At 41.8% G+C, this 72,089-nt stretch overlaps 1 long non-coding RNA gene across 1 annotated transcript; it reads right to left on the bottom strand.

Moving 5' to 3' along the window:
- Window positions 1-39,701: 39,701 nt before the first annotated feature.
- LOC119120562 lies at window positions 39,702-44,576 on the bottom strand. Its single transcript, XR_005097541.1, has 2 exons — window positions 44,445-44,576; window positions 39,702-40,609 (listed from the first exon to the last, which is right to left on the bottom strand). It is a non-coding gene; the product is annotated as an uncharacterized LOC119120562 (long non-coding RNA).
- Between the last annotated feature and the right edge of the window lie 27,513 nt (window positions 44,577-72,089).

Here is a 72,089-nt window from a genome sequence, read left to right as displayed (position 1 = left end):
GCGTGAATAGTTGCAGTCATAGACATGGCTGCTAAGTATACAAAAATTGAATTAACCTGGATTGGAGCTGAGTCTTGATTAGTGTCGCCTCAAGGGGTGTTTTCTGCTTCCATTCTTTGGACCGTATCAGGAATAACACCCTACCCGCTCGACGGGCAACGAATACGATCTTTGCGGCAATGCGTCGTCATAGAGAATCGGAATGAGACGTAAGGATTGTTGTCTTACCGTCTGCCATTTTTACGCGCAACGAAGGAGAGCCGGACCACCTGCAGTCTGCAAGTCATTACGACGGGGTCACGGGATAACCCACATGTAAACTCTAAGTCACTTCACCTCAAATTGGGTGTAAAGATTCCATTTCCTCTCCAAGCTGAACCACCTGCGGGACGACTACGATATGATGTACTTCTCAACGTCGACGCTATTCTGTTGGAGCAATAACAAAGGCTGATTGTGAGGGAAATGGACAGGCTAGGCCTCACTTTGACCAGAAGGCTAGGCGGTTTTATTTACAGTATATCTACATACCATGAAGACAGCACACTGTGATGAATTTGAAGGAAATGAGCAAGAGCCGTTTCGATTTGCCCAGAGTTGGCTGTGTTCGCTCCCACAACGGCGCAAACATCCCCTTCGGGGCACAAAAACTGGGCCCCAGATATTTTAAATAGGAACCATTCAATCCAGTTTGATTTGATGCACTCAAACCTTTAAAAATAATCAATTTTCCCAATTCAAATTCATTTTTATTAACACCTAGGTTCTGTGATACTATTTTGAAATGGAACCGTAGTGAGTCGGAAGGAACAAAAGGGACTGCAATTGTGGCTGTTTTTGTTTTTCCAGGCTAAATCTTGTTGATGTTTATAGTTTAAAAAAACATCAGGTAATTAACTTGGTGAAACAACCAACATAAAAGGAGCATAGCACTTCTCCTGTTCGGGGCGGGCAGCGAAGCGCCTTTCCCTGCTTTGGGATGTCCGTGGGCGGGTCGAAAGTATTCCAGAGGGAGATTAACACTGGTCGAAGGTGGCGTGGGCCGTAGGAAGCCATGAAACCTTGCATCCGTGTCCTAATTGGAACTCATTCATCATCCTGGGCAAAGAACAACTCAATGTTTCTTTCTGCCATCATGTTAAGGTCTCTTCTGTGGACAAGGACCCCGTGTCATGGTGGGCATGTGTGGGCCAGACGCTGTAAATAGTTAGCAGTTAGCATTAGCTTGAATGTTCTGGACTCTACGACTTGCTTTAGTTTTTGTCTGGAAAAAATAAGACTTAAAATTACAATACAAAATAAATGTGCCTTTATTTTTTATATATATTTTTTTGTTTTCAGTCAACACCATAAAATTATTCCAACTCCTCCGTGTTCCCTGACTGATATGAATTAGGCGTGGGAGTACATCTGAAAGCTGGAAATCATCACCCCCTTCCAGCAGCCATCGATTGGGCCAGCAGAAAATCTATAGCGGCTGATTTGTGAACCAATTTGAAGGCAAATCTCATAATGTTCATATTCAACAGCTTTACTGGGTGCCAGGCGAGGCAGCGCTAAAGAGGCGGGAAGTGGCGGTTAGTGCGTTAAGCTACCGTGTGTTTACAGTCGCGCCGTTAGCAAATGAGGGAATCTCATCGGAGGGATTGAAGATCATTAAAAAAAATCAATGCGAGTCTATCTGCAAGATTGCAATAAGACAATGAGAGGAATTGCACAATGGGGGGGCCGAGGGGGGTGTTATTATAATATTTACAAGTTGTCTTTGGATTTATTGAAGCGTAGCTTCAGCCCTTGTGTTTGCACAACAAATGAAGCACACATCCTGGTAGGTAGTCGCTTTGTCAAACAACAAAATATGCGACTTTTTTGGCTCTGTATTTTTTTTGTCAAGTTGTCCAATGTTGCTTCTTTTATTTATTCAGTAGTTTACTCCATTTATAGAGTTTCTAAGTAAACAGGTCAACGTGTGAATGCGCCCTCAGCTCAAACATTTGACCTGGTGTCATTTTTTTTAAGTGGCTTGACATCATCTTTGCACAAGCTAGAAATACTTTGAATGAGAGCTCCTGTTCACAGTCCAACCCGATTGAGGTTGAGATGGCTTTTCAGCTTCATAACTCCGGCCTTGTTCCTTCAGCTCCCGGTCAGCCAGAGGTCAGCTGCACCACACACGCTCATTGCTGTATGTATTTTTGCCCAACTCGTTCTGTGGTCCAACGCCATCATAACGTGAAATGAAATGACAACATTATTTTTTCCTAAAAAAGGAGCTGTTATGCTATAGGTGTAAAAAAAAGTCACCAGGGAATATAAAGCACAGTTTTTGCATTACACGAGTGTGTCGCTGCACCTTAACACTGATTTGCTTTTACAGTTCAAGCACCCAGACTTGTTTTTCATACACCGCACATTAAAGCAACTTGCACAGAAAGTTGATAGCTGATAAATTTAAGAAGTCAATTATTGAGGCAACAAAAATGCAGTAAAATATGCAATTTTTGCAAATGACTTATTTTCATTATTTGGTCATTTAGATCAAACAACAACATATTTGTATGTTCTGGCAAATCGATTGGCAAATTGATGTCTTGTGAGTTTGAATTAGCACCATGAATTGAATCATAATTGAATATATTTTGAGATAGCGATAAGTTAAAATATTTTGGATATTTGGACCTTTTAGCAATGTAGCATATCGTAGGCCATAGCAGGGCTCCCTAACGACAACATAACCTCCTTGGCAGAGATAATAACAAATATGGCCTTATCTGCTGGATATATCTCCTCAGCTTCCCTGCGAGATGTGTTGAGTGGCATCCTAATCAAAAATCAATACACCCACTTGAGTGGGGCCACGAGGCTTCCGCAGAAGGGTTATGTAATCTGATGATATCAATCATAACGCCGTTGGAGGCGATCCACCTGACTTCCACCGCAATGGGGTCACGGCGTGAGTAGCGAGAGGGGAGGCCTCCATCAATTATCAGCTATTATAGCGCCGGGCTTACTGTCATAGAGTTGTGTCGACCGCAGCTTCTATAAATAATATTAACGGCGGCCGGCTCATCAATCAATACCAGCAGAGTTGTATTGCGCAGCCTAAACGGCGGCTTCCATCGCCATCCTCGATCAATGATTCTGGCTCCTGTGGACCGAGGCGAGGAAATCTAGCCCGGCGGTCCTCAGCCTGCCTTCCCCACTTGTCTTGAACCAATTACCCAAACCTGAGTCACATGGTCAGTTGTTGTGCAGCTTTTTTAAACCAACAGGTGGCGCTCAAACTCAGATTTGCTTGGTTGGGAATAGCGATCCATCCACAGAAAAGATGATTTGTGGAATTAATATTAAATATGATCTCGACCGGCAGTCATTTTTGACCAACTAAAAATAATTTGAAAAGGGTGTCATTATCTTGCAAATCTAATAAAAGATTATAATCAGTTAGAAAGAAAGAAATGTTGCATTGGATTTACCGTTTTTTTCCGTGTATAATGCGCCCCCATGTATAATACGCACCCTAAAAATGGCATGTTGATGCTGGAAAAAAGCCTGTACCCATGTATAATACGCACCCAATTTTTTTTTTTTTTTTTTTTTTTTTTTTTTTTTTTTTTTTTAAGTCCCAATGATCGTCACACACGCAGGGAGGCAATGGGTCCCATTTTTATAGTCTTTGGTATGGTCTTAACTAGGCTGGATGTATATTTTTTTGTTGGTGTTGATTTCTCCGACTGCCCATAAAGGCACCACCGCGATCAGATGAAAAGAGAGGAAAGTGACGTGCGGACATGTGAAAAAGGCGGCTCTGTATGGGAGAGACGTTGAAGAGGAATAAAAACACCCTTGGAAACCAAAACTTGCCCCTCGTGACTCGGAGCCGCAACAAATGTTTCGGATTTGTGTAGGGTACATTGTGACAGCAAACGAGCAGGTGATCGAGCAAGCGTCTGATACGAGAGCATTGCGTTCGTATGGAGCGTGTTTGAAGTGAACAGCAGAGACGAAAGGAACAAGGCAAAGTGTTGTGAAATAAAATATTACCTGTAATACGCATTTTGTTATTTGCTGATTGTATTAAACTATCACATTCATTGTCAGTCAAGAAGAGAAGAGGACTATTATCCCTTCTTTGACGAAATGACCAGAGCACAGTACAAACACACTATTGTCGGTCAGTTTTGTTGTACCATGATTTTCTTAAAAAAAAAAAAAAAAAAAAAAATTTTGTTTGAAAAAAATTAAAAAAAAATTTGTACCCATGTATAATGCGCACCCCAGATTTTAGGACAATAAATTAGTTAAATTTTGCGCATTATACACGGAAAAAAACGGTAATTGTATAGTTATTTAATAGATTTTATTTATTTATTGATTTATTTATTTCCCCTTTGACTATAGCATATCTCCCCACAGTTAGGCATCGCGAAACTTACGCCATGTGACTCATTAGTGGTGTGATTCTTGAACACAGGAAGTGTGAGAAGTGAATACATCGACTTAATGATTCCTTCCCTTTCACAAATGTCTTGTTGCAAAGCAGCAGCATCAACGTAAAGCATGCCAACCAACGGAAGCAGCGAGGTGGTGCGACGTGGGGGTGAAATGGCACAACGGCGTTAACTGTTTCTTGCAATTAGCATTCCGAATGCAAAAAAAAAGATGAATTAATCTCATGGTGGCCCGTCGACCTAAGATCTCTCCTATGCCCAGCTGCAGCAGCCTCATCGCGAGTGAATCATTCAACCGGAGAGCTCCCCTCTTTTAAAGCCTAGCAACTGCTCAAAGGCTAAACACTCAGGTGACCTTTGACCCCCACACTGATGCTTACCACAACATGTCATTGTGAGATATGAAAACACTCCCAGGTGTGGAAGTGTGCTCCACATGTCACTGGGTATTTATGAGACAGGATAACAATCTCGTAGATGCTGTTGGAGGATTTTCTAATTGCCTCACTCATGTTTTTACATCAAACTCCAAAGTCAGAAGGGATGTGAGGACAGGAAAGTGCAAAATGTCTCCCGATTGTTTGTTGTGAAGAAAATAACAGATATCATGTGAATTGTTGTCCGCTTCAAATAAGCTTTGCCTCACCAGTCGTGTTCCAGCTTTGATAGATAAGCATCTCTCAGGTGCGAGCACTCATATGGTCAAGTCATATGATAAAACTTAAAATCCCGCTGATTCTCATCAGCTCACATCAAACTATGCTTACGGAGTGAATTAGCGAAAATGGAAAGCATAATGTATTTTTCTGGACTGGAATGTCTTGTTACTTTCCAATCAGCCTTGTTTGAACACGGCTGTGCCTTCAAGTGCTAACCCCAAGATGACCTTCGGACTACAAAGCGTCTGGGCAGACAATTAACTGTGTGGTACTAGCAATTTGTCGCAATAGGATAGAGGGGTTAGTGTCATTTGGTCGAAGACTCCTGACTAACCCAGATCTCATGGATCCACCGCCACTTTCAAAACCTTTTTCCCACACAGAAGACACACTGTAGTTTATTTCAACTTGACACCCATCTTTTCCTGCTAAACTAATCTTCAATATGACTTTTAGGCCAATTAAAAATCCATCAAATCTCAGTTTTCAGTATGTTTAACTGTAGTTTTTTGAGTTTGAACCACCGCCTTGATGAGTTTGCAGCACAGGAACGGTCACAGTCGACTGAGCCCTGTCAAGTTAAGATGTATGAGTCGGCGTATAAAGCGGACATAATTTCATGGAAAAGATGGGAAATGTTATTATAATTTGATTGTTGACGTTTGGTCGGCGGGAGCCCTTTGCTCGGGATTAGTCTTGGGGTTATACTGGACTATTTGTGTGTACATGTCCCAGTTTTTAAACAGTGTAAACAAAGGCGATCCATCATAAGCGTCCTAATTGCTACCAGAGGTGGCGGTCTGGTACGCACTTCAGTCATCAAACCATCATGTGAACATTCATATATTTGCATCTGGTACACTTGTAAAGGCTTTGTTTAAAGTAGCGGAGAAGCTAATTATGCTAGGTTTATGCTAGCGTTTGTAATCTGGGCCTCAAAATCTTTTTGTGATCTTTTCTGCCCAAACATTGCAGTCATAATCCTTGGTAGTTTTATTTGTTTTTATGTATATATATGCTTGGGAAATAATATTTAGTAATAAGTGGAATTAGATGAGAAAGGAACAGAAGGTGTTAGCATTGTCATGGCTAAATCGTTAACATTACATTATGACCACTCGCGCTAACCACGGCATGTTCATCGACTTTCACCGCAGTCATTTCAAAGCATAACAAGGAATTGATGCACGACTGCAATATTGCAATTTAATTCTCTCCATTCTCAGCATTGATTTTTTTTCTTCTTCTTCCATGAACAGCTCCCACTAGCACATTAATATTGCAGCACAATTAGTTTGCACATTACTAAATTACCGGCAGATTAAAAGTGGAACAGCACAGTTCATAACCCGGCCCGCATAACTGCCAGAAAGGAAATTAATATGGATTTGAGTTGGTCCTCTGAGACAAGCGTGCTAAAACAATCCATAAGGAGGAAGTCCTCTGTGCATGCACGTCGGGAGTTTCCTGTCAGAAACGGGGCCTGCCGGGGCAATTAAAATGGCCTTTAATTAGATTTGCATATGAACGTCGATGAAGGGGCGGGGAAGGCGCTCGATGGCGGTGGGCCACGCTGTGATACCTGTTTATACTACGTTGGAATCCCTCAGGTGGGAGTTCAACCAAGCATGTTTAAAAAGTCCGAATAAATTCGGGGTGGAAAGTAACGGAAACAAGAAAATATTTGTTGACTAATGATGGTGTGAAATAAAGTCTGTCTCTCTGACAAATATTACAATAATGTTTTTTTTTTTGTCGATTGTATTCTTTTTTTTTTAGCACATTTATTGCAGTGCTCGATTTGAATACGATACTAAAAGTTCTGAAACCAAGCAAATGTAGATTCCGTTCTTAGGTCGCAATATCCATGTTTTACTGAGCAGCCGGAGCCAATACTTTACTAATAATAATTTCATAATGTCTTTTATTTTTTCAAAATTTTCTTGATTTTGCAATGTTATCAGGATTAAATGTGATTTTATTTTTGTAGCAACTTTTAACTTTATTTTGTAAAACTTCTTATCCGCGGAGTCATTGTCAAAATAGTTACAATTTAAATATGTTTAGGAAAGTCAAGCAACTAGCAGAACCTCCACTGCAACTCCTCAGCACAAGTGTTACTTTGACCTTTTGATGTGCACATTGATCCAATGTACTGAGTGGCCATTTCCCCAGAAACAAACAAATATAATTGGCTCGGGGTTCCAATGGCGCTCTTTCTCTCTCTCTCCCTCGGTGTCCGGCAGATGCTTTGCGGTGATATCAATCAATTTGCACTTCCAGACACAATATGGGTGCCTTTAATGCTGACTGGTCATTTGAGAAAGCTTGAGCGGTAAGAATTCAATAGAGCTTTATCAGTCATCTGTCTTCATCAATAGTCTACTTCTAATTGGGACTTTTTAAACTGCACTGAGAAGAAACAAGTATAAAACTAATTACATACAGAAAGATGGAAAGACCTTTGAGCTCTCATAAAAAGTTCATTGTTGTTGTTTTTCCGTAGCAAAAATAGATATAGTTTAACACCCCTCCCGTATAGAAAGACTTCCCTCCTCAGATGGTTTGTGCATAAATAGTTATGTTTAAAGGTCTCGGGCGAACATATGCTCGTAAAGAAGGTGTTTTCTCACCCGAGTCGTACACTTCCTCCCTGGCGTACCAAAGTGTTACATGTGGCAGGCTCTGATTCTGTTGGGATTGGATTGTTGGAGTCTGAAACAGCATTCAGCGGTCTCATTATTGACGGACTGCCCGTGGCTTCTCGTAAATTATCACTAGCGCACCGAGTCGGGAATTCTAATACAACGCTAGCGTGGATCTTCATAGTGACCATTGCTTCTTGGAAACATTTCCTGAATTGTTTCCATTGTTTCAGGTTTTTGCGCTCCCGTTTCTGGCAAAGATATAAATTCTGTTTGGGTTTTTTTTTTTTTTTCTTCCCAGTTGGCCCTACTGTTCCTGTGGGTTTTTAATTCATTGTGCTAAACTGATCCAGAAACTTTACAAATCCTCAGGGATTTTGTCTTTGTAAAAAAGAATTTAAAATAAATAAATAAAACGACCAATGTTGAGTATGGTGGCTCATTTTTTGGAAACTGAATGGAGGGTAGAATTTACAATTAAATAAATAAACATTTATTATGTAGGCCGCCCAAAAAAAGAACTTTCCCTCATTGAAGGACCAGCAATCGCCACTGGTAGTATGTGTTAGCATATTAGCACGCTAAAATGACATATTGACAAAAATAAAATTTAGTATACCACACTGGAGACAATTTTACGTCTCTAATTTCAAAAACTACGCATATATGTCTGAAATGAGCCACATTCCCACCAAGAGTTAGAAAACCAGTCGAAACTGTGAATTAGCTTCGGCTTAGCTTCACGCGTTCAATTTGTCACCATTCAGCTGGAAAGGAAACTGTTTTTCCTATTTAACCATAAGTTCATAATAACAACGGCGTCACCACTCACTATATAGCAGGCTACCTGTTCAAGTATTTACTCAGCTGGACCCCGGGGCCTCTCCTCCTCCTCCATCGCCAGCATTGCACCGAAAAGGGAACGGGGTCGCGAAATATTTCATTTCCCAAGTAAAACATCTCCTCTGGTCATAGTGATGGATGTGCAATCAAGGGCCGAGCACTCGTTATTAGCCCTGACTTGGGATCCACTGGAGGAAATGAGGGTGAGGAAGAGAAAAATGTTGTTTATATCTGGCGCTCTGTCACTTTGTCAGGCAAAGAAGAGGACGTTGTGAACTTTCAAACAAGGATTGCTCCGGGGGCTCTAATGCCCAATGAGGGTCTCTGAAATTGAATAAAGGGAACAAGTACTTCATTGTGTTTTCCCAAATTCACCTATTAACATTGTTTGGTAACCACCATTGGCTTTCTTTCCCCTTCAAGCTGCCAACACTTGCTTATTTATAATGTGTGAACTGCTGTTGAAAAACCCAACAGGAATATCAGAATGAGCTTGTTCGCAAAATTGAAATTTAGTACGTTCGATTTATAATTGCCCAAAAAATGATTTTTTTTTTTTCTTTCTTTCATTCAATTCGTTCATGTACGACATTGGAGACGAGCTTTGTTCGCCATCTTGGGTAGTCGCGGAGAGTTTTTACTACATTCACATCTCGGTGCATTTTTAAAATAAAGTAGTAAGATATTTATTTTGGGGGTATTTTTTTAAATTTTTTAATTTTTTTCTATTATTTATTTATTTATTCATTTGTTTTGCTTTTGCTCCTTCCCCCTTGTAAATTTAACCTGTCCTTCCTCGACTCACTTCTCTAGACAGCAGATGGTGCTGCAATCGCTTCACCGAACTTCAAGTGGTTCTGGAATTCTGGAAAGTGGGGGAGGAGAGGGAGTAGAAAAAAAAGTCACACTAGGGCTTAGTTCCTGAGTTGAAGCAAATGTTTGTAGAAATAAGTAGAGATTTCCTGGTTTTCCTTTGTGGGGGGGGGAAAAAGGGATAGTGCTGGGTGATCGCTTCCCTGCTGCTTGTTACCTGCCCTCTGTTTCCTTCCTTCCTTCCTTCCTTCCCTCTTCTTCTCTCTCTCTTGCTTTCTTTCTCTCTCCCCAATGTTTATAAGTCACCGAGAGGATGCTGCCCGGAATTTTGGAATGGTGGGAGGCATTTACAGATGGAAGTAGACGAGCAGGCTTGGGATCTAAAGACAAAGAAGCGAGAAGAATGATATTTTACTCCATCAGGCGAGACACTTGCGACTTGTCGGTGTAACAGATTCGTTTTTTTTTCCTCCAACAAGTGGAGTGAGCTTGAGGTGGGGAAAGTCGTCGAGGAAGAGGAGGAATGTTAAAGGGATGACGGCGTTATGCGGTGGGTGGTAGGGGGGCCTACGCCAAAGGAAATGGATTGAGAAAGTGCAGTGAGGCAGACGGCTCATTCACCATGACAAATGGGGAGGGTCTCCATGTGTGTGTGTGTGTGTGTGTGTGTGTGTGTGTGTGTGGTGGGGATGATACCTGATACCCCGCAGCGGCCTGTGTGCACCTGCACAGGCACCGCACTGGAAGTAATCCACGGTCAATTGTGGAAACTCACTTCTATTTGGAACAGTTGCTCAAGTCTCACGCTTGACAAGAACGGAGTGTGAAAAGTGTTCATTTAGTTCTGAATGTTAATATTACAACAGATAAGTATGTAGGTTGATAATATTTAAGTTTCATGAGAATAAACAAGGATAAACAATAACACAAAAATAAAGTCACGCTTTTTCAAGAATGAAGACGCTGTTGATGTGACAAATGTATAATTTCTGAAAATCTTTACATGATACTCAACAGTTCTTATATTCTGCAAAACCTTCTCAAAATTGACCTTTTACTTAATATAATGACTTTTTATAAATTTATGACCATTTCCTCGTATTATGACTCTACATTGATATTCCTGTAAAGTTGCTTGTTTTTGTTCTCTGACGATTGCAACATTATTGTCATCATTTTACACCCATGCTTCTCTAACTTGCTAGTAACATTCCTTTTTTTTTTAAGTTACGATTTGGTACTCGTGGTGGCTTTTTTTAGTTTTGTTTTAATTATTTATTTATTTATTCTTTTTTTTTCCCATGACACTCATGGGACAAGAACTTGCAAATTGCAAAACAAAAACAATAAATTGGGCCCAAAAAACTCTCAAAGCAACTCTCAATTTGATGCGAGAATGTGGACATAAAACAATTTTATCGTTTATTTTGTAAAACAAATACAACTAAATAAAGTTCCAAAGATTATGCTAATTAATCCGCATGTCAAGGAGTTCATGTGTCTTTCAACAGAGCGATCACAAGCAACATGTCATGTGGCTTCCATTTCCATTAAGTCATATATCAAATTCCATTCGCGTATTATTAAATCTTTGGAAGAGGTCCGAATTAGACCCGGGTAAGGTGCTCTAATCCAATTGTGCGGAGCGTACAGGGATGTATAGATTGTCCTTTTCGTGTGTGTGTACGTGTGTGTGTGTGTGTGAGTGTTTGTATGTGTGTGTGTGTTACAGTTTCTTAGCAATAATAGAACACAAATCTTAACGAGCTCGAAAAATAATAATTGCAAATTTTCTTTTTCTTGTCTTTTTTTAACAAACACTGTCTTTGTTTTAACAAAAAAAAATGCAAATTGAGATAAAAAAATTGGTGTCAATAAAAGTGTCAGGCCACACTAAGTTTAGAAATCACAAATAAGAAACTTTAAAATGACTTTACTATGTTGTTTAAGGCAGAAGAGTGTACAAATTCACCGTTTTTATGACCATGCTAAGATTATTATTCTTTTTTTTTTTCAACAAGCAAGCCTACAGTTTGTGTGCGTGTGTGTGTAGTTTTATTCCGTCTGAAAGCTTCTGGGTTAATCTCATATTAGTCAAGAAGGTTCATTCTCACTAACAACCTTAGACGTGTGTTTCGCAGGGCGATGCGCTAAATTAAATGCACGCGCTGTCACTGGATTACCGCGAGAAACAAACAGTACAGATTCAATCAGGAGAACCCAAGGGTGGAAATAAACAGAATAAACTGAAGCGCGTACGCTTTCAAAGTGTGTCGATCGAAGATGTCGAACGTCGTTTTGCTTTTACGTTTGTCGTGTAATTCCGCAGAAAGCATATTAAAAGACTAATTGAAGTATTGTTAGTGCAAGCATTTGACTTTTCCATCATTTCATTTAGCTAACTGTATGTAATTATAGCTCTTGAATTATTTTCAATGTCACCTATTTATTTTAGGAGCAACAGGCCCATCTGTTGCGCTTAATGCCCAACCGAGCAAACAATATGTTTTAAATCAAGATTTGACCTCTGAATAAGCCTGATCATGTTTATAAATCATAGTGAGTTAAATATGCTATGTAAAGAAGATTAGGTCATCTGGATTTAAGCCCGTCCATCCCTGTAGTCTCCCGGCAACGAAGGCGGAGGGAGATATAATCCACATTCATAATCCACTCATTCTTACAAGATGTTCTTCTGTTGTTATTTGTGTTGCATGAATATCGTTGTAATCGCCTTTAAACGCTCAGTCGCTGTCTGCATTGTGGGTACTTAGTCAGTGGAAGCTGCTGAAGCAATTACCCCAAGAACCTGGTTATCTTAGTTTTCATTGCTTTTCTTCATCTTTTTCTCTGTTGTTTAAATATATATGTAATGTCTAGTCAAAGTAACATTAATAGTTTAAAAAAATATGTATATATGAAAAAATGGAGAAATAAAATAAAATACAGAACAATTAAATAGGGGGGAAAATCATAAAAATGAAATGATTCAATTTGTAAGAGTCACAAAGAAGCAAAGCATAAATTCTGATGACAAGGAGAAAAAAAAACTAAAGTTAGTGAGTTGGAATAAGTTGACATTTGTTTATAGTAGTTGGAAAGCCCAAATGGAATATGACTCATTAAGTATCTTGATACATGAGGTTCGATATGATTCAAGGACGAGTCAATTGCAAAGTGGAACGATTTGATTCATTGGATTCGATTATGATGTTTCGAGAGGGTATGATCCATTGAGGTTTTTTTTCTTTACGTACATTCGAATAAACTTGTCAGTCCTGTAAATGTGGAATTATATTTGTCTAATAATTTGATGACATGGAATAACGATTAAATCAAAACCAATTTTTCGATTAAAATGTATTTGTTACAATCATAATATATATATATATATATATATATATATATATATATATACAATATGTATATATATGTGGGGCTTGATTGTATCTTAAATATTATTATTAAGAGCAGGTCTTTCATGATCTGTGTTCATTTCTTGATTGAACTTGATGCTAACTGCCTGCTCGCAGCAGCACATGCCCGCTGTTATTAGTTGCTATGAGTTCAGCCCGTGCAAATCTGCTAATGCATAAGACCATAAGAGCTTCTTATGTTCCCAGCCGGGTCAGAGTGAAGATTAATATTTGATCATGCAGAAGGGCTCTTAATCAGATTTGCCCACCCCCTCCATCCACTACATCCCACCCTCAGCAATTATCATAATTGTCGTGTTAAACGTGCTTGTCCTCGCCGATTCCGGCGGCGCCAAACCCAATTTATGCGGGGTAGAAGGCCGCGATGCCTGCGTGGGTGCCGAGCGGGGCACGGAGGCCTTTTTACTGAGCTTGGAATGACACTATTTGCTTGTTTTGAAATCACCATAAGTAATTTTCAATGCATTTGTCATTTCCACTGATTTTGCACGTACTTATTATTGTGGAGCCTCGATAGTTGGGAACTCTTAATAAAATAAATAAAAAAAGATATTCCTTCCCTTAATTCCTCCCCATTAATTAATTACATGGTTTCATGTATCTGTTGTGAACCTTTTTCCATTTTTTTATTTTGATCTCCCCTCCACATTCTTCTTGTTTTTAATCTTTTACAACTTTTTTTGTAAAATAATTGTAGCTGTTGTTTCTCAATGTCTCTTAATTTTGATATTTCTAATTATATTCATGTTAGTTAAAAACTAGCTACATTACTATTTACATTGCACGGACTTCAATTAATAACACTTGTTTGATACTTCTGAGAATATACGAAACAATATTTTTGCGGAAAACCAAAAAACCCAATTTGGGATTATTTTGAGAGAAAATCTTTCCTTTCCATATATTTTAAATGATTACGTTTCTCTATACTATATATATATCTAGCTTTCCAAACAATAAAAAAGCTTTGCAGCAAAATTTGACATGGTGACCAACCCACTTGTTTCATTTCTATGCTACGTGAAATTGGGTTGGCCGTGCAAGCTGCGACATTAGCCTTCAGGCCTGTTCTAACTTTTTAACACAACACCGTTGGGATGGCGCCATTCGGAAGGGTGTTTGTCATAAATGTGAAATAAACAAGCGCGGGTTATAACCAGTCACGTCCGCCATCCATCCTGCGCGACGCGCGGCACTGTGCGAAGCGACTGGCGCTGAGACGCTCGGGCCCATTAATCTATGTTGACTGGCTGGAAATTGCATCTTTGTAATGAGTATTAGGTGTGCATCTACATGAATTAAAGCTCAATGAGCCCCTGATTGATCACCTCCTCCCAAACGACGCCCCCGCCGCGATCATTATTGTTTAAAAGTGACTCAATCATATCGGCATGATTAAAAGTGCTCGCCTCCGCCGACAGCCGAGATAAAGTTGAGAAGCGCTTTGAGGAATTGTGTCGGCGTCAGTGAATTCCCTCGTTGTTGTTGGGTGGGTGGGTTTGTTGATGATTTGCTGCACTTGCATTGGATTTATTTAAAAAGCTGTACATTTGAAAGAGCAAGAGACCGTCAAACACAAAGAAAGACTTTGAATCCAGTGAACCAGCTCAAAGAAAAGTAAACAAAATGGTAAATCATGACTTTGTCTGGAAAATTTGTTTTTAGTAGATTCCCGAGGAAAGAAATTCAGTCCCAAAGGCCAGCAAATTGGCTGTAAAATTATTTCTTCCGCGACTCGAATCATTGTTTGTCTTTGCGTGGCCTAAAATAGCCAAATCGTCGAACGAGATCAGACGTCATCGCCTCGTCTTGTGACATATTTCCTGTACCTCTGTAACTTCTGTCTGGTAATTAAACTGCCGAGCCCCCACGGTGCTAATTATATGAAAAACACCCTCATTAAGAGCGTCAAGATGTACAAGCCCTAGAGGCAGGGAAGTTATTTGGAAAATTTCAGGAACATGCGTAACTTTTTACAGTTATGTTATTGTCTTCTTTCTAATTGAACTGCTCAAAATAGTGGTTCTCAAACTGCGGACCCCGAACCCTTGGTGGTTCTCAAGATGTTGCTTGGGGGGTGCCAAACTGGTTTCATTTTTTTTTTCAAAATTTTTTCCCGGAGTGATGATCAAGCCATAACTAGAATTTTGGCTCACAACACAAAGCAAAAAAATTGAAAAAGCGACGACATGCACCACAAAAACCTCAAAAGTTGGAGCATCACTGTACTTCCTGCTTTAGTTTTTGTTTTTGATTGCCGTGACAGACAGAAAGAAGGTCTTTTTGGAAAAAAAATTCTACCTTCTCAGTGGTCAACTGGATCCAAAAAGTTTGCGAACCTTTGGCCCAAAGTTTCCCGCCTGTTAAACGACAAATGCTAACAGTGCTAAACGCCGTATTCCCATTAGAGAAAAACAAAGCCGCTATGGTCGTGTACATGACGAATTCAATCGTAAACATGAGTATCAGCAAACGCACATACACACTGAAATTACCCTTTTATGCTGCTTTTAGAGAGGCGGGGTGAGGACATCAATAGCACTAAGTTAAAAAAAGTACTTTTCGCCCGGCTTCCGTTAAAATGGACTCACTACTCACCATAACGCCAACAGATGAGAGATCATGACAGTCCCACGACAATTCGACAATTTGCCTCCTTTTAAATAATTCACATCTTTTTTTTTCTCCGTCAGATATCCAAGCAAAAAACACGCTACCGCAATCTGCCGATTTTTATGACCGGACGCACCAATAAGCAGATTGTCCGGGATATTTGACGCCATCTGCAGCCTGCCGGAGATAATTAAAGTATATAAATTAATCAAGTGCAATTAATTAGACGCTTTATGTCCACAGTAGTACATCTTTGCATGTATAATTTATATTTATTGATTTGGCGGGTTTCATTAAGGCCCTACGATAACTGAGGCGAAGCATTAGAGGGGAAAATGCACAATTAGCATGCGGCGCTAGATAGATTGGCGTCCGCTCCCTGTAGATACGCGGATGTGTAAACTGTCATAAACACTCCCAATCGATGAGGGATATTCCACGCCATAGGTCTTGCTTGATGAATGATTTTCCTTTTGAAAGCACCCCCCCTCCATTAATGGGGGGCTGATAGGCATGCAGAATTTACTGTTTAATGAGAGCAGAGAATTTATGGCACAATCCCGGAAGCAAATGCTATGATTGGTCGCCATAAGTGCTGCGCTCTGGTGTTATTTGCTCTCGTCAGCAACCAATATGGCCCCGGCATTAAGAGCTCTGTGCTTGTGTGCGTGTGTGTTTTGTTATCCACATCGACTGCACTGACATCGTTCATCACCGCCTGCTTTGCTTTTTTTTTTTCTTCTTTGCGGAGAAGCGGAGGAGGCAGCTCAGTCGATAGGAGCTGGCTTCCAAGCCGCTTTGGGTCTTCCCGCATTTTTTTTGCATGGTGAAGTTCAAACACTTTCTTCCTATATGTATATATTTGTTATATTCAGTATACTCATGTAGTATATAAAGCTGTTTCTTTTTAGTAATGACCATTTTCTGATAATTATATAAAGTTTTTAAAGTTTTGGAGCTTGGACATATTTTTAATACTCATGCTTAGATCATTGTTCATTCTTTCATAACTTGTTGAGTGTTTTTTAACTCTAAGGTGGCCTGCAGTATAATTAAATATGCTGAAGATCATCTTTAATGTACAGTATTAAAGCAGGAACAAATGTTAAGGTTGTAGCTGTCCTAAATTGAACAACCCAATTTTTTTTTTAATGATTAAGACACCAGGAGACAGAAGTTCTGGAAGCTAAATGATTTTCTATTGTCATCTATTCAAGTTTTATTTCTTGATTAAAATGGGAAAATAGTTATTCACTTCTTGCTTTAGTGGTTGAATATTATCCTTGAATCTTAGTAAGCCAGCTCAAATTTCTTTCCCCAAAAAATCTTATTCCTGTTCCAAAAAGGTCAAATGTCAAGAGCTCACCATAGTTCACTATGTCTCACAAACACCCAATGTGAGGAACAAAATAATTACGAAACAACTAACAACAACAACAACAACATTGATATCTCGGTTTGGAGTTGGAGGCCTTTTGCTTCAAATTTAAGACCGCTTCAAACTTAAAATGCAACTCAAGCACGTCTGTTCCCGAAAGCCCATAATCGGAAGCGGAGTCGTGCAAATTGGTTTAGCATCCTTCGAGCTTCATGTTGCGGCTGACATATTTTCAAGATACTGTCACTACATGTTGCGTCACGCACAATTCATGTGGCCGCAGCGATGTAATTAGCCGAAATAAGATGCGGAGCTTTATGGCCGCCACATGTTGCAGTCTGCGGGGAAAACAGCTTCTGTGGGTTTCCGCTCTCGCTGCAACGCATCACTTTGCCTCCTGTGATGTGCTGGCTTGTTTTCAGCCTACATATACATTAAGTTAGCTTGACGGTGTACCCAAATTGTCACAAGGCTTCCAACTTTGTCACACGCGAAATCCGCAAAAAAAGAAAATGAGTCGATGGTCTCAGCTGTACAGGAATTTCTTTCGTCCAGCGTCACAAAATCATAGTTTGGGGAAAATTCAGATTTCAGTAAATTTGCCCTTTCCCACTTAGAATTGTTTTTTAAACTGGATGCATTCATATTTTTATTCATCTCTTATTGCTGTAAAATTAGTGTACTGAACATGTACTGTAAAAAAGTCATTATAGGAAAATATTTTTTTTTATTGTTACTTAAAAATTAAAATAAACAACTTTACTTAAACAAGTAGTTTATCTAATTAGAAATTTAGTATATTAATTGCAATTGTAAGAACTGTATACATTTTAGCGTCATCTATGAATAACCTGTGTCGTATGTCCATTTGAGTACAAAAGTTGGTCCACCACATCACGGACTGTATGCAAGACGTATACAGTAGATGTCGATTTTGAGTGAACCTGCAGCTGTGTGCCAGACGTGTACGCAGGCACATTTGCCCTGCGTCTCAGACAATTTCCTCCCCTTGTGTCACGCTAAATGCTTACAGAGACACCGCCCCCCTATTTAGGCTTGCAGATATGTTCTTCACAAGCGGAAGAGGCGTCTTTGCCTCCTGGTGGTACTGTATGTCCCAATTTTTTGTTTTTTTTCTTACACCTGCTGTGTGCACCTCCTGAGGCGGTCAAGACATCCCCAAACCGTCCTCCCAAGGAGTTGACAAATTATGCTAAGCAGGCCACATATGGCTACTATTAAAAACGTTTTATCAAATTGTTTAAAATTTGTCAAATCATAAATATTGAAAATAAATAAATAAATAATGCTATGATGAAATATTGGAAATATTTCATGTACAGTCCATATTATGATTTTTATTTAACCTCATTTACGAACAGCCTGGCTCCGCTCTGTGTTTTACAATTCACATCCTGAGTGAAAGGAAAGTTTGTCCGCCCCTGGTATAGTGAATAATGCACAAGATTGCTCCCAGAAGAAAGTGGTAAGAGAAACCCTTTGACCTTCTCGCTCAGCTGTAGACTCCTCATGCGGGTCGCTGGGTTAGCCGTATTGACGCTATAGGGCACCACTGCGGCCCTCCAACCTGATCACATTTCCCTTTTGGGGCGTCCCCCCCCTCCCCGAGAGGGAGCCATTTTTGTGTGTGTGTGTCAACTGCAGTTCGGGCTGGGAGGTCAAATCAATCTCTGCTATTTATTACACAGAAATGTGACACTCCGTCTTAAATGCTCCCGTCCCCAGTGATTTAGCGGCGCGTCTGCGTTACGTCTGCAGTGTTTGTCTGCCCGTGATGCGGTGGGGAAGGGAGGCGGGAGGGATGCAACGTTTTATGACCATTGTGCCAAATTGTCTCCCGCCCCTCCTCCTCCTCTTTCTCCCTCTCGCCGTCTTTGACCTGCCTCTTGTAAACAAAGATGGCTTAATATGCTGTGCTCAGACAGTTTTATGTAAAGCTTTTAGCCCCGGTGTATGTATCATATTTACTGTAAGTACACTTCAAAAGCCACAGCAAAGGGCTAATGCAACGTGAATCAGCGCATAATAGTCACGCTCGGGTCAAATGGGGAAGACGGCAAGTAAATATGATCGCTGGATCAGATTGTGTGTGTGTGTTTTCAAAATGCAAGAAGACCTTTATTGAGCACACATTTTAACAGTCAAAAGAATCTCAAGCGCACAAAATTTTTTAATCAAGTGGATATACAGGTTAATGGTCTCTCTGGCCTAAGAGCATTTACTCTTTCTGTCTGTCACTGTAGATCGCTGGTATAGATTGTTCAACAAAGATCCATTATTTGTTGTAAATAATTTTCTGACCAATTAGGTGAAATTGGATAGTTTAGTCTAGTGAGCTCTCACCGCACACAAATTTGGTGAATCACGCAATAAGGTAGGGCAAGGCGATACTGTGCGAGTCATGAGGTTCTTAATTTAAAATAGGAATGCTTCTTCAAACTGAGGTTTAGTCACAAGTTAACAAACTGCAGTTGACACGCTATTGACCATAGAGCTGTGTTGAACTTAACGGGGATATTAACTAAAAAATTCACTTTACAATGTTTTATGTTCACACACTAGTCGAAACACGACTTTCTGATCATTAGTTTGTTTGTGGAATATGAATTAAGCAGCAAAATTCAGCTGTTTTTATTCATCCACAGGGGCGGCCATTTTGCCACTTGCTGTCAACTGAAAATAACATCACAGATGCCACATGTCACAACCAATCACGGCTCAGCAATTTTCTGAACCTGCACTGTGATTGGTTGTTTACCTTTTTTGGTACACACACCTCACTCTATTTTGTATGCCACTTACGGTCACAATCAGAGAACTGAAACCTGCAAACAAACTTGATACACTCCTATTTTTGTCTCCTTTCAAATATTTGTACTGTATGGAATGAATTTACACTGCTTGTTAGAAACCAGGCTTAAGAATTCTGATATTGTGAGGCAATCCTCTTTTCCACCCCCACCCCCTCCATTCCCAATGAAGATCAGCAAACCTCCCTCCCAGTAGCATCCGCTTAATCCCCGCCAAGATCATGCACTCCCACTAAATATGCTACCTGTGGACAAACAATGGATTTTTCCATCATAATAAGTTGAAGACATCATTATGAGTGGCTAATGGGCGACCAGGCACACATACGCAGGGAGACTTCCTTTTGATCAGCAGCGGAGGGTTAATCCACGGCAAGAAATAATGGCGGTCCGGGGAAGGGAAGGGGGGCGCCCTATCGAGCCGGGGGTGGAATTTACAGCCGAGGGAGCTCAGTAAAAGGATGATTTTTAGAGCCTCTCGCCGCGTATTGAAGGCAAGACTGTCTGACAAGTCGTCAATGAGGGCCCCGGCGCTGTACTAAACTAATGAAAGCTGCGTTTGATCTCCCTCGAAAAGGTTCAATACCACTCCTGCTATTATTTAAGTCCCTAGCCTGTTTTCAGATCTGGAAAAAAAAAATCATTAAATTGCACAGTGAAGTAAAAAGTGTTTGTAAGTATTGGACTGTGAGGAAATATCTAAAGCGCTTATAATGTATCCCCGCTGATTGCTTGCAACTGACTCTTCCTGAGAGCTTTATTGCTCATCTCAAGTGATGTGCTTGGTCCGGTTGATCGTCGCCGTGGCTACAGAACATAAAGTACAGTATAAAATGTCAAAATTTGATTTATACTACGCCTACAAATTTTAGAGTTGAGTATTTTTATTTTTGTCATTATTGCTAATGTAAGACATCTTGTTTATAACCATAGCAACCAAGTTGCAGTCTGCGCTTATTTGTTTAAAAAAAATAAAAATAAAGTCTGGATTTGTTTTATTGAGACCCACCTTGAACATGAAACATTTGCTTCTTGCTCTTTCGGTGTACATGCGTCATCGGCCGACATCAATGACAGAATAGCACTTTGAACCTCCACCGTCCGAGGTTATGCTAACAGAACCGTGGTAAAGTGATAATATAAACACTGTGATAAATGAGCAGTGTGAAAGATTTGAGATGACCCTCAAGGCATACGTAAAATCTTTCAAAGGATGAATAGGGAAGGGCAACTAATATCCAAATTTGGTTCTCCATCAAATCTGACCCGAGTCTTGTTTGTGCTCAATTCTGACATAAATTAAAAAATGTAAAAAAAATTAAAATTTCTTAATTTAATTTAATAATTAATTTGCAAAAGGTCAGGAAAATGCAACAAAATCTTCACAAAACTGTCATACACCATTTGTGAGACCTTCAATGGGGAAAAAAGCATTGTTTATATAAAGAAGTCATTTTATTATCCACTTTGTTGGTGGTAAACAGAAGATCAATCGGCAGTAGTGGTGCTAAAATTGCAACATATGGTGGTAGAGGAATCAAAGCTTGTCAAATAGCTCGAGAGAGACCTGCATGCTGTCAGAAGAGAGAAGCAGGGGTCAAAGCCTGCTAATCCTCACATATATATTTCCCCTAATTAATCCTGATTAGCACTTAGCCCACTCTGGCTTTCCTGGAATAACGTGACACTTCCTAATTAATCAACCTTGCAATTTCTACAAGTGCTACACATTTGCCCGCATGTGCTGGTACCGACTCCCCCCGCCAGGTCTTCCCCATGTGCCGGTCCTGGGCAGCAGCCCTCTTGTCAGTTAGTGGCGTGTGGTCCCGCTCGCCACCAGTTAACTGCTAAATGCTCGGGTCACACCTGCACTCTTTTATGGGATCTGGCAAATCAGTTGGGGGTCTTGTCAGGGGGAAGGTTTTGGCCCAGGAAGAAATGCAGGAGTGTAGTTGAACCACAACACTAGTTCCAAAGGGGAAAGGAGATTAGTCGAGGAACTGATGGCGAAGGAAACATTTCCGCAATGTCTCCTGGAGATGTTCCGGGTTGCAAGGGAGTTGTGGTAAAGATGTTGACCAGGTGTAATACAAAATATTGTTTTGACAGTGTCAGTTAAAGAAGATGCAGGCTGCTACGTCCTCAGTCCAAATCCAATGAGGTGTGCCCGGCAGATAAACAGATTGCTGACCTTAACCTTTTACTTCCAGGTCAGCGGCACCTACTGGCCAAGCAATTTACAGGCCCGACCATAATGAACTCTGGTCTCTGGTTGTGTCTCCCTCATTTGTGAGGGTCCATCCCAGGAAGATGGGATCCTGTGAAGCAATGATTGCTTCCACGATGAGGGCGAGAAGACTAGCAGAGAGCCCGCTTGTGGATCGCTCTCTCATGGTTTCTCACCAACAAGAACAACAGCGGAAAAAAAAACAATAGCCTGTCGTCCACCGGCTGATGCGCCTTTGATCAGCCAAATGAAGGCTGCTGGCATTTCTCATGGAGGGGAGATTGCTTATCGATCTATATCAAAATATTCATGCTAATCCCGGGCGGCGGAGACTTATTTTCAAGACGGGCTTGGCAATCACAGCCGCTGCGCTGTCTGGACCAATTCGCCCGGCCGGGAAGTCTAATCAGCCCTGGGTCCTGCAGTCAAATGCACTTTGTCGTTTAAATTTGGACCCCTGACATTGATGGAGGAGTCCTAAGAAAGGTGTTGACAAACCAAATTGTTTGTTCCAGCACTATTTTGCCAGAGATCAAGTCCAGAGTAATGCACAGTGAATTTGTTCATTACCAGGAAGGCCAGCCACCCGCTTGCTATACTGTAGGTCGACTACTGTTTCTGGATTAAAGGAGGGGGGGCAGTTTGGTGCCTCCAAAAAATATCACAATTGTTTGAAATTGCCCCCCCTCAAAATAAAAGGAATGAATAAATACTAATTTCATGCATACCATAAGTCTTTGAGTAGGTGTGTGTGTCTGTGTGCGGGCAAAGCTTCCTTGATCACAGATTAAGTTTCCTGACTTCCTGTGGTATAAAAAAAGCTCCTCCTTCCTCTGTCCAGTGACGCAGAGCCTTTCCTTCTAAAGCTGTCCCGATACGTTAATACTGTCATGCAATTATTGTGCAAAGAAATCTGCAAAGAAAAAGCATTGCCAGCGCCGGGAGATTATCCTGCTGGAGGGTTCGAAGGGCTAATGTGTTGCCATATGGCCCAGATTGGAAGGGGCGGGGTCAATCATACGTACATCAAGTATTAGTGTCAGGTGGGGATTAATGCTGAATGTTCCGACACTGTACTTCACCTGCCCGGGTTGAATGCTGACACTCTTGGAGAGTACTGGCTTGAATTGTTTGAGTTTTGAATGTCTTTCAAAACAAATATTTGGATTGTCTGAGTAATATACAGGAAATTGAATTTCTGGTATGATAAAATATAGTTAAGTCAAAGAACAAAATAAAAGTTAATTCATACATACTCGCGTTCAGGTAGCTTTGGTGTTTAAAATTTTGTGGTAGGATGAGTTATCAAATATGTATGTTTGCTTCCGATTTCATTGACAAAAATATGACTTTTAAAAGGACCCTTGAAATGGTTGCTCAAGACCAAAATAGTCTTCCGAACATTTTTTCAGAATTTATTCAGAATATTTTGTGGCTCTACACGTATATATCAAATTTTATGCTGATTAATCAAACTAGCTTTGGGGACGTTTTTTTTTTTGTTGCGCAATACTCCAGGAGAAACGACCGAACCAATATTATTAAGTCACAAAAGTACCACCAGAAATTCTGTTATTGTTTGTCAGGTGAAAAAGAAAGCACATTAAAAATCAAGAAATATTTCTTTGTACTCTATCCTGTACTTAAAAAACAATGTAACCGAAATGTAAGACAAAATCCCAAGCGCTACTAATGTCAACTTCAACTGTACATGCGGGAAATGAAAGCAAAAGCACAGCCCCGCATTTTGATCTTCATGAAGCTTTCTTACAAAATGGCTGCTTTTTACAATGCTTTTGTTGCCGAAGCAGGGCGATTAGCAAGATTATTGTCGGAGGGCCGTACATCCTGAGCGGGGTGTGTGATTTACCCGCACACTTAGCCCCCCGCCGCAAACACCACAATGGTAATCAAGATGTGTTTTTTCTCTGATATTCACTTTATATGGATTATTATTCATCCAATATAGCCGGCCTAAAAAAATGATGCTGTAATTTGTCGGCGAGCGAGGCGGCGGTGTGCATAACCGTATATTATTTGATTATTGCCGCTGTTAAAAGCATCTTAGCGCCTCCCGTGTCGTTTCGCGAGGGATGTACATACAGTAATTTTCGGCCGAGGCGGTAATTGATACGGATGCCGGCCGTTTTGCTCAAAGTGGCCCAGTGTGTTAGCCCTCCTGGCTTTTTTTGTCACCTGGTACCGCCTTAAGCCAAGTTCTGGCCAGGTTGATGACCTGAATGCCCGTTGGAGTAATTACCTTCATAATCCCTTTTTGGCTGATTCCGATTGATTGGTTTTTGCCCCCTTGACACGAATGCCGGTCCCGAAGGAGATGGGTCACCTTGGGAAGCATCATGTGTAGGTGCGCGACATGTCAGACGGCAGGAAGGGAAGCGCAGGTGTTGCCGCTGCTTGTCACCTTGTGAACAAACGGCAGTTGTTGGCACCGGTGTAGACACAGGAGGAGGCGGGGCCGATTCGAGCGGCGACGCATGGCAGATGGATGCACTTCTTCATATGTGTAAATAGTTGCAGTGAGCTATTAACATACCTCCATGCAGATGGCGGGGTGTAATAAAGTACAGGCGATAAAAAGGGGGCCGCTGATGCCGAGCTGATGTTTGTTCTTTTTTTTTAACATACAGTACAATATGTTCCCCCGGCACAAGGGCACAATAACAGGCGGGGAGGGGGTGCTTAGGAGCGCTTGTTGTTCCTGAATAGTAAACAGTTTGCAGTAAAAGCTCTTTGGCATCACAATTTCAATTGTGTATTGTGATTATTTTATTTCTCCTTGCAGCTTTCTATAAAAAGCTATGTTGATGAGAACATGACACAATTCAAATCGGGTTTGAATGAGGATAAAAAGTGAAATGAAAGCGCAGAGAAGTAATGAATGAGTCCTCGCACCCAATTTTTTGTCAGTGATTGCTTAACGCCACGCTACGTCCACATTAAACAGCATAGGCAAAAAAAAAAGCTATCTTGGCAAGCGAGTGTCTCCAATCTGTCGAGGCTACATGTTTCCAATCCGGGCTCATTTGAACAAATTCCCTGGTAGGATTTCAATTCATTGAAAGTCTTGGAATCACACCAACATGGCTCCTTCAAACTTTGAGCAAAAAGATTGTTGCGGCAAAGACTTGCCATAATTTAAGTTATATCTAAAAATAATCTTAAAGATCAATTTAGGTCAACATTACTTCCTTCCCATTAAGCAGTTTTTGGGCAGCATCTTAGAAAGGCCACAGAAACCACGAATAGGTGAGTTTTCAGCAAATAGAATAAAATCCACATCCCCAAAAAAAGTGAATTTAATAGTGAATCGGGAACGGACTGGAATTCACTCTAGTTCATATTCCAATCACGTGTCTTTCGACCCACAGCTGGTTCCCCTCCGACGAGATGATCTCCCCCACTTTTACTGACTCCACAGCCTGAAGGAATAGGATGAACCCCCCTCTTAGACTCAGAGTGAGAATGGCGGGTGTTAAAGAGGGGGGAGTGTGTAGTGAGAACAAAATAAAGGGGACTTGCATCAATAGCGTCAGCAATCCAGATGCGCCTTCAACCCGAGTGTTTATTTGCATCGGCGGGGCCCAACGACTTGTCGTCTGTCTGCTGCCGCTCGTGTCAGTCGGCTGTCAACAAAGGTGGCAAAAGTCGTCACACGTCGTAGTTCCGTAAAAGTACGGAAAATAAGTTTGTACAGTCAAAAGTACTGAAACAACTCCTGTACTTTGGGAAAAAAATATCTGTTTGTACTGTGTGTACATACCGTAACGTACGATTTGTACTTAATTACTCCCCACCACCGAGTGTCATGAGGGGGTCTCAGGTGGGTGTACAAAGAGGCCAGGTGAAAACAAGGCTAGCGGCAGACGAGCACTGGAGCCAGAGCTCGCTCAACCCAAATGAAGGGTGACAGCGGCGCGAGAGCCATTGATCCGCCGGTCAGAGGAGCCCTGCGGCGGCAAGCTAATGTGCTGAGAAAAGAAGCATCAGGGAGGGAGAGACGGTACACGTCGCATCAAGCGCACCTTGCCAGGACGTCGATACGGAGTTTGATGTTGATGCGCAGTCCATATATTAACACCCATTATGGACATTGCATGCTTAGGTACTTGCTCCTTCTTGCTGCTACAAAACAACCTCCAGGCGTGAATACTTATGTCCTGTAGGTGGCGATAAAGCCCTCTATCCTATGAGAACGAGATTTATTTCTGCTGAAGAAAATGTCATGTCGGCGCAAAACAGGCAGCGTGCTGGGATAGCGATTAGCAAGTCTGCTTCAGTTCTGGTCTGGATGTGAATCTCGACTTCAGCCTTCCTGTGTGTAACTATAATTATTATCATATAATATAATAATATAATATATATATATAATATAATAATAACTATTATATTATATTATTCTTATTCTTTTTTTTTAGGGGGTCTAACAGTAAATTTCTCTTGGTCACAATGGTAATGACATTTTGGCATAAAAAATGAGTTAAATATCTTCATAAAAATAAATCAAACATAATTTCGATCCTTACCGACACTGTAAATTTGTTCTGTTCTGCTGCATCTCCCAATCTCCAAGCTCTTTGCAGAGAAAAGAAACGCCAGTGCTGACGATACATTTCTGGTGAGCGTCTAGTCCAAGATGCATAGATTCAGTGGAGGCCGGCGTGTCAGCACAAAACATGGTTATATAATTCTGATTAGCACGCATCAATATGGACAATGGCCTCCCTTTGGCCCATCTGGCTCTGCACTATTCATCTGCACGACGGGGGGAAAAAATTTAATGAATATAAAACAATGCCTTAAAATTGCTTTTAAGCTATTAAAATGTACCGCTTGGTCGTTTTGACTATTGAGTCATGTCCCGAGCACGGGTGGCGGGGGCATGTGAGTAACCTGAGTCGGGACCGGCGCACCGCCGCACCACCCGCAACGTGGAGCTGATTGATTGGTGATGCGCTGCTGCAGGGTGAGGGGGAGATGATTGATTGATTGAGGTTGCTTGGGTGACAAACAATGCAGCGCCTGACCCATCAAGGTGCAGCCTTGTCACTGACAATAATCCCTGATTGCCCCCCCCCTCCTGCACGCCCCTTTCACCCCCAAGCCACCGCTCCCTTTACCTCCTTCGGGACTGCACGCGTACTTATGTCATTGTTGTGTGTATTCCACCTCATGTTTTCCTAAACGCAATGTTCCGTTCAGCTTTGCACGCATATTATTCATATTAGTCTGAAAATTAGTCGGCGGGATATCCCGTTTAGATTAAGATTATCAAGTGGTGCTTCAAATACTTCCCAGATTGTGGGCGCACTCCACACGGCATCCGTTTAAGATCTTCCACGTTGATCTTAGGTGCTGTTTTACACGAGATCTGATTATATTTTTGAGTTATAATTTCATTCAGAACCCACACAAGCCCTTCCTCCTAACTCATTCAAGATTGCTGGTGTTTCCTTAGTGTCTGCCCTGCAGCTCTTCCGCCGTTGCTATAGCGGGTCTGCCGTGCACATTTTTAGCAACATGTTTCCTATCTGGTGGGCATCAGCAGCTAGACTCAGACTGCAGCTTTATTTGTATGTTTGTTTGCATCCCGGCCCACCCCCCCATGGGACAGCTATCGGTAATCTATTTTCCCTTCCTTAGTGGGAGGAAACACAGGCGTGCCAGTGTGCGGCTTCATCGACCCGGCAAAGGGGTTAGTGCATCATCACGCTGGGTTGGATTTGGAGACATACTTGGATGCATGTCTGATTACAATTAAAGGCCAGATTGCTTGAATTCTACAAGAAAGTTTGTTACCGAGTTCATAAAGACTACCGTGACATAATCCATGCGGAGGGGTATATCGAGAGATTAGCATTTTATCCTTTAGAGAAAACCTCATTGACAACAGGCAAGCTCCTCAATAATCCATTTCTGTACAGCAAATCAACAAGACTAATTGTTATTTTTCTTTTGGCTCAACATTGACCACTTGAATCCATGGTAGGAGAAGAGATAAGCGATAACAAAAGTTGAACCAAGTGTGATGTGATTACATTATTGTTCTTACCCAGACCTTGAAGAAGGACAATAACTGAGACTACTTTCATTCAAGTTAACCCTTAAATATTAGATGATATTGATTTCCATGTTTGGTAGGTAGGAGAGAATATTCAGGTGCACTAAGAATGCTTTTGTTTCGTAAAGTAGTTGTGGGAAGTTTGGGGCTAACTTTTTAAAAGTCATCCGTGACTTGGGCCAAATGATCCTTATGGACCCACCGAGCTGGATCAAGTTGGAGTATTATACGCACGCCAGGTCAGCGCTTGGCATTGTAGCACTCTAACGAAACACTAAGGTACAATTAAAGTTTTTAGCTTCAGGGCTACCCGACTTTGGCGTTAGCAGCAATGCTAGCGCTAAAACCATTAGAGAGGTATAGCCTGCTAGCTGGTCCAGCAGCAATGGAGGCCACTGAAGTGACGATCCAAATCTTCTACTGATCTGGCAGTACACCATTGATTTGATCCCTCAACCCTTTTTGTAACCTTTTTGTGTTGTCAGTTCTCCATAGGAGAGATGTAATAAGGGCAATTCCAGTTGAGAAATATGTCTCCTCCACGCTGCCAAGTGCTGCAATTATACCGTGTGATCTCACAACGAGGCTTGAACCTCCTTAACCCGCCTGCCGCTCGCACTCGCGCCGCGCGTCACAATTAAGCGGCGAGCCGAACAGATTGCGCGGCGGCAGATCACAAGCGAAGCATATTGCCGTTAGATTAATACGAGGGCCCGCCTGACGAGTGTGAAATATGTTTAACACGCGCATAATTATGACATCTGTTATCCCGACACACACACACACCGCCTCACCACCCTCGGCTCTCTGTGGCTCAATATTAACTCTGAGGCCATAACAGGCTTAAGTACAGTACACTATCGTGTTGTGTTATGATAGCGTGTTGTGCTGAAATATGGCCGGGGGCTGATTAAATTAAAACCCGAAGGATAATCGCAAAGATAATTGAGTTGCAATCCTCGCGTAAAAGAATGAGAGAGAAGAAATAATCAGCGTGCGGCGGGTTTATTTCTCTGTGATGACCGAGGGACATAAATTCAGCGATCAGATTAAAGAGCGATTAATCAAAGCGCTAAGCCACAATTATAGTGCAGGCAGAATGACATGCTTGCTTTTTTGCTCACGGTCACTCGTGGGCCTTGATGTCAGTCAATGCTTATAGTAAAAATGTGACAGTGGGGCGTTTGGGGGGCCTCGCGAAACATATGTTTGCCTGTTGCTGCATGGAAGGGGATTAAACGAGGCACCCCGCTGCATGACCGAGCTTGTGGGCACACCAGACATATCAACTCGCCACCTAATGCTGTGACCTCATAGTCCCTCTTGTCTTGTCCTGACTATAGAAACTATAAACTGTAGACCAGAGTCGGTTAGAAGTGTCTCTGCCCTCACACGTCCAGGGGCTCGTTTTAGAGATGTGAATAATTTAAAGTGGTCGGTGTAGCATTACCGCTTGATGACAACAACAACAACAAAAAAAGGCAAATCACCAAGGGCAAAGGGCATGCGTAAGAATCATCCTTAATTAGCGGTCGTCATGGCGAAGGGTTACTGGCCGGGGGAGAAAACAATGAGAGGCCGACATCGTGCAGCTAATGAATGTTGTCATTAGCTCGGTGTACAAGGTTAAAAGCGCACAATGTGCAAATATACACAGTCGTCTGCCATCAGACTCTTATTATGTTGTCAGGGCAATGTGATATCATTCAAAATTAGGATGAAAGATGACCACATTTATGCACATCTATAAAAATATTCCCTTATACATGATTTACTTTTATTGTTATAATAATTACAAATTAAATTACATTTATTTTTCAAATTAAATTATTTTGAATTTAGCTATTTTCATTATTTATAAATGATACTTTTAAGTGTTTTATTCCTGACATTTATTTTACAATATGATTATTTATATTATTTTCTCCTTTTATTTTAATATAATTTATAATATTTTTTTAATTTTGATAAATTATATACTAAACTTATATGTCGGTATTTTCAATGTAGCAACAGTCTTTTTCACCAATTATCATGCATGTATAATTTTTCATATTTTTAATTTATGACCAAAGAATTGAGCAGACATGTGCGCGTGTTTAATGACTAAAATGAGCTTTGTCGCAAGGTCATCGCCTCATCTCAATCCTCTGATGATAGCGGTTTAACAAACATGAGGAAAAAAAGAGAGAGAGAGATATTATCCATGAATGGACTGTGCGCCGCTGACCCTGGCATCATTATCTCAAGATTGGCTGTGAATTCCAACAACGGACACTTTAAGTTCCATTTCCTCTTCCTGCTTACCAGCTCTCACTGCACGTGGTTAACATTAAGCAACAAAGCTCGACATGGCCGTGACTATCTTGACTCATGTCCCCTTTAAGTGAAAATGCCATTGAAGTCCCAAATTAGTATTCAAACCTAACATTAGCTGCGCGGACTTTGAATTTATTTTAGCGGCAAAAAAAAAGGGGCATGAGTTACAAATTTTATTTCTTGGAAATTACGACAATCCGAATTCTCACAAAATATGCTGATGTCACATCTTTGACGATTTGACCGTATTTTGCCTGAAATACCAGTTTTGGTGCCAGGTCTGATAGGTCTGCCCTGTCAAAACCCTCCATCACCCCTCCTGGCTGCTGGGAAAGACGGCGATAGCAGCAAATCTGTGTTTGTTCAGCCACTCCACAAATATCCCCTCTCCAGATTGGTCAAGGAAACGACGCTCAGACAGCAGTTTTGCAAAAATGATTTCTCTGTAACGCTTGTCCTTGCGGGTCGGCCGGCTTTTTCTTGGTCTTATTTTGCTAAACGTGCCAATAAATTTCACACGTCCAGCTTTTGTTTTGCTTTCATTCGCCGTCTAATCTCGGTCTCAAGGCTGCTGACCATTCTGCCATGAGTGAACCTTCTGTTTTCACTACAACCCGTGACTGATGACTGGACAGCATCATTACCGGCGCTGTGTTCTCCAGTTACATATCTGTTGACACTGTGCCCAAACACAAAACATATTCATAAGTGGACTATGCGACTTTTGGAAGGTGTTCGATGCTACCTAGACATAGATTGAAACAATTTCCCCACGATTATATCATTTAGAATCAACTAATTGTATGAAATTGTTTTTTTCTAATTGTATTTCTTTTAACTACCGTATTTTCCGGACTATAAGGCGCACCGGACTATAAGGCGCACCTTCAATGAATGGCCCATTTTAAAACTTTGTCCTTATATAAGGCGCACCGGACTATAAGGCGCACCATTAATGCATCATGTCAGATTTTTAATCCAAATCAAATCATTCTCCATTTTATCTTTTTTATTTCAACTTCAGACACAACAAATTACTTTATAATCACAAAATAATGGTCCATAGTCTTTTTGATTCATGATTCATAGTCTTCAGCGGGCCACTTATGATTGATTTCATGACACAATGCTTCGAGCCAGTTTAAATTTAGGAATTTGGTCCATATATAAGGCGCACCGGACTATAAGGCGCACTGTCGGCTTTTGAGAAAATTTTAGGTTTTTAGGTGCGCCTTATAGTCCGGAAAATACGGTAATATGCTAACTGGTGTGTTAGCGGCATGTGTGCACCACACTGCCCCCTAGAGGCCAAGGGTAACAGCGTACACGAAACTAAACACATACAACTGGGTTTTAAAGCCAATGTAGTCGTGAGTTAAAATAAAAAATTTGTGGTGTTAGAGATCACATATAATTTTGTCTTGAATTACAACTTTGTTCTCTTGTCGTGCCGTGAAATTTTTGATTGACTAAGTTAGATAACTTTATTCAAAAACTCAGCATAAAAATATGACAAGCATCTTGACTTTTTACAAATTAATTCTGGTCCAATATTTTTCACATTTGTTTTTATGACTTAGGTTTACTTTTCCTGAAAATGATCGCTGGTTTTGAATTTATACCAATCATGTTAGTGATTCTTTTATTATATGCGATTCAATGGCTCATTTATGTGCCAATTTCCCAACCTTTGCTTGTTGTTTGTATCACTTGAAGTCTTGACTTCAGGAATCTGACCTGCCGGTAACCCCGCCTCTTTCTTATTTTTACAACGCACTCATTGTTGGCCTCCTCCTTTTAAAAAGTCATATGCACGTCGCAGCCAGCTATTAACCTGACGTTTACGGTACTTTTATCCACTCCTGAGTGCTTTGATTCATAACAGTCATGTAAGTACTCATCTCCAGGCACCCCCCCAGCTTCCACACCGGCACTCCCTACTCCGGTGCGCCTGTTGCTGTAATATCATATTTTCAGCCTTTGTCTTGCAACAACAAGGAGACATATGCGAGGTCGGAGCTGTAAAAGGTCGCCTTGAAGCTGAATGTGTTTGCACATGACTAATAGATGATGCATGCACTTACAGGCCAGACACAAAGCACTGGCAAGACAGAGCTTTTGTTCAAAAGACAAAAACAGGAAGGAGTCACCGCCGTTGACAGGTGGTGGTCCTCCAAAACTATGAATGCTTTCTTGTTTAATTTAGACCAGCCAGAAGACATTTAGTTTCTATATAATGAATTAGAAATGCTCATTGGTTAGGGATGAGCCTTATTTTTAGGTTCATAGAGGCAGCCAGGCAAATAAAATCTGACACTAAGTCCTCCTCAACAGTAGTTGGCGCTATACGACATCAGTTTGACACATTGGGGGAATCGTGATGTTTTTGTTGTTGTGTTAAATTTTATGTAGCAAGTACTTGAGGCATTGGTGAGTAAAAAAGTATTGAACATGCAGAATTTGTGGAAATTTCTGGAAATTGCTTACCTTGTCGTGCAAAATGATCATTGTGACTTTTAACCCGGTAATTAGTTGTCTCCATCCCAAGGGCAGCAACTTAAATGTCCATTGTGCATCCCTGCCTTGATGAATTATATTTTCTTAGCAATGCAGCTTTCACTATTTATTTTTTCTTTTCCCTCCCTGTTATTTCTCCTGAATAAGCCTCTCATTCCCGTATCACGCCGCCATAAATGGACGCCACCTGTTTAAACGGGCAGTGCCACAACGAGGTCAAACAGGATCCCGCCACAATTTGATTGGACCTCGCGTAAACTGGTCCGAGCACGCCGCCTGCCCTCTGTGGTCACTTTAAAAAAAAATAAAAACTGTTCAGGAAGCGGGGTTCAGGCTTTACGGCCCAGGACATTTCCTACTACAGGAGTTAAGCACTCAGGACAGGAAACCATTTGCTGTGGCTGTAAGATCTCTTTAATGACTGTCTAACTAGAAACAGGCCGGACTAATTCGGTGCCTGGAGCCAACGCGGACGGCTTTGCATCTCAGCGCTGTTGCCAAGTTTACTGCCGCTTTCACCGGGTGGCTTTTGGAAACGGCCGCTGTAATGTTCACAAGTAGGAGGACCTTTGGAGGAAAAGTGTGAGCACATACAGTAGTTTGACGGTTCCGATTTTAGTTGGTGTTGGTCCTAATAGACGGTAACATTTGCATCCGTTGCATCTTCTTCAGATCAACATACTAACTGAATTATTCAGGAGATTCAGTTTTTTACATAAAGGTAAATTTTTTCACCTCTACAAATACATATTTTTAAATGTTAAGTTTTTTATTACAAAAAATAAGATTTTATTTTGGGACTATTATGACTTGATTTTTGTAAAATTCAGATTTTTCTCGCAAAATTTTAACTTTTCTCGTGAAATGATGGCTTCATTCTTATAAAATTATAACTTTATGCTCATAACGCCATGAATTAATTCTCTTAGAATTGTGAGTAATTTCGGGAAAATTACAACTCTATTCTATTAAAAATAATAACTTTATTCTCAAAATCACGACTATATAAAATTGCAACTTAATTCTCAAAATTATAACTCATCCTAAAATTATGACTTTACAAAATCACTAATTACTATGAATAAGATTACATCTTTATATTCTCTTTTTTTTCAAATCATACACAAGAAGGCAAAAAATTTGATTTCAACTCAAAACTCTTAGGCAGATATGCTAACCACTAAATCAACATGCTCAAGCCAATTATATTAAAAAGAAATTCAAAATGATTTGGACCTTTTTGGACAGCGACAAAAGTTGTCATCTTGTACCTTGCAGCACTGGGTACTGTATGTTTGGGTGTGTGTGAAAGAAAAAGACAGCGAGGGAGGGGGTCAAAGAAAGTGTGTGTGTTTTCGTGTATAGGGGGTCAGGAGAGGGTGTAGTGGTGTTAGGTCATGGATTACAAGTGCCCATGTTACACCCCAATGTGGGTGTCCACACTGCCGCTGTGCACGCTGCGTCTGTGCTTCCCGCTGACTTGAGGAAATGAGCTGAGACCACCAGAGGTGCATATAGGGGGCGGGGAAGGGGGGGCTTGTTCCAGTCAGTGCTTGACCCCTCCCCACAGTGCCACAGTGTCTGGACAAACTGACACACTTGGGTTTCCCTCCTCCTTCTCTTCCTCGTCATCCCACTGTTGGATTTAAACATATGCAGTCAAAGCCAATTAAAGGCGAGTGAGAGCAGCGCTGCTAATAGTAACTTTGTTCAGCTGCTTCCTGCTGCGACCAGGCCTCCATGCAATGAGCCGCTTGATAACCCCCTCCGAAATATGACCTCGCTTGGTCACCGTGGGGCGTGGGGAGGGCCGTGCTTATCTTTTAACAAGGCTCTCACCTTCATGCGAAGAGTTTGTGAGGGGCGCGTGGACGGCCACTTGGTTATACTCAGTCTAATACATAAGAGTGAAAACTGAATGTTAGCTACTATTTATGTTGAGAAGTAAACAGGAAAACACTCAGGATTATGATTGCTAACTTGAGCATCATAAATCCATGAAGTCATATTTTAACTCGCGTTGCTGCTTTAAGAGTTGGACATTGTGCGTTCAATATGGGCAGTGGTGGTGGTGGAGAGAAGCTTTCATGGGAACACTACTCAATAGGGAGCTGCTGGAGGCAGATGGCCCCCTTTTGTCAGCGTGTAAATAAAAATCCAATAAACATGGAAATTCTGTCCAATTGCAACACACTTTTTCAATGGGCTCTAACGGTCGTGTTTTAGTTATGATCGTAATAATGCCACAAATGCTGTTGCCGCGATGTCAAGTCTTTTATATTTACGTGATAAAAGCGACAAAATTCCAGTCGTGTTTTTCTGCTAAATGTTCTGTACTTCTGTTTCCATGGCAATTTTGTGAACATTGTCCAGAGGCTTGACACTACTCAATTTACAAATTAGTTTATTATGATCGTATCTGCTGGTGGCGGTCCCATTTTGCCCAAAAATGCTTCAAGACGTGATTAATCAACAATTGCGCAAATTCTTTCGACTAATCGATTTATTGCGGCCATCCCAACTATAACAACCATTGTAACTGTCCCCACAAATTGATGTCTTGTGACTACTGGAGAGTCACTGGAGACCGAGATGAATGCAAAGTGCAACCCCCCCACCTCCGCCCCCTCCCACTTAAAGGGGTGTCCGTGTTGAGGTATTACTCTCTTTAACCTTCTAGTTGTTCATGCCGAGGAGGCTGCGCTCGGGCAGTTTGCTCAGAGAATCGAATGTCCCCCCTCATTACACTGATAGCAAATCAGGGAGGACGGCCTGGTGGCTCTTTGATAGGTGGCTAATTGTCCTCTAGACACTGGGAAGCCATATCTCCGAGCATCCACAGGTTCCCCCCCACCCCAATCAAGCACCAAACAGCGCTCACAATTGGGCATCGGAGTGAGTGGAAGATCAGGAACGATGACAAGCAGGTCTTAAGAGACAATGGCGAACACGCACGGCGAGCTACAGATACATTTTAATGTCTTTACTTGCGCTTTTGTGACAAAAAAAACATGTAATACGTGACAATGAACAATCAGATTATTAACACGGGGTTACCATGATCCGCCTGCCAAACTTGAAATCCCTAATTGCTAGTCAAAATATGAGTGGCTACCCAATTGTACATTTTGGGGGTTATAGCGCCACCTGTTGCTTTGGAATGTGCTTACAAAATGCATGCTTACGTGTTGAATTAACACTTGTACATTCATAACACAGATGTGGGGTGAAAATGGGGCGGGTTAAAGAGGGGGTAACCCGGTCAGGCCCTATTATACGCCACACTGAGGAAGCCTTTGTGCACGCTAGGGCCAAACCTTAAGTGCCTCTTTATTTTGGCTCCTATTACACACTCTAGATACCACTGTGTGTGTGTGTGTTTGTGTGCGGCGGACTTGAATGTAACGCAGGAGCCCCACTGAGAAAGCTAATGTCGCTAAGCAAACAGCCCAGTCTCGCCTGCCAGGTGGGCATGTTGAAACCCACCCTGTCATCATGGTTACTGCTTCCCATGAATGCCCCATTTGACATTCCTGTCAATCTTGATTACAATTATGGATATGAGGATGTTTTTATCTGATTAACGTGACACGCCAGCTGTTTGAGCCCTTAAATGTAAATAAGGGGCCACCCTTTCTAGAAAATATGGTATATATTTTGTTGACCATTGAAGACCACCATAAACACTTTGCATTGATCCATCTGTCATCATTGTGTTGCCCAAATAGGAACATTCAAATGAGGCTAGAATACCTCCAGAAAAGGGGAGGAAGTACCTGTAGAACTTTGATAGTAGTACCGTTCATAAAAAAAAAAAAACATTTTCATAATGATATCACTTTGACTTGGATATCCTGCAAAATCATTTTCTTAATGATGGCATCAGAAAATGTAAAAAGATACATACTCACTTGACCTTTCTTTATAATCATCCATCAGCAGAAAACGGAGCTGACAAAACTATTTAACCCACTTTGTCATGTTTGGAATAACACCGATATCAGACACTTTCCACAAGGGCAGCTTTTTGTTATCTTTTTTTTGAAGGGGATTCACAAATCAGGAAGTATCAAGGACCTGCGTACTGCTTGAAATGATGGATGTGTTTTCATGATTTAATTGAATGTGCTCGCCCACCAAGTTAACCCCCCAAGTGGGTTTTGACGCATGGGACTTGGACTGTGACCTCATCGTCGAGGCATATCCCGCTCTGCACTCATTGCTAACCTTGTCTGTTGTTATCTTGAATTTAACATTGATTGCGTTGATTTGAATTCTGGTTTGCAATGTGCATCTTATAATATTGAGTCATGTATGAACTTTGTTTGCAAAATAAAATAAAGTCAGAAAATAAAATAGCATTAATGATAAAATAAAATAAAATATGCTAGGGCTATGCCTCAATTCTTTTTTTCCTCCTAAAACAACTCAATAGATGTTGAACTGGTGACGTATCCAATGACTTTTCAGGTCATCCATTATTCATTCACTGACAAACAATGGTCCATTCAGAGCACAGATGAAGCAAATTAATAAGATTTTATAGACACTAAACACAATAATCGATTCGGCTTATGATTTTAATATTTGCTGCTTGTGTTTGCCACTGTGATGGGTTTAAACGCAGAGGTCGAATTTTGCGCAATGCATATAAACATGTGTTCTTGACAATAAATGGCGCTTAACTATTTTACAGATGACACGACCGCAACTTTGTGCATGAATTGGAACTATGGACCAACACTTCCTCATCAATACTCGGAGGATGCTTGCATCTTAAAGTATAACAGGTATTCTTTTTTTAAACACACTCTTTTTATGTCATTAAAACTACTACTCTGACTCAATTTGGCCAGAGACGATTTGTCGTGTGACACTTGATGTGCATTTCTCTTGGCAGAGGACACAATTTCCTGTTTTTCAATTTGATTGTGTCCAGTAAAAGTTTTAATGAGACGGGTGCAACATTAGATTAATATGCAAATTCCGACAAGGACTCTCTAGTTTTTTATGACCGTTTCCGTGATGGTTTTACGACTTTAATTTTGACAATGAACACAGCTTTTGCAGATGAAATGTAGTTTTTCTTCCCTAACAGATGTCAGCTTGACTCTAAATCATCTTTACTTTGATTAAATTTCTTCTTATTTAATTTATGTGGCATAATTCAACTCTACAGTTTTCCAGTAAAATTGGAACACTGCCTGTTATTTGAAAATCAACCAAAAAAACAGATGAGGTTGAAACTATTTTCAATTTAGCTAGCATCAAACTATAAAGTACTCGATACGCAAGTTTAGCAACACCTGTTGTATGTCATCGTTTAGTTTTTCTACAGCCGTGGAATGCTAACATTAGCCGGTGCTAGCATTAGCATCCCTGGCCTCATTCCACCAGGTTTTTGCCCCCACTCACACGTGCACACTGCTACGTTTGTATACATCAGCCCCCAAGATGCCTTTTATTCTTCTCCTGAAAAGAAGTGATTTCTATAATTCAGAGTTCAACCCCTTTCTTCCCCCCCCTCTTCTTTCTTTGACTGGCTTTGCCTCTTATACGCTCGTGTCTGCAGCTGTATTTTTAATCATGTGGCAGATCCATAGAGAGAGAGAGAGATGGGCATTTTCTTTCAGGGCGTTACATTCTTCCTCCTTCTCCTCCTCCTCCTGCCTGCGCTCATGGATCACTGGTTAGCTTAGAAATACAGCCGCCACAAAAGCGGCAGCTGACATGTGGCGCTTAATGGCAATAATGGCCATTTTTTTTAAGGCCAATCAATCACATTTAGTGGACATCTCCATTTTTTTGCCCATGAAAAGGTATAAATAATAATAACACCAATAAAAAAAAGAGAGGGAGAGACATGAAGAAAAGCCGCCTCGGCAAATATTTTAACAGCTTATTAAGATTTGGAGCGAGTCACAAAAGAAGCATCTGTGGCGTACAAAGCCCGCACACTTCACAGATGGTTTTTTAAAAAATAAAACGGATACATTCTGTATTCCGACTACATTTATTGCTTGTATTTCTACATTAGAACTGCCTTTAACTTTTTTCGGCCCATCCAAAAGTATTGTAATAGTGAAGCCAAGTCATTTTTTTATTATTTGATGCTGTGGACTAAACAGATGAAATAAGAAATCAATATTTCAGTCTTCATTTCCAGGTCTCAGTTTCAGACTTTGGCTTTTTATAATACAATAGAGGTGCAATCAACACAAAAGCCAAAGAGGACAGAATATATATATTTTTTTTTTTGCGGCAGCCTATTAAATGTGCAATGAATACCTGAGTGTGTTTATCTTTGCAAGCTTCAGATATGTCGACGTCTCTGCGCCGCTGCTTTTTATGAGTCTGCACGACTCGCGTAGAGTTTCTTAGACGCGCCAAAAAGGAAGGAAGGGAGGGGTGAGGCTTTTGAGGATGAGTCACACCACAACGTCCCTAATTTACTGCCTTTTTCTCACTACAAATGAAAACGTGGAAAGCATCCCATCGGACGCACGTTCTTTGTGTCCTTCAACGTAATGAAGGTAAAACTGTAATGGGAGCGAGCGAAGAACACGGCTTTTCACAAGATAATATGGAAAACTTTAAAGCTTTCATCCCTTTCCTAATCCTCGCCTGCTTCTCTTTTATCTACTCGACTTTTTATTGCCTCGCCAGCCTCTGGGAACTTTGTCCTAATAAAAAAGCTAAATTTTCCAGAGAATGTATGTAGTATGAAAGATGGGCTTTCTTCAGTTTTCAACAAATGAGAAGCGCTGTCATAATCAAACATCCATAGCTAAATAGATCTTGTCTCAATCGCACTGCTATCTACTTTAATTCAGAATAAATGGCATGTCCACTATACTGTCATTCAAAATAAATAGTACAAGAAACTTGGTAGAAGATCTGTCTCCTTTAATCATTCAACTAAGACGCTACATGTTTCTCGCCCCGAATGACAAACAAGTAATACATCCATAAATTCAACCATGATTCACATCTAAATCGTCTTGCGGATGTTTACAGTCGTGAGCGGGCACGTCAGGACCGAGTCATAATTAGGTGTTTTGATGACTCCGGCGTGAGGAGTCATCACAGTAGGTATGAGGGATGGTCAAAATATTAGGAACGGCACCTACTCGCTCTGCTGTGTTAACTACAATCACAATAATAAAAAAATCTAATAATAATCGAATTACAATCTTTGATTATTAAAACTGAACATTATATTTTATATAGTCTAACTTGACGCAAAGGAACGTGATTCTCTGCAGGTGCTTTTGTTTTTTAATGATCCATCGATTGACAGCGGGGCCTGTGGGACATCATCTTGTCACCTTTATCTCCTGTAAGAGCGAGGTGACGCCGTCCAGCGACCCCGCCGGAGACAGTGAGGTGACAGCTTGGTGTGTGTGTGTGGGGGGGGGTTCAAAGCTCTAAAGTCATCAGTCATCTCAGCACAGCAGCTCCAGCCATTAATCCACTAGTACGTGGGAGGCAAACACAAGCCACACAACACAAGGGGCGGCTTTTTTATCTCCCGGAGGGACCGGCTCGTACAGTATCAGCGACTTGTTTTTCGTCCATTGTTAGCGCTCCCGATGGCACAGGATGCCCGTATGTCTGCTTGGCCGTATTTCCACAAAGCATGTTGATAGCGTGTGCCAGGCAACATGAGAACATGGTTTTTGGAAAACATGACCTCACTTTGCAAGAGAGCGAAGATTCCCAAGTTGTTGTTCCTCGGATGGCCCCAGAGGGTCATCGAGTGACCTTAAGACGCCCGCTAGCAACCTTGGGGCAAATCTGCAACGTAAAAGTATTCTGATTAACATTTTATCTGTGGAATATGAATTATCGTATTTTCCGAACTATAAGCCGCTACTTTTTTGGACAAGCTTTGAGCCACGCGATTTATAGTCCAGTGCGGCTTATATGTGGATTTTTCATGATTTGTATGTCATTGTATGATTTGCGTATATTCTCATATATGGAAATTAAAACACCTGTGGTTTATAATTTTAGCTGCTGCAGTTTATAGTCCAGACATTACAGTAAATCGAAAATTCCAGCTGAGAATATTTCGAATGCCGTCTTTGAACTAACTTGCATATAAATATTATTATAAGGCCATAGATTTGTATGTTGAGCATGTTCCTCCATGTGACAATAATAACTAAACAGACAAGCCGGCGTTGTTTGTGTCACTTTTGTTTGCAGGCCTCTTCCAAAAGTGTCATCCCCCTTTTCTGTCTTTATCTCCTCCCCAGCATCCCTCTTCTTCCTCCAGCCATCATTGTGTTCCTATTCTTAGGCCTGATGTTGCCGCCGCCACCACGTGTGGAAGGCCACCACCCTCCTCCCACTTTTATAGCCCTGTTTGTTTTATTTATCTGCCAGGCGTCCCCCTCTGGTATTGTCCCGGGTTATCAGCACTCTCCTGCAGATCGTGTTACCGCCCGGCGCGAGGCTCTGACCCATCTCAGGGTTCACCTTTTTTTCCTCCACCCCCAAATCAGATTCTTATCATTACCACCATGATAAATAGGCGAGGGCTTAGGAGGGGAGATTACGCCGTTCCCCCCCCCCCCCCCTCCCCCAGGTCCCCTCATTTTTTTCCCACTGTTCAAAGCACTCAACTAAAAAAAAAAAAGGTTTGGTGACTTTAGGAAAAGGGGCTACTGCAGTTCCCATGTGAACGTTGGTTTATCTCCTGTGGACGTCCTTTAAAAGCCTCCTTCCTTGCTCTGTCTCGCTCCTCCAAGAATTAGTCAGCACGTCACAACTGAGCTCCCCCATCGATTTTTCACACGCTCCTTATCTGCCGCAATAGTTTCGGAACATTTTTTTTTTTCTTAATGTGCCGCTTCGGAGGGAAAGCGCGCACCTGTCATTCCCACCTCAATGAACCCACCCACGGTCGCTTGTCACCTTTCACCGACTTAGTTCTTCTTCTGATGTTAACTTTGCGCTCATCAAAGGCCTCAATTTGAAGTTCCTGCAGCCTGAGTTACATTAGAGGAAGTGGCGTTCATGGGAAACCTTCCGTACAAAGGCAAAGTGGACTCATTTAAGTCACATTGAAGAACACTTGTCATAAAATAAACGTGGAAACCCGAAGGTCAAATATAAGTTGTTCAGGGACACAGTTGGGATTGCAAAACGTTTTTTCCCACATAGAAAATAATGAGGTCAGCACGGTGAGTGAGTGCTTAGCACCTTTGCCCCACAAACGGAGTTATGAGGTTCTAAGCGTTAAATCTTTGCTTATTTGCTACGGCTTTCTCACAGATTTCATAAAATTATAAATTACTCTATGATCTCACAACTACTTCTGTTTCTATTCTTTGGTTATCATCACATTTTTGTCCTTCTGTGGTGGCATCTCAAAAGAACCCCAAAAGATAAAGAAATTAAATTTTGTGTGTGGGGGGGGGGGGGGGGGTCAAACAGAGGTTTGGTTCTTTGGTTCAACCTGCGACCATCCCGCTCTGTCGCCTTTTGATTGATAGTCACTAACAGCCAATCCTGCTCTCCGCCTTTGGAAAAATATGGAATTCATTAGTTAGCTTCCCATTTGGGTTCAAAGGTTAAACTGCAACAAGGATCAAATAGGGGCGCAAGGGGAGATTGTTTGCTTTTAGACTTTGGTTTTGTGCGGAACCTCAGCAGCTGGCTCCTCTCATCTATATCATGCGGACACTTTTAATTGGTCGGGTTAGATAGAGGAACGCTAATATTAGTGGCGGGTGGCGATGTCTCCGGCAGGTTCGCAGTCTTTGAGTAAACACGTCGACAGAAACGTACATTTAAGCGACGTCGTCAAATGTGAAGATGCGCAGCTGTTGGGGCCGTCGTACTGGTGGTCTATCCTGACGTTGTGGCATGGCAGATGGTCCTCTTTTTCCACATGACCCATTTCATAGGAATCCAATTGAAATTGTATTGTTTCTTTATTTGTATTTTGGAGTATTGTCTTTGGATATTTTTTTAAATCTAGTTTAGCAACATGAAATTCTCTGTCTATCAAAAAGGTCTCAAGAAGCCATGACTAATAAGTCACAGGAGGTCTGCCATACTGATTTTCAGGCGGCCATTTTGGAATCATTTGGACTGTTTCCAGACATTTTGCCCAAACCGACAAATCAACAATGCTTAATTGATGAATGCTTATCACTAAAAATATCCACCAAAACGCGTTAAGCTCCAATTGGCGATCTGCTGACCTGGAGACCTTTCTAGCGCCGTCCCATTTAGACCAATTATGAGCCAAAATGAAGAATTTGATCCCCAATTCAAAATGGCCTTCCATGTAGCTTCTCCATCTTGTTTGGCCAGCCGGTTAACAAGAGCAGGCTGATGCATTAATGATGATGGATTCCACACCCAAGGCCTTTGGAGAACAATCACTCCTACAATGCCATGCCAGGGCCTGACCTCTTGACCCCTCTCAGGCCACACAGAAAAGGCAATCCATAAGCAGGTTTAAGTGCAGAAGTGACCAGTAGAGAAAGCCAGAGAAGGTTGTTTGTTGGGCTCGCAGCTGCATAATAATCTCTTTTGAAGGTTTTCACATTTAAAGCAGGGTATAATAGTTAGTTAAAGCGAATGAGTGAATTTTGTCTTGAAGCTCATTTCTAAACTTGTCTGATTGAGTATCTTGGGAAAAGAAATTGCATTACATCTGAGTCATTGATGAATTTCCACAGTGTTGTAAGTGCTCAATGACTGTCATTTTCCATCTTTCCCACAAAGTGAAACAAGTACACTCATTGTGCCTTTGTTTTTGACTTGACTTGACTTTGTCTACTTTTATTAGAATACAAAATATGTTTGGTCGATTATATTCTAATAGTTGTCAGCAACCAAGCATTTCTAGTTGACTTGGAAAACAAGGCAATTTTTAGAAATGTTAAAAAATAACATTTGTCTCTTTTCCCATGGCATACAATAATTATTATGGGACCAATTAAAGATGCAAACACTAAACAGGCTTTTAGACTCGGGGTTTTTTTTTGGAGTCTTTGAAATGATCATCCAACCCAAGTAGAGGTTTGCAGGGTACCATCCCTGCAATTCAGTCAAAATTTTCAAATTCATTCAAATTTGGCAGACTTCTTCAATATCGTGCATGATAGACAAATTCGTTTTAATTGAGGATGCAATTGTTGAATTACCAGGGGGCGCCACTGAGTCAGTTTTGGACCTCTAAAAAATCTAATTTTATAGAGCGAGTGTATCGCTGGCAAAAAAAATGGTGACCCAAATCTGCTGACATTTCCAGGAGAGACGTGAACTTTAACACAGATAGATGTCGGGATGTTTTAAGTTGATGATGTGAAAATGTTCACTTGGCCACTGTAATGACACACTATCTTCAGCTTTGTGTGTGTTTTGAGATATTGATTACACTCCTGTCCTTATCTCACTGAGGTGGTGGGGGTGGATTGTCGGGGCGGAGGGGGAGGGGGGTCATGTGAAATTGTAAATGGGACCTTTCATAAAAGTCCATGGGTACAAACATTGTGCATTCAAGGCCAAATTGTTTTCCATGAACAACTGATAGAACCATCCGTTCATTGCTGAGCAAACTTGACTCATTATTTGCATTTAGTTAAAAAAAAAAAAAAAAAGACCTTACCTAGGCTGGTCGGCTCCTCTGCAATTAGGCTGCAAGACTTGTTTATCCCGAGTGGCGTAATATAGTTTAACCTTGCTGGCAGATTGTTTCATAGCTGCCCAAGGCCCCGCAGGGACAAATAAGGTTGACCGCTGGGAATTTATTCTCTGAATGAGAGGGAGAGGTGGGCTGTGAGGGGGGTCACTTCCTGAAGTGATGTCATACCAGAGAAAGAATAATAACAACCCTGTGTGTGTGTGTGATTAATGAGTCATCTGGTCCTGTTGATGAAAAGACATGAAATCAACCAATAATGTCAAACTTTAATAAAAAAAAAAGTACAAGCATGGCTGAATTGAACAGACCTAACATTAACATTCAAGGTGCCACTGTATGACTGTATTCCAGTTTGCCGGTTCATTTCTGGGAAAATTCCGCGTCATCAGTATGAGCCGCATTCATAATGGTATGACTCACGAAAATATGATTCCATTCACCCCATGTTGCTCATTTATGATGTGTGTGACTCAGACAGCAGCAGTTTGATGGGGGGGGGGGAAGAAAAGCCTCACTCTGCGAGTGTTTTGTTGCCAAGCGTCAATCTATACCGTCTTGTTCCCATCAATGTCACGCGGCAGCACCGTTCGGCATTCTCGTAGGGAGGGGAACGGCTGCGGGATTAAAGCGGACAGGTGTTCTCGCTCCTTGGAGAAATAAAAACAAGGAAGCCGTCGATGGTGGGCCATGTCGGCGGGAACATCCATAAAATAGATCATGGGCTCCAGGCCAGGAAATAGCCGATCCATCACTCCGATTGGGGAATCATTGGTGGATCTTGAGCTAATGTTTAGCTCGCTGTGGGAGCATGTTAGCTTGTCACTGGGGGACGCGAGTAGTTTAAAGTGTGAAGGCCGAACAAACTGCCAGACGCTCAGACTGTATTCCTTTGTGAAAAAGTTGTGTTTTAAGACACTGAATATTCTGGTGTGAATATTCTGAAGCCGCAAATCGGTTTTGTGCCTTGCAATAGCGGCCATTATCCCCTAAGTAGTTCCACGACAGTCACTCGTCTGGGTTTCTAAACGACAATCTCCCGTTTAGTCGAGTGAATAAGCTGTCATCTTAGAATTAGTGTGTCGCCGTACGGTTCTTGACAAAGGCCTCCCGTAGGAAATAGATTGAATCTTCTGTGTATAATAACATCATATTACAGCGTGCGGGCCCCGTCGGCAAAGCGCCGTCATCGTGGGAACGCTAATTGAATTTGCCGGCTGAGCGCTTGGCGACCGCAGCTCGTTCATGCCGGGGATAATGACGACCCTCCGCGGCCTGTCAAGGAGCGTCCCGGAAGGCCGCAAATATCATACGACTGGTGAATTTGTCACCCTGCTATCATGCCGCGAAATCCGCCTGTGATATATATCGCCTCGCTTCGAAGAACACGGCTTAACCTCTCAGTCGGTAATCTTGTGGCGGTTTATCTCTGCCGTGCTACGAGTGGCGTAGCTAACAGCGGAAGCATTGTTGTTGATGTTCCGAGTAGCGGACCGGAGAGGTTGTTAATTGGCGACGATCCAACAGGCCAGGGGCTTTCAACTGGTTTTGTCCAAGGGACTACCAGTATAACCAAGAAGCAACTCGGGGACCACTGTTTTGGCGGAATATTATTTTATGTTGCACCGAAGGAAGATAGATCGATACAAGCTATTTATTTACATCTGTATGTCTATTTTGGGAATCTCAGCTGTATTTGACATAATTTAGATGGGTAAATGATTCACAAAATGAGCTGGAAAATAAATCAAGTCTAAGTAATAAATCAATTTAATTTTTTAAAATATTACAATTATTTTCCATTTTCAATTTTGCGGACCACCCGTAAAAAAACGCCATGGACCTCTAGAGGGCCGTGGACCGCCGGTTGACCAACCGCTGCAACAGACAAAACTAAAGAGTGATTTACGCCACTTGTTGCTTGTCGGACTTCCCTATGCCCAAAAAAATAACATCTATCTGATGGTAGTTCAAAGAACTTGAGTGAAAATCCATTTCTGGGAATCGCATTCAGCTAAATTCCTTCTTCTCAAGGCAAACCGGGCGTATTAATTCACCCCACCCCGTGCCACTCGGGCATGTTTTAGTGCAAACGTAATTAGGGCCGTGCTCCTTAAAAAGAACTCCTCTGCGCTCCCTTCAATACCTGATGATGTCAAGGCCCTTTGTGAGGTGGCCGAAGCTGCCACTCATGACCTTTTTCTTTCAAGACGCCGCCCCCTCCTTCTCATCCTCCTCCTCCTTTGACCGACTCTTTCTTCCAATTTTTTTTCCCAACCCTTTGCTACTTCATAACTCTCCATCCGGCAGTCCATTGGCTTGCTCGCCTGCCTTGATGACAAACATCTTTTTTTTTTTTTTTTTTTTTTAACGTTTGAAAATGAACATATTTCAGCGCAGTTGGAGGGTTTGATGATGTTTTACTGCCCCATCGGGGAGCAATGTAATCTGGCAAACAAGTGTCGTGACAGACAGCTTGTCTGGAGCTTTTTATATTTATTTTATTTTATGACATGCTAGCCAAACAGATACACCGCCATCCAACAATTACCGGTGTATTTTTTTTTTTTTTTTTAAGTAAGCTTCCTCCATCTTTCAGAATCTGTGTGTTCTTCACACTTTTGGCGCACAGCTCTGACAAAACACACAGCTGCTAGAATTATTGCAGGTATTCCAAATTGAGAGATGCATGCCGTTTGGGTGTTTTACAGTACATGGGAACACTTTTGCGGCGAGTGTTGAAATGCATTTGGTATTTAGCCCAAGTCTACGACTCACACGCTTGTCCTCATATGCAGTAGAGTCGTATCCAGCTCAGTGAGGGTCTAAAACAGCAACTGCTCTTATCTTGGACATTTAATTATTTCTTGATGGAATTTTATTTTTTAATTTCCTTCAACTACAGAGAGCCAAGGACTTGGAGTTATTTGGATTTTGGAGGAGTGTGATATATTGTAAAATTGTACATGTATGGATCAAATATCAGAAAGTTTATTGTACTTGTATGTATTTTGAGGGTCCCAGCACGACCCACTAAAACGCTCTCAGTATTGCCCCCACTGGAATGTTTAAAAAAATATGAACCCCTTATGGGATTTTCTTTTCCATTTAAAAGCTAAATAAGTTTATAAATCATTTGCCCAAACCCCAAAACAGTCATTTTACATATTGTCGCCATTAAGCAAGAACGGGGGGGAACCCCCCTCATCATTATTATTTAATTATTTTCTATATAGGTGTTGTGTTGTGTGGTTGCTATGCAGCCCCTCACATAGCAACGGAGGACAATACATGAATGGATACGTCAATAGTGGAGTTTTTAGTCGTATCTGTACAATTGTGTGTGTGTGTTTCCTATATGAGGAGAATAAGAAGCGCAGTGGGGTGAGGAGGGGGGGTATTCATTTGTCCTTTGGCCTGATTTTCTACCTCCTTTCTTCATCTGTGCAATCCCCAGTGATTATAGCGCACTTAAATGCCTAATTGGCTTTACTCCTTATTAGCCATACAATTATACAGGCAGTGGGATTGTCAGCCATCTGTAAGAGGAGGGGACGAGCGCTCACATCCATTCCATAATTCAATTTAACAGCGCACATATTCTTATTCTTCCTTTTGTGCCACGCTTATCCGGCCTCGCAGGGCTTTGCTTTTCACCGACTCACCTTTTGTCCCACTTTTGTTTTAAAAAAATAAATAAATAAAACATCAGCGATAACACATACACTCATAATTCACTTGTTTGACTGTGGGAAGGTGGACTCGAACACGGGAAGTCATTGACCTCCATTTTAGGTTTTAAATAAAATAATGATATATAAATATAGACATTTTCTCCCAGGTGTGATGAAGGAAAGCAGGAAAGTTTTGTTTTTTTCTAGAATGCCATCCAAATAAAGGCGATGAGGAAGCCGTCCGTCCGCCCGGGGTCTTGTCTCCCCCCCACCGACTGCACACTCCCCTCACTGTCATAAGTAAGCACTGATGCTATCTAATGACAAGGCATGACTCTCCGCTTCCTGATGCCATTATCAAACGCCACCTCGTCCGTCAGGCGGCGGCGTGACAGGGAATGTGAGCGCGATGACAGGAAAAGAGCGACCACCGATGATGATTATGATGATGAGAGGCCGCAGAAGAGGAAGGAGTAGGAAGAGGCCAGGGGAGTGTTTGGTGTTCAGAGGGAGGCTCACCTTTTTATCCCCCCTCTGACCTGTGAGCCAATACAAGAACAACTGTTGACAGCTTCAGTTTCAGGGTTACATTATTTTATGATCCCCCCACAGACACCATGCTACTGTTTACTGTAATAAATACACTTTTACACTCATCATTTAAAATATTTGGTATATTTATAAAATATATACAAAATAATTAGTATATTTCATTTGTGTTACCATTTTTATTCCCCTTGAGTCTTGACTGAGCGATTTCATTTTATATATACCGTAATTTTCGGACTATAAGTCGCACCGGAGTATAAGTCGCACCAGCCATAAAATGCCCAAAAAAGTGAAAAAAAACCATATATATGTATATAAGTCGCTCCTGAGTATAAGTCGCCCCCCCACCCAAACTATGAAAAAAAACCGCGACTTATAGTCCGAAAATTACGGTATATATTTTTTTCTTTCTTTCAAAAGCCTCCTTGAAACTTTTGTGTTGAGTGCCTATGCAGAGTAACGCACATACACGTGATCATTTAAAAAAACTTTTTTTTTTAACTGTTCTATGCCAAAAATCCTTTCTATTTACATTCAGACCACAGTCCACCTCGGCGGAGGTCTTTGCTCTACCAAGTACCTTTTAAGTGCGTCTTTAAAAGGCGGTTCTTCTTTCGGAACTCATGAGATTGTGCAGGTGCAGCATTCGCCGACCGTATTAAAACAAAAAACTATTATCCAGTCATGCTAATCTGCAGCATAAAGCCATAGTTTATATGATGAGAGTCATGATGTAACAATTTGCATTGTAGGTACTGGGGACCATATGGTGGGGTGCACTCACTTTTCAAACGTTTTCCAGAATGCTGAATGACTCGAGTTTCTTTTCTGTTTTTTTCTTTAACGCTGGCGCGGATTAACATGTTTGGAAATTCTAACTCTCTCCGGCTGACATCTGAAGAAAAGCTTTTGACATTTTTTCACATGATCAGGGCCCTGCTTGGAGAGAGAGAGGGGGGAAAAGGAAAACAGTGGCTTTTGAAAGGCAGTGAAGCCCAGTGAAATTGTTTGTTGACCAGACAAGCGGCGTCCAATTGCGGCTGTCAAGCTTCTGTGTGGCAAGCGTAATTCCTTTGGGGGAACAGATTAATAGTTCATTTCATGCGGTTTGTTCGCTTCGTGCCGTTTGCATTCACAGCCGGAGAGGAGACGGGGGAAAGTGAACGTGAATGGTGCCACTCTTATGAACGCTCGCCTTTATTATGACACAAACAAATCCGGCAGACGTCTTGAACAGATTTTTGACAGATGTTCATGTGAATGAGCAAAGTGTTGCGTGACAAGTCAGAATCTCCGTTTGTTTTGTTCGTATGCACATTTTGAAACGTGACATTTGTTGTTTTGCGGGAACCCAGACTATATCGTGCAGACCCCCTTGGGTCCACGGACCACAGTTTGAAAACCACTTTTATAATTAAGAGACGTTGCAAAGTTCGCCATTCGCCCTTATTTATCGCCATCTTTACCAAGAACAGTGCTAAACACTACGACCGCACTCGGAGGAACTTTTTTAACCGCTTAATCCAAGACATTGCCATTTATTGCACCTTATCATTGGCCGTGTTAAAATTATACGGGTGGAGACATTGTAAACACAAAAGTGTTCACTCACTAACAGCGGCCTAAGAACGAGTGACGTTATCGATCATTCGGCGTCCGAGCGCCTGCAACTTTAACAGCTCACTTACTTTTTAACGGGGGAGTATAAATCTGAGCCGTGAGCTTTTTATGTCGTGTTCATATGTATGTCACATGTATGTGGGGGAGAAGATGGAGGAGGCCATTGACTGGCAAGCAGTTCAGGGTGTACCCCGCCTTTCGCCCAAAGTCAGTTGAGGTAGGCTTCGCGACCCTTATGAGGATAAGCGGTCCAGAAAATGGATGGATTGTTAAAATGAGGCAGACTTAGATTAATCACAAACTGAGGTCGTGTGGGGGGGGTGAGACAGACGCCCCCGTTGAGCTTTTTGTCATTCCTCGGCGGGCTCAGACGCACACGGCGAGGATATATGTAAGCTCCGTGCGACGAGACGTGCGATCTGTCTGCCCGCGTCCTCTCAATGGCATTAAAAGCATTCGTCAGGACGTATGCTTTTTTTTTTTCTTTGTATGCTCGCCATCAGAGAAGTTAATGCAGCTCATTCGTCATTTCAATCACTCTCAGTTGTCACCCTCAATTATAAGTCTCTCGTTGGGAAGCGTGCGCCTGATCCATGAGAGTTGATTTGATAAGCACGAGGATTTTTATGAGGCCTCGACCCAATGTTTTTTTTTTTTATGCATGTAAATGTACAGATATCACTGAATAAAATTTCAGCCATGTGACTATTGCGGAATTAAAGCTACGTTGACACTATTTTTCCGGCAGCCACAACAGTCCAGTTTCCCTGATGATGGAGCCAACGTTAGTCATGATGTCGTTGAAATAAAGGGCGAGACGTTTCAAATGTTAAGAGCTTTAATACTCAGTCAAGGAGCTACCAGGAGCAGGGCTTCCAACAACACACTTTTAATCTTTCCCGTCACAGTTGAGCTCATTGTCAGCGTTGGACATTACACGACAAAGTTTGGCTAAATGGCTAAACTAAGATAGCTGACAAATGGTTTGCGGAATACAACAACACGGCCGCACCAGTTCCCAGATTAAGATTTCTTTCAAAGTGTTTAGATGTACAAAGTCAAGCTTGCAAATTGTACAACAAAGACTGCTCAACTTGAAACATGGCCATTAGGGAACAAACTAGTTGACTCCCTCCGGTAGGACTTCTTCCACATTTGTAGACAGGCGTCCCCCAGGTCCTGACGGTTCAGCCCCTAATTACAGAGCAGCTAAAATTACACGACCTGCATGCTAGGAGAAATCCGGCCATTGTCGACATACGCCCGCCTCACCCTCTGATACCTGCGTATTTGAGAGGTACAAATAATCCCGTCAGAGGTAAACAATAGCTGCTACTGCACCTGTCCGACTCCACCTCCGGGAAATTAGGCGGCGGAAAAAAACAACTTTGACTCAGGCTGGTGATAAATGTAATTTTAAAAGCTATCTGTGTATTGTTTTACTCAGTCGAAAACTACATAAAATGGTTCATGAAGTAGTCATTGTGTTTTAAGATCACACCGACATTGTTGTGCGTATCATTCACAAGTTGTTGAGTTTGCATGACAACCCAGGCAACCAATGGTGTCAATGAGTTGACCTCCGGGTTCAAAGTTTAAGCTGCCTTCCAGTTGACTTGTCAGCATAGTGAACCTTTTGTGTTGAGGACGTTCTGCCAAGAGTGGCTTGGGGCAGAAGTGTGTTCAGTCACAAGTATTGTGTCATTGTGACGGCGGTTTCATCGTTACATCTTCATCGCATCACTCTTTAAATTATGAGCATGACATCGTCTCATATTTGTATTTTTTATATGTACTGGCCTCTTCCAAAATAACCCAAAATGAAACAGGCTCAGGTCAGACACTTGTCTTGGTGACCTTTCCTGCCAGGTTGCCGTCCAGTTGAGCTTAAAAGGATTTCCAACGGCTCAACATTTACACCATATGGATGCTTTATTATCCAGTAATGGTGGCTCTCTCTCTCTCATGCTCTCTCTCTCGTATTCTCCCTCTCTCTCTAACTAGAGATGATTGGAAAAAAGCAAACAGCTTTATTGGTTGTCCGGGTGATTAGAGAGACTTAAGTGGGGATTGAAATGAATTCTACAGAGGAATGTGCGGGATTTTTATTTTTCTCACTTGGTGTGTCCAATTGGGAGCGAGCCCGTGAATGGATCCATAAAAATCCATCCAATTAAATACAATTCATAGGAGGAAGCCTGAATGAATTGTTGCAGACAAGAGATGACTTAAAATGTCACTGAGACGTGGTTTAGCAATGATCTGGTATTCTGAAACTGGATGGACATGTAGTTGATGCTATGCTATGCTATGCTATGCTATGTCCTATTTTATGCTATGAGCTATGCAATGCTTTGCCATTAGATGGACGTCACCATTAAATTTATTAATGTTTTGGTTTGCCTTGCTACGTCATGCTATGCTATTCTACGCTACACTATGTCATCCTTTACTCTGGATGCACATATTAATAAAGTTATGTAATGTCATACTTCTATGTTAGGCCTAACAAGCAACAAGATGGGCAGCATCTGAACAAATTAAAACAAGAGCCTCTTTCCTCACTGATTATTTTCTTCTTCAGCATTAACAGTAATTGCATTCATTTTGAAATGAGCGCTACGCTACCGATTGATTTTTGGCTGCGGCATATTAGCGCTTGAATAATCAATGGGATGGATCGCTCGCTTATTAAACTGGAATAAGCTGGGACGACCCTTCTTTTCCATTTGTCAGCCAATGACTGTTAATCTCATACCCGCTGGCCCTAATGTCTTTTAACCTCATCGGGGTGTATTGCCATCAACAGGGGGGGCTCAAATTACAGCCGTCGCATTGATTGGCGGATGGAAATGAATATGTTTTGATGCTGTCCGTGTCTTAACAAGCAAGAGTAAAGAAGTAAATCTAGTGGCTAAGAAGAGAGGCGGTTGGGGAAAAAAAAAAGCCGGGATAACAGCGTTCTTGTCAGGCCAAAGCCAAATTATGGCCATGCTCCACTTTCTTTATCGGCCCATTCGAATTAATTGTAAGGAGTGAATTTGCAAATGAATGCGCAAATATAACAGCGGACTCATCCGGACAAACGAAGCCAAACAGCATCCTAATTTATTAGCGTCGCGCAACATTTTTTAGCCGAGGCAACTGCCACGTCTGGCCTGAAATGAAATTAAAAGCTCTTCTCGTAGAAACAAAAGCGGCTGAAGTCTCGCCGTTTGGCACAGTGAGGTCATCCGTCCGAGTCGAAATCAGCCGCTTTTTCCTACCGTTTTCATTTCTCACACGCCTCTTTTCATGAACCTCGCAGCATATCTTTAGCCTACCCCCTACCCCCCCCCCCCTTCGATCGCTGAATGGGCTTTCCCGGTGACGAAGGTGACCCGACACTGAGAAAAAGAAGGACCTGCCATGAACTGAGTGTCAGCCATTAAATATGATTTCGCCCCTGAATGGTGAGCCGACACATTCAAGCGCTGGAACTCATTAGGGCCGCTTAATCTCTCTTTTCTTAGGCATGACAATGATTTCAGCTGGGAAATGCAATGGAGCCATTGATTTGAATTGCATTGAAAGCAATAAATCAAGTCCAACTTCTCATCCTGGACCCCATTTGCCTAATTCAGCGCCTCTCGCCCTAGCGGTCAATTAGTTTGGAGCAAATATATTCAATACAAACGTAAGTGCGATAAATTTCCGACCGCTTTAGAGATTGTCCAACGTAGAAGGAGCCACAAAACAACCTTTAACCAGGAATTTGGACATTTTTTGGACAACTGTTGACTTCAATCTAAATTTCTAAAATATATTGCTGAAGCCACAGGTAGTAAATTCTTCTTTTATACTGTCTGTGAGGGTCGATGAGGACTTGACTTCAGAGCAAGATGGGACTGTGAGAAAGGGAAAAGCGTAAAGACGCGACAAGTGTGTGAAGATTAACACCCGACGCTCATTTCTTCTACTGGTCTGATTTTGTATTTCAAACATCGCTGGAGCTGAGACTGCTTCATTGTGGGAGCAGCTGTGTGACTTGGCCACCTTTGTAATCTACGATAGAAGCGGTAGCGCAAGAGGCTCAAAGTATTTCAGCGCCTTTAGGGAGAAAGTGGACAGCAGCAACATCAAAGATTCCAAAATTCCCCAAACTCTGCTCCAAAAATATTGGAACAGTGAGAACGATTACTTTTCTTTTTATTTGCACTCCTATTTCTGCACAGCGAGAAAGGAGACTTGTTTCGAACACTCGACCATTTGTTAAAAGGCCCCTGCTACATGAGGCCCAAGGATTAGACGCTCCATATTTTGTGCTTGGCTTTAAGTTTGGCGGAAATGGTGGCAAAGTAGAAAAGGGTCGGGGGAGGGGGCTTGGCACGGGTAAGGTGTGAGAAACTATCAAATTGTCAGGCCACGACAGAAACGGTTACACACGGCGCCTTCTGGCTGACACTCGCACAATGCTCGCTTAAAAACCTTTGACACACTACGGCCTCATTTGCATGTATGTGATGAGACCATGTGCTTTTACAGCATATAAATGTGATACATATGGAATTGGATTCTCCTGGACTTTATTTTCTTCGGAACTTCTATTTGCATGCCAGTGTTGTCTTGAATAGAATCATGCTATAGCGGCTTCTTTAGACAGCCAAAATCTTTTTAAAACAAAATACCTTCACCACCTACCTAACCCGAACCCAGCTCTCCTTCCCTTGACCTCTCCTTCCATTCCACCTTCCTTACCCAACCTACCCATACCCAATCTCATTTTACCCCTCAAATCCAAACTTTGTCACTTTCTCACTCGCCTCTGTATCTGCTTTGAAAAAAAGACCTGTAAAGTGTCAACAAATGGCAGCTTTCCAGCTGTGTCTCAGCCGAACCTTGGGCCCTTGACTTTGACCCCTCAAATGTCTTCCTGTTAAAAAAAAAAAAGGGCAGTAAATTCATAGAGCTATGAAATTAATGTGCCATGGAGGCCCAACTCGACTCTGGTTTAATCATAACCAGGAACAGACGTGTGTGCATTGGAATTTACTTTAATATTCCTGGTGCAATTACTGTAAATGTGCTTTTTCTATTAGCGGCCTTTAAAATTTACAGCAAAAAAAATGCACAATGAAAAATAGTGAATTTCATTCGTCCCAGTCCAAAATGTAAATAAACCTCCCAAAGCTACGGGCTGTGTGCACCCCCATCCCCCGCAGAGTAAATGTTCCGTTCAGTGAACCTTAGCGCCCACCAATGAGGCATTATGTCGGCGTAACATCAGCCGAGTGGGCCGCTCTATGGGGCGTTCCACGCTGCGTTTAATTACCGACGTCGTCAGCGGTCGCCCGGTGCTCTCACCCGAAACAGGAAATGACAGGAGGGCAGACCGCGCTTACTTCAAACGGCAAGATGGAAAGGAGTGCTCCATAAAAAGTCAAGTCAACTCTAAGCAGAGGCCGAATGGTCACTGCATGAGAATGCAAGCACTCGAGTACAGTTAAAGAAAAGCATCGCTAACATTATTTTACCTCAATAAAATGACATTTAGACTGATTTGTTGGGAATGTAAACAAATCTTTGCTACAGTTTACTAACTTGTTGTGAGGTAAACAAGTCTTATCTACAGTTTACTCACTTGTTAGAAATATGAATTAACCTTAGCTTAAGCTATATTTTACCCACTTAACTACATTTTACTCATTTATTGGGAACGTAAACTTGGCTGTATTTTGTTCACTTGTTGTGCATATATCATTAGCGTCTGTAATTCCATTTATTGTGAATGTGAAATAACGATAGCTATATTTCACTTGCTTTATGGGAAAGTGAATCTTAGCTGCGTATATTAGCTATTTTAGCTTGTTTGGAATGTAAAACCAGCTCAGTGGCCTAGTGGTAGAGTGTCCGCCCTGAGACTGGAAGGTTGTGGGTTCAAAACCCCGGCCGGGTCATACCAAAGACTATAAAAATGGGACCCATTGCCTCCCTGCTTGGCACTCAGCATTAAGGGTTGGAATTGGGGGGTTAGATCACCAACTGATTCCCGAGCGCGGCACCGCTGCTGCTCACTGCTCCCCTCTCCCCCAGGGGATGGATTAAAATCACACGGGGATGGGTTAAATGCAGAGGACAAATTTCACCACATCCAGGTGTGTGTGTGACGATCATTGGGACTTTAATCTTTAATCTTTTTTAAAAGTAGCAATTTTTTAAGATGAGAAATAAACCTTAGCTACACTTTGCTTACTTGTTGGGAAAAAACTTAACTCACTTGTTGAGAATGAAAACTTAAAAAGTTGACTCATTTTTGCTAGCTATTGTTTTGTTCGGTAATGTAAACATAACTAGGTTTGGTTAATCTACAAAACCTACTGTACATTTTAGTTAATAATGTAGGCAATTCTTTGTTTCATTTTATTCGCTGTGGTTTCGATATGATCCATATTTGAATGAATCCCGTCCACTCTTCCATGACACACTTATTGCTGACATCCTGGCGCAAAGCCTCAACGTCCCATCAGCGGATGTTTCTGGGTTACTCTGTTCCCATCTTCCAAGCCTTCATTCCCAACCATCTGCCAACTTTTGTATGTTTTATTTTTTCTATTCACCCCCTCTTCATGTTGTTTGTTAGATTTTGATTCACAGCAAGGTTGAAGCCCTGTGGGAGTTATGATGTTTTCCCTCCTGTGATACTGTATGTCCCGGACAAATTGTGCCGCAAACTAAATATTAATCTATGCGCAGACTTTGTTCCCAGCCAGCTGCTCGCTTGCTATGTGAGTTTTTCTCCCTCTTTTCTGGACCGGGCCCAGCTTTTCCCCGCCCCATTATCTCCCTGTGTCTTTTGTATGCACTGATTTATTTCAACAGTGGTCTTTTGGCTTAGCGCTGAGCGCCGCCTCTTTGTCAGCTCCTGTGTGAATGCAGAAGCCTTTGACCACCTTTGACAGTGTGAATATTTTAGCGCCTTTTAATATGCAGCTGAACTTTTATGTAAATATGAGGAGTGGAAAGTGAAAAGGGGTGGGGCGAGGGGGGGTCTCTGTCTGATGAGAATTCTTTCAGGGTAAACGATATTGTGGTTCGACTGGTTCCTTTCTTACCCATATAATGACATGAAGTGATTTTTTTTTTTTTTGCTACAAATTCCTACTGTGGTACATGCAGCTGTTGACTGTACACGCTCTTCTTTTGAGGGTGAAAATAACAGACGGCTTCCCATCGCTGTAGCAGGTGCAATGCCAAATGTTCCGGATGGTCAAATAAGGTTTTGTAGTGTCTGATCACGGAAATGTTCACAAAGCGACATGGGAAATCGCATCCATAATAACGCTGAGAAGCAACCTTGACGCTGGGGATGTTTTTTTTTTTTTTTTTGTTGATTTCTTTTTTTTTACCCCATTCATCAGCATGAAGGCCAGAGGTGGTGAATGAGGAACTTTAAAGCATTATATTATATTATATTATATATTTTCTTTTTGGAAACAAATGATGTGCTTTTTTTGATGATGACAATTTGAACAGGGAGTTGTAATGTTCGTTATTTTCCTCAACATGCTTTTCTTTAGTATCAGTCTCGGTTATAGATTAATTTTGACCCAAATAGCATTATGAAGTGGAATCGACACCAAAACAAGTCTAAAGTTCCTCATCTGACAGGCGATCAATTTTGCAAACATTTACCTTTTTGTTTTTGCCTTTTCATTGCAACCTGTTTTTTATTGACCAAGCTTACATGAAGATATTGAATATGCGGACAATTTCCTTGAATTATATATTTGCACAAACTGTGTTTTTCCACCGAGCTTTGACCTCTCTCTCTCTCTCTCACACACATGCACACACACACACACACACACACACACACACACACACACACACACACACACACACACACACACACACACACACACACACACACACATACACACACACACAGCATTGCGTCAAAGTTCAAGCAAGCATCAGTCTCTTTGATTTCTCAGAAGCACCCTTGCGTTTGTCCACCCGGCACTGATCATTTGTGCGTGTTATTATTCCCATAATGTTTGCTCAGCCTTGCCAGCGTATGTTTCGCTTGTAATCCGGCCGACACTTTAAGATGTGGATTTATTAATCCAGCTGGTGTTTTTTGATGAGACTGCCCCCCCACCACTACCGCCCCACCAATCTAAACCTCATCCTCCCTCATTGTTCTGCTTTCCATATCTGCTTGTCTTAACCTTGACTCACATCAAAACAGAAGAGAGGCTGCACTCCAAAATAAAAATGGGAGACAACTCAAACACTGTTATTCACAAAATAACAAAAGACAACAAGCAAAAATTTGCTGCAAGCAGAACAAAGTTATGGGTAGCCTGGTAGTGAAATTGAGAAAGGAAAAAGAGAAAAAAAACACCTGTTGGACCTTGGTTGGGGAATCTGCTAGGTCTAAACAAGGTCAACTGAGCACAAAATGACATTTGGAAGGATATAAACAAATGCAAAATGTCTTAATTCATTAAATTAATTCATTATTAAATTCATTAACAAACATTTAAAACACAATCCAACATGACACTAATTAATGAAATAAATATAGATACAACATGATGCCCAATTATGATGTATACACTCTGCAAAGTATGTCACCATTAAAGCGCCGGCGGGCCACCAGCTCAAACAATAACCACGCAGCGGATTATGAAGAGATAGACCTCTGCCACCAGACAAGTTGGACAGAGAGAGAAGGGCGGTGGGGTGAGGGGGGGTACCAATGAGGCGTAGAGGCCCCCACTCATGCCCCCACTGATCACAACAGGGGATTAATTATGTCAGCATAATAAGTACAAATGGTGATCTGAAGGTGGAATTAGCCCCCTGAGCAGAAGCTGCTGCGACGGCGAGGAAGAGTGGGTGGTAATGGAAGGTAGGGTGGCGGGGGTGGGGGGGGTGGTCGATTGTCCCAATTTGTCCCAGTCTGTCTGTTTGTCTGTCTTAGCGGGCAGCTCGGGGTGGGCCGGCGGGGGCCTTCTGAACCCCGGCCGCTCGCCTCTGTTATGATTTGCATGGACGTCAGTCTCGCGAACGGCGGGGACACGAGCTCAAGCTGAGCCAGGCCGAATCGCTGCCAAGATAACTCGAGCTCGCTTACTACTGAGGTCATTTTACTCAAGTGCAGATGGGAAAGGACTTTATTAGGCAGCATTTTGTATGTGTCAAACTTCGATGATCATTTTGAGGACTTGCAAGGACTTGTTGATACTTGCAATTTTAATTATTATTTATTTGGTATGATTGAGTTTCACTGTCCGATGTGTGAAATTCCCGCTTCCAGGTTGTCCGGCGCCTAGCTTGAATCCCTCCAACTGCTCTTTCCTTGCTGTCGAGTTGCGCTTGAGAAGTCCAAGGTTTGGATATGTGCTTCTGCTTCACATCCAGGTCGCGTTGCCCTCGCTCACTCGCTTGCCGCGAGCCCCAAGGCAACTTGACCCGCAGCTTTAACAGCAGCATAGTACAGTGTTCATCGTCAGCCTCCCTCCCCTCGTTGTCATAGCTGTTGTCTGGCCCTGCTTGGCTCGCTGCCCTCGGCACTTCCCTTGACCACCTGACTCTCCCTGTGAGTGCGTGTGTCAATGGCACACATTCTCTGCGTAAAAGATATGCAAACAAACAGCAACGCAGAGCAGTGCAGGCTTAAGCAAACTTTTCAAAACTTTGGTTTTGATACACACTGATCAGGGGAATCGAACCTGCGTTGTTTTGGCTGGTGGCCATGTTCTTCAACTCCAACTGTTTTGGAAGTCTAAAAGATAGCGTTATCTTTTTCTTATAAATGTTGAACATGTACTTGTTTTTCCCCCCCAAACAATTAACATAATGGTACAAGTCAAAACTAAACTCGGAGATACATTATACAAAAATAAATACATCTATTTTTGGTTTTTATAGTGTTTTTTAATCATGCATGCACTAGTTTTAGTACAGTTTAGTAGGGATATTCATCTGTCCAATGAAACATGATTTGCTGTACTACCTGATACATGTGGTGCGAAACGATTGAGAGTCGGATTGATTCATTATTGATTCAGTATGATTATGATTCGATTCAATTCGATACGGTAGAGCATATGATGCAATGGGTTTTGTCATTTTACGATATGAATGAACTTATCAGAGATCTAAACCTGGCCTTTACTTCTATGTTATAGCTCTGCAAAAAGAAATGCTTCAATGTTTTAAAATGGAGCGATTCGAATCGGTTCAATTACATTTTTCACTTGAAAACCGATATTACGATTCAAATTCAAACCAACTTTTTGCCGTTTAGTTGTAATGCACTAAATCTCATGTAGGAATTCAAGTGAAAGTGACCCCTTAAAAACACACAAACGTGGGATTGGCCTCCTTGTTGACAAACTAGTCGAGCTAACACACTGCAAGTGAATCTATGAAGCTTCCAGATCACACATCTTGATGGCAGCAAGATGATGGAGATGATGGCGGCTATGCGTTTCGGTCATATGCACTCTCCGGCCTCGTAAATCCCTCTTGCTCAGTGATGAGCACCGCGCCCGATGACTTATGGAGGACACAGGCGTCCGGCTTAAGGAGGCCCCCCTCGTAAACGGCTGCCTGGCGGCGCTGTCAATTTTCATATTTCATCATCTCTTAGCCGCACGGAGTTATATCACCATCCCAGAATCTCGTTAAAGAGCCTCTGGAATGAATTCATCCGGCGTACTCCATTGTTATAAAGTGACTTCCAACAGTAAATAAGAAGGTCTGTGTTTACTCGCTATCTGTGTCATGGATATTCAACGTTTAGTGATTCGACAATACAGGAGTGTGTGTTGAGCTTGTTTTGGATTTTGCACAATTTCTCAGCCACATTTGTGCATTTTCAACTTTTACCTTCATTCACAAAATTAGTGCATATTTATTTATTTATTTATCTATTTATTTATTTATTTTGATTTACAATTACTGCACAAAATTTATGTGGATGTTGATAAGTGTCTGTGTGTGGCCATTGTCAAAAAGCTGAGCTCATCTCTCGTGTGAGTGTATTCATCAGGCGTGAAGATGATCTTATTGTGTTATTGTCATCCGTGTGACAGGTTTCAAAGAGCACCTGGTTGGCGTTGCACACTTCAGCTCCTTGACGAGCCAATCGGATGGCGTCTTCGTACAGTAGACCTCTGAGTCATTAGCGAGCCTCTCGCTGCGGCTTTGCATGCACGTCCGATTTTTTTTACGTGCGGCCTCCATTGTGTCGAGGCCGAGCATGTTCCGGTAAGCGACATTGGAGGAGTGACTCATCTAAACGGGGGAAGGGGGGAGCGATCTTCGGATGGGGTAGCCAGCTGACTCAGAAGGCGTCATCACTTAAACAAAGAAATTGCTCGGGCGCTAATAAAGATGTTTTGAAAAATGCAGCAACGGGGTTCTGAAAAGAAGTGATAAACATGCGCAGTAGAATTTGGGCTCACTTGGAAAGAAAAATCCATTTCTAAGATGATCAGAAATTGAGCCACATATATTGAGTGAGTATCCAAATACCTTTCGAGAATCCGTACACACACAATGACACACATTATCAAATGTGTGTGTGTGTGTTTTACAGGCTGTTTCCTCTGTGTTGGCGCGTGTGATATTTACAAAAATGTTATGCCTTGACAACCCTCAATTAAACCTGTCATAACAAAGCCCATCCGAAAGCGAGACAGGAAGGAAGGGGCGCTCCAATGGATGATGTCAGCTTGGCGGCAAGGAGGGGGAAAAAAAGAAAACATGTAAACAGATGTTCTTGGATCATCAATGATCGTAAGGGGGTCTCCAGGAATGGGGGGGAGTATATATAACATGTTTATCAGAATATGCCCAACAGCAGCGTTGATTGGCGCCATCCGAGTTCAACAAGAACATTACGCAACTCGTGTTGACAGTTTGAGGATGGCAGTAGTTTGGTTGTTTCATTAGAGTGATGTCTTATGATGGTATAATGTTGGTCTTCGATAGTTATAAATCTACCCGTAGGCTTTGAAGTGGCTCCACCGAAAGGGCGAACGCGGGGGCAAATGACGATGCAAGTGTGAGTTATTGCGACGTGCTAAACGAGCGCTTTTTCACAGAGGTGAAAGCGAAAAAAAAAGCTCGGCCGTGTATGCGCCGTCGAGGTCAGCGTTTCTGTTTGCTTTTGAGTCTCTGGATGCTCTATTTGAGCCATGTGGATGTTGTAAATTACAAGGCAGTTTTGACTGGTGTGTAAGTGCGTGTCTGACCTGAGGCAGTAATGCGTTGCAAAAGTTGCGCTATAAAAAGTATGCTGGGGTTTTTTTTTTTTTCTTCAGCAGTCTTGAGCACATCATTGAACCAAATAGAGAGCATGTGATTTCAATGAGAAGCTTTTTATTTAAGTTATCTGTCTTTTTTATTTTCAATTGTTTCTGCTGTTTTATGATGGAAATGTGGTTTCACAGATTTTTTTTTTTTTAGGTTGCATGGCTTTGAATGTTTAATATATATATAATGTGATAACACCAGCCTGATGAACACATCAAAACTTCCGATTATTTTTTTTTTGGTATTGTGGCACAAGATAGGGCATATTTCATTTTGCCTTGCTTTTGTCTAAACACTCAGAAGTTTTATTTATTGCAATCCAGCTCTTCCCAACAATCATGTGACCATCCAAGTGGAGTTGGCCAACAGCAATCCTGCTGATTCCCAGATATGATTCAGCATGCAGATGACGTGGGGGCCCCTCTTAAATGGCATTTAGCGCAGGCTGGCATGGCGGTAATTGAAAATGTCAGTAAAAAGTGCTTAGGAGAAATTCCAGCAGGATTATCGCCCCAGTAACATGGGCAGACAGAGGCCTCGTCTCTGGGGAGAGCACAAAGGACTTGTCTCCATATCATAAAACCTGCTCTGTTCCCAACGCAGGGAGGGGAGTCGCAGAGTAACATCTTTTTTTTTTTTTTAGTGCGTCCATGTATGTATGTGTCTGTGTTGGAAAAAAAGTGGGGGTCAGGGTTGGATGGGGGTCCTTTTTTTTTTTTGCCACTGTTGTGGGTGCATCATATAAAAGAAGATATACAAGCAATTCACATGCAAATGCACCGAGTGATTTAGAAAAAAAAAAAGGGGGAGGGTGAGAGGGGAGAAATGTGCTATTGAAAGCCACCGGAGGAGACAGGGAGGGAAGAAGGTGGTGGACATTAAGCAAAAGGGGAGGGGGTGGAGTGAGGTGCCTGAAACAGAGAGACATTTGTGTAATCTGGCTTTATGTATCACCACTTGTGAATAATAACATGAAAAAAAAAAAAAGGAGACTTACCTCATCTGCCGGCTCGAGCCAAGGCGTAAATAAAAGGGCGCGACAATGGAATGACTATTAGCCGGGCCTCGGCGCTCAAGCTCGATCAGCGCCCATTCTTTGGAGGCACTGGCAAGAAGATTAATGTTTTGTTAAATATCAGTGTGGGAGCATGTGAAGAAGAGGAGGGAGGGGAGGGAGGAAGGAAGAAGGCTTTCTTAGCGGGCTTTCGGAACTTAGTCAGCCAATGTGTAATTATGCTTCTGTTGCTACGCATGCATCCCACGCTAAAGTGACGGTACGAGGTTGTTATGGTATCACATGCGCGTATTTGTCCAGAGGTTTATGTGTTCAACATGTGTTCCCATACAATATGAAAATCAGGACCTCCCCCAAGGCTTTTTTGAGGCTAGTAATAGCAAAATTTTGATAGACTGAGGATGTGAGAAATCTGTTGCGTTTTTATGTTCTTCCCTTTGTGTTCCAAAAACTTGCACGGTAGTTTAGTGAAATTTAAAATTTTTAAATTAATATTCTAAACTTCCTTGGAGTGTCATTAGATGTTTGTCCAGAGGGTCACATCTGCCTTGTGCCTTATATCGGGTTGGTAAAATTTACATTTGGGGCGCACAACAACTCTGCCCCTGGTTGCTATGGTAACACACGATAGCGTGTAGCATTCTAAGGGTAGAATGAGAATGAACTGCTTCCCAAAACTTGCCTGCTGGTCATGATTCATATTTTTTTTTTAAATGTCATGGCATCTTACTTAAGTTACCTTAGAGCAGACTCAAAAGAATAATTGCTGATTTCTGCCTGGAAATTATCTGCTGTGCTGTGATTGGCCACGCTGCTTATTTTGGGATGTGGCGAATTTGACATTGGGTTAATTTAATAGCACAGGGTTATCATAGTTTTGGGGTTTTTGCATTCGAGTTACTTTTTATTTATTTTTTTTGGAATCGGTTAGTATGTGTGCTTAAACACACGGCGTCCTCCCCCTGTGTGCAAAACAGCTCTGGGTGGGTTGCTTCAACCACAATATTACACAGCAACATAAATCTGAGACCCCTTATAGCATTTATGTCTCAAGCCCTGTGATCCTTGCAGATAGGCATGTCTGAACACAGCAGCCCTCCCTCCTGGGCCTCCGGAGAGGCAAAGGTCAAGGCGGGGTGCGTTCTGAGATGGGGAGGCAGGGGGGTTTGCATGACAGTAGAACTGACAGTCTGGCTGGCTAAGGGGATAGGTGACAGGGTGGCACGGATGTCGCTCAACAAGGTGATGGTGAGGGAGGTGACAGAAAAAGTGACCAGGTGGGGAAGTTGAGGGTGAGTGACTGCATCGGACACCACCGAAGGCTGTATGTCCGTCCGTCCTTCCATCCGTACTGTCTTGCTGTCATCCTTCCGCTAAGCATTCCGACCTAGCACGTCGTCACGACCTGACGTTATGTTGGCCTGATTACCGACACGCACTCATCCAATACGTACCTACAAAATATGAATAAAAGAGAAATAATAAAAATACAATAAAATTTTAATTAATTCTTGTTGAGATGTTGAACAATTCTGACAAAACTGCTCCAATGGCAAAATCCACAACCACTTGTGGCTAATGTTTGCCCACTCATTGACAATAACCAGCAAGTGGAACCTTTTTTTTTTAATGACTTTGGGCTCCAGTGACTGCACTCTTTCTATATATGTGTGACTATACATGCGTTTGACTGTCTTCCTGTGTTCTCTCTCATCTCTGACACACAGGCGTGAAGCGGCAAAGCGGCCCTGAAGTGCATCTGTATGTGTGTGTGTGTTGGGCACTCCAAGAGAACCACGCTGGGGAGGAAATGAAAGGTACTCCCCTCATTTCATACATCAGCAACCTCACACTCTGACTCAGCAAGCCAGCTTGAATGAGTTGTGTTCACACACTGTTTGGATTACATATTTTACCCTCTGCATGTACTGCTTAGCCCATTTAAAGTCTGTTGCTAAATAATTCAGCAGCACCAAATTTCTTAAATGGTTTAGATTATTTGCGGATATGCGGTGAACGGGTTCCGTTAGAAATAATTTTATATAACCTTTCCCAAATAGATGCCCCCCACCACCCTCCCCCCGCACCCCAGGCAGTTGATGGAGACACAATAGCAACACTCCCTCGTTCAGGTTAATAAGTATTCTGTCCCGCTCGGATGCTTTTTACCTTCTAATGCACAGTGACCTCATGTCTGCCTCACTGAGCTTTTGTAAACTCTTCAATGACTCTGCGGCACCCAACCAAACCTAGCCAAGTTGGCCATGTGTCTATTTACAAACCCAGCAATTTTTTTTTGTGCCTGTATGAAGGTTTTGACAGCCTGTGTACAGAATAGGGTGGCATGTCACAATACACTTTGAGCTGGATTGTAAAGTCTTGGTTGCCAGAAATGTACAGCATAGATAACAAAATCCCTTTGGGCAAATATATTGGGACATGTTGCCATTGCGTAAAATGGGAAATATTTTGTTTGAACCACCCATGCCTCCTTTTTGTTTTTTTTTACAGTGGGAAATAAGATAAATAAATAATAATGTATAAAGGGCTACATTTTTATTATCTAACAGAGACTTTTCTGTGTGTCTGAAATAGTTGTCAAGTGAATGTTCGTAATTTGGAGATGAAACCATGAAAAAAAGTTGCTAAAAAAAATCCCGCCATGGCAGTGACACAAACAAACTGTACTCCAACTTTGGAGTCGGTGCTAACTTGTCATTTCCATTGCTGCTAAGATGTCTTCTCTGCTGGTACTTGGCAGCAAGCATTCAACCTGGCAGCCATCAGGTGTCCTGGCCCGCCGGGTTGCTTTGCCGTCCAGAAGTAGAGGACAGCACCAGCGCATGAGTGACATAAACCATCAGTGTCAATGGGAGAGCACTTTGTTTGTTGTTTGTCAGCGGTGGCGGTCAAACCTGCCTTGAGCACCTGGCCGCATTTTAAAAACAGCATCCAAAAGGCCAATTTGTGAATGTATGCACGACTTAACGTGCCAGATCGCCACGGACCCGTGTGGTCACGTGATCTGCCCTCTGATTGTCAAGTTGAATTCTCTTCATAAAAAAAAAAAAGTGGAAAATTCCAAAGCTTGTAGGTCATCCGTCAGACGTCTTTTGTTTGCGCACGGCAGACAGAAAAAGGTAACAGTCTCTGTTTATATAATTTTATAGCTTTTATGTCAAGGCACCCAGAAAAGAAAAACAACATTTGCCTGCCTGATTTATGCCGTGTTTGGACAAGTATGAACAATCTGTCTTTACGCAGCGACTCCGTTTCCTTCAGAAATATCTCTATTGTAACCTCAGAGAGAAGCGGGGGCGTCTAAACGTCCGCATTTTATGTGTTGGTTTCGCAATGTGGTAATTTAAAACCCTCTCAAGTACGTGGCCCCTAATTTACAAATGTATTATTTATTATATTTACTTTTTTTGTCTTTCAGCATGAGTGACTTTAATGCTTTGTTCTGCCAAAGTACATTCTGCCACAAACTGGCAGACAAAAACGAGCTGAATAGTTCTTTTTTATTTTATTTTAGAAATTTATTTATTTATTTTTATTCATTCATTCATTCGTTTAGATTCTGCCACAAACTGTAACAGGTGAGTCGAATAGAAATAAAAATATATTTTTATGTGAAATTGATTTAATATTAACTAAATATTAATTAATATAATTTAATATTTTTATTTTATTTTAATTATTTTAGTACTAGTTTGTATGTATTTATTTAGTTTATACTTATTTATTTACTTATTTATTTGTAAGTATTAATGGATTATTTTGTTAGGGGTACGGCAGACAGTTCATACATAATAAAAAGTTAGAAAAGCAATAAAAGACAACAAAACAATAGCAGAAAGTCATGGCGGGTGGAGCCAAGAATACTAAATAAGAAGAAGACACAATGAAAGACGCAAGACAAGAACATTCAAGAACACCTGTTGCAATTGGCAAAGTGAGGAGAGAGCAAAAAGCAATAGTAGACGACCTCAACTGATGACCCTTCAGGTTCAGAAATGAAAAGCCCGCAAAAATAAATAAGTCTAGTTGGAACCTGGTTTAAGAATCTTTGGGTAGAACAACAAGAAGCCAGAGTCAAAAACAACAACAATCGAATAAAAACATATTTTTAGATGATTTCTTTTCCAGTATGTGATGACTCTTGCGTTTTGTTGAGACCTTTCTTATTCCCACAACCTAATCCATAAACAGCATCTCAAATTGCAGGCTTTGAGTTACATGGGGAGAACTTATTTATTGTGGCACCTTTTCTTTTCTTTGCTTGTGTCACTCCACTACAAAACCTAATTAGTGCTTTCAGCGCCTCGTCGATTAGCTGTAACCCGATCCTCGGATCGGGCGAGGGAAAAAAAATAATTGGCCCATTCCCGACACCCCATCATATAAATCAGTGGTCATGTTTTCAATGGAAATATGATTTCCCAACTACAAATTATCCGACCTGTTTTATGTCCTCCCACACGCCATTAAAGCGCTAGCGTGCGAGAGGAAGTAATTTGGTTCAAAGGCTTTTTGGCAGCAGCGGGGTCATGTCTTTTCTGTTTGTTTATGGAGCAACTACCCGCAAACACGGGCAGGCCAGTTGGGTCGTAGATTAGGATCAACATTGGCTGTGTACATTGGACGTATTAGAAATTGACTGTATTGTTGAGTGACGCCCTTACCAATGGCAGTCGCTTGTATTTGCACCTTTCAGGGTAAGGGTTAATAATTTGGGTAAGTCAGAAGTTGTTTTAAGGGAGTTGGAGAATTTCTAAATGTTGGGAACTCCCAGTTGATACTTTTCAGTGCCAAAAATAGTCATTTGATGAATTTGCAAAATTAGGAGGTTGTATTTGCTCAAACAGAACGGGAACACCGGCGGAGCTAGAGAGGGGGGCCGAGGGGGCACTGAACCCCCCAACTGAAATATGCCAGGCCAGACAATTGACTTTTGAGTATTTTTTCTGGGAATTATTTTCCGCAATTCCCGTCAGCTTCCGAAGGAAACACTTAAAAAATGTTTATCGATATTTTCTGAAGAATTTCTATGGTTTGTAATTTGTTTGTTTTTTGCGGACCCCCTCAAAGAATCCACCAGAGTACGGGAATCCGAACCAGATGCCCAAGCATTGTGCACGTGCTCAAATCCGTGAGATTTGCCTCTTGAGGAAGCATGTCTTTAATGCTGATCATTGTCGTTGTCCCGATGGCCTAATCTCTCTTCATACTTGTAATCCCCCTCAAATTATAATGTCCTGTTTATCTTTGACCTTCCAGACACGGCAAGTTCGTGTAGTGTGAACCGGGCCGGCGTCTGTCGACCAAATTCGAGGGTGTTACCGAGTGTCTTTCAAGGGTCATAGGGCGACTCTTGTGGTAATCTGCTAATCCAATTGGCTCGCGCCGTAATCACATGATGTGACGGGCACACGAGCAACACACACACACACACACAAATACTGTAAATGTCCACTCACTAAAGACAACAGAAGCATGCACGCACATTTGCTGTCCTCACTCAATTTTGTCGGCATTTAGGTCTGAAGCGGATTAGCAAAGGTGACTTCGGAGTAGGGGAATTCCAAAGGCATAATTGGTAGAATTCATAAAGCAATTCAAAGTAAAAGACGGCTTCCTATTGAGTCAGTGTTTGGATGAACATGCATGTGTCCTTTTGTACTTACTTTTAAATCGATATAATCCCCAACCTGTGATTGTCCACAAAAGGAACCGCTGTCAAACTGACCTCGGAACTTAAACATAAATCTGTCTTTGCATTGCCCTCACTCTATATTGGACGTTTAATGTTTAAATACGTTTAAGTGGACAAATAAGGACTGTGAACTGCTTCACATAGGTGTTGGATTTTTCTTTACAAGCACTTGCACATCTCTTTCATTTAAAAAAAAAAAGCTGCAGTAGGTAAGAGCAGATCATTACGTAAAAAATAAGTAAATAAATAAGTTAATTCATTAATTAAGGCTACTTAATTGGTGTCAATGTATCATTTGGTAAGTTTTTATTGTGAAGGCAGGCTATTTAATTAGTGTCAATGTATCATTTGCTAAGTTTTTATTGTGAAGGCAGCCTTTCCATTGGTTCTGTTTTGTGTATGCTTGAGGCGCCTAAATGAGATTTTTCTTGGAAAACACATTTACAAAGTCAAAAATACATAAACATTTCGCTTTCCCTATAAATAGCCCAACTAATATTTAGTCGTGTAAACTTTTTCTTGAGAACCACTTAACAAACTTTACTGTATCTCACCGAGGTTAAGCTAAAGTCTCAAGGCTGTGGGGGGTAAAACGGGACAAAGCAGGATTTACCGGGAAGAAAGTGGTCCAACAAGTCAAAGTGCGAGTGTGGCGCAGTTGCTGGCACATCACAAGGAGCAGATGTGGAGGGCCAAGCGGCCTGCTGCATGCAAGCGGCCATCTGGCCAAGCTAAATATTGCCTCAAAGCACCCCCATTCTATTTGCCTTTGGCGAAGTTGTATTGTCCGCGGTCACACATAGGTACACCCCAATCACTGTCGACCGGGTCGAGGATAGAAGGGGGGAGGGGGGATTTATTGGAGGTGCCATCAGGGTGATTAGTTCCAGTGGTCAACAATGAGCCGGGGGCCTTGTTGTGTGTTTGACTACAGCAGGCGTGAATGGCATGCGACGGAACAACACTCCCACCACTCAATGGTGTCTGTCGCTTGAAAAGTCACATCAAACAAACAAGTGCGGACAAAGGAAAGCCACCAAAACAAAAGGTGGCAATCTGCATTACGGGACAGAAATCAGACAAAATGGATGACTCAAGTCTTACTTTATTTCATCCTATTTGGTGCCACATGTAATGACCAAATACGTGCAACGACAACCGTCAAAATGTTTTTTGTGGTTGTCTTCTCCTAGAAGTACGCAACACCAACGATTCATGCCGTTAATTCAACCGATTTCAAAGCCCACAAGCGCTTAGCAACATCCTCTGTGGACATACAGGAAGCTCCCAGGCTTCGTCGTAGAGCCGCAGGCCCTTCGTACAGACTTCTCTGCGGGCAAAAAAAAAATATCCGTCATTAGTCTCACCTTGGTCTGCTTACATCACAGACCAAGCATTCCAAGTTGTCCTCTAATCAAGCGAGCACCAATATCCTGCAATTAGTTCAGTTTCCACACTGTGCCCTCAGGGTCCGGCACCGGCCTGGGAAATGGGATCCAGTCCCTTTCTGTAAAGCTCCGACTTTTTGCGGAGCGCGACACACACACATACACACGGACGGTTATCGCAGATTGTTTGCATGGGAACCACATGTAGTGTGTGTTTGTGTGTGTGCGGATCCTTTCATATGTTCGGGGGAGGGGGGCCTGCGGATTAGATTAGCCCGTCTCATAACGATTAAATGTAATCTCGACGTGTCCTTGAGCAAGACAATGTAGTCTGTGAACGACTACATGGGAATTATTTCACGTATTATGAAAAGTTACTTTTGTGACAGCCCGTTTTAACGTATATTTAACGCCCCTGGTCGGACAATAAACGCTTTACTGAACTTTTGGGTAATTAGCCTAATTTCAGTTTTGAGCAGATTGGTTTTGGCCTTTTATGGTGCAAGACTTGATTAAAGTAAAGTAAGAATGTGAGACTGTTTCTGAAATGTTCATGGTCTAGAATCTTTTCCAAAATGAACTTTTGGAGCAACTATGGATAGTATTACATCGCTTGGTGTTGGAAGTGTTCGCATAGATTAGCGTTAGCTTCTGAGGGCGGGGTTAGCAGTGGCTCATTAGCATGAGACTGGATCGTCCCCAAAACAGAATCAGAAGGAGACATGTTATCAACACACCTCTGAACTGTCTCCTCAAATTGTGCTGGAAATGAGTTGTTGTTATTGCGAGCGTTTGAGGATGATCCGATTGAAACGCGTGGTGTGGTCTTCACAGAAGCCTGCTTTTGCAGCTGTTTAATATAAATTCCACTCAGATATCTTTGTCCACATGGTTTATTTTTACAAACAATACACAGGGCCCACATTCCTGCCGAGCCCCCACCCATTCCGTCACTGTCTAAGCAGGCAGCTTTCCTTCAGACGCTTGTACGCAGTGTGCACAGATGGTCCAGTGGCACTGCTGTCATACAAACAGGCTCCAATAAAGAAGATATATACACATGTATCAATATGGATGCATAAGTCGTTCATTTTTAGAGAAGGGACAGATGTGCAAGGGAAAACATGGATTTGAATTTGGGGCGCCAAGTGTGTTTATTTTAATTGGAGCCATTCACATTCATCGCATGGTTTGTGAGCATGTTCCACATGATAACACAGTATTGCGTTACACTTTTTAGATATCCTGCCAAACCATTATACACTAACATACAAATGTGTACTAGATTTCGAACGTACAGCAATCCCGCAATTCATTTTAAGTTGCAGTGATTTTTTT

This window comes from Syngnathus acus, chromosome 3 (genome assembly GCF_901709675.1).
Source record: "Syngnathus acus chromosome 3, fSynAcu1.2, whole genome shotgun sequence".
Classification (NCBI taxonomy): Eukaryota; Metazoa; Chordata; class Actinopteri; order Syngnathiformes; family Syngnathidae; genus Syngnathus; species Syngnathus acus.
The sequence above is the reverse complement of the archived record's forward strand: the minus strand, read 5'-3'. Positions and strand labels throughout refer to the sequence as shown.